The sequence below is a fragment of the Mercenaria mercenaria genome, chromosome 1 (genome assembly GCF_021730395.1).
Source record: "Mercenaria mercenaria strain notata chromosome 1, MADL_Memer_1, whole genome shotgun sequence".
NCBI classification, from domain to species: Eukaryota; Metazoa; Mollusca; class Bivalvia; order Venerida; family Veneridae; genus Mercenaria; species Mercenaria mercenaria.
This window is the reverse complement of record NC_069361.1, coordinates 18,172,849-18,244,937: the sequence shown is the minus strand read 5'-3', so window position 1 is coordinate 18,244,937 and position 72,089 is coordinate 18,172,849. Positions and strand designations below refer to the sequence as shown.

At 34.1% G+C, this 72,089-nt stretch overlaps 2 protein-coding genes across 3 annotated transcripts; both read left to right on the top strand.

The window, feature by feature from the left end:
- Nucleotides 1-42,225: 42,225 nt before the first annotated feature.
- Nucleotides 42,226-46,567, top strand: LOC123544858 (uncharacterized). The gene is made up of 4 exons (XM_045330937.2): nucleotides 42,226-42,341; nucleotides 44,021-44,281; nucleotides 44,563-44,722; nucleotides 45,625-46,567. Exons 1-4 carry the CDS (start codon nucleotides 42,234-42,236, stop codon nucleotides 45,705-45,707), a joined length of 612 nt encoding a protein of 203 aa, XP_045186872.1. The 5' UTR covers nucleotides 42,226-42,233; the 3' UTR covers nucleotides 45,708-46,567.
- Nucleotides 46,568-59,347: 12,780 nt separating this feature from the next.
- Nucleotides 59,348-66,460, top strand: LOC123545760 (uncharacterized). 2 transcript variants are annotated; one of them, XM_045332070.2, is made up of 4 exons: nucleotides 59,348-59,490; nucleotides 60,504-60,920; nucleotides 65,022-65,181; nucleotides 65,704-66,460. In XM_045332070.2, exons 1-4 carry the CDS (start codon nucleotides 59,488-59,490, stop codon nucleotides 65,781-65,783), a joined length of 660 nt encoding a protein of 219 aa, XP_045188005.2. In that variant the 5' UTR covers nucleotides 59,348-59,487; the 3' UTR covers nucleotides 65,784-66,460. The 2 variants fall into 2 exon arrangements, with proteins under 2 accessions (XP_045188005.2, XP_045188004.2); XM_045332069.2 differs by having other exon boundaries at nucleotides 65,701-66,460.
- Nucleotides 66,461-72,089: the final 5,629 nt, after the last annotated feature.

Here is a 72,089-nt window from a genome sequence, read left to right as displayed (position 1 = left end):
CATTTTTGATAACTTTCTGTGTGCATTTAGAAAAGGTCATGGTTGCCAGACAACTCTTCTTACACTGCTGGAGGACTGGAGACAGGCTCTTGACAACAATGAATATGTAGCAGCTATATTAATGGATTTATCTAAGGCCTTTGACTGCCTTCCACATGATATACTTCTTTCAAAGTTAGCGGCATATAGATTGTCAGGGCCTGCCTCCACTCTCCCGCAGTCTTATCTTAGAAACAGAAAACAGCAATAAAATTGGGAAACATTGTCAGTTCATGGGCAAAAATAAATAAGGGGGTGCCCCAGGGCTCTATATTAGGACCTTTGCTATTTAACATTTTTGTAAATGATATTTTCTATTTTATAGAAAATTAGCACATTATATAACTATGCAGATGATTATACCCTATCTTTTCGTTCACCAGATTTTGACAATTTAATCCATACTTTACAAAGTGAAAGTAATATCCTCATAGATTGGTTTAATTTTAATAAGATGCAAGCAAATCCTGATAAATTTCAATCAATAGCAGTTGGTTAAACTTTTGCAAACAATCCAGTCTTTAAAATTGGTTTGAGAAGCATTACTTGTAAAGAAACAGTTAAATTGTTAGGTATTGATATTGACTTTAAGCTAAACTTTAACTTCCATATTGGCAATATTTGCAAAAAAGCAGATAGGCAATTAAATATTCTTCAAAGACTTGGAAATAACTTGAATAAGCTTAACAAACTTACAATCTTTCATACTTTTATACTTTCGAATTTTAATTTTTGTCCAGTGGCATTGCATTTTTGTTCAGAATACAACACTAAAAAAATGGAAAAACTGCAAGAAAGGGCATTAAGATTTGTATGCAATGACTACTCTTCCAGTTATAAAGATCTCCTAAAAAAATAAATTTACCAACTTTACATATTAGAAGAATGAGAAAAATGGCAATGGAAACATATAGAATCCTAAATGAAATTTCTCCAGTTGTACTTTCAGATCTTGTTATAAAAAGGAATTCATCTTTCAACTTTAGATATTCAAATATTTTGCAGGTTCCAAGAGTAAAAACAACAACCTATGGTAAGAATTCCTTTAGGTATGCTGCCCCCGTGCTGTGGAACTCTTTACCAGACGATTACAGAACTGCGGCAAGCTTCAACCAGTTCAAGCAGTTGATGTCCTCGTGGACGGGAACTGATTGTAAGTGTGTTGCATGTTCGTAAGGAGAGACACAGCACAGGGGTTGCTGCCAATATTTTCAGTGTAGATTTTTGTCGTTGTGTCCTTCCCTATTTATTTGTGCATTATTTTCTTGTTTTTTTCCCCCTCGTTTAGTTGCTGATTTGTCTTTGCTTGCTCTGTGCTAATGCAATGAATCATTATTATTTTGTTGATTAACGTTGTTTTTATTTATTGCTTTCAATGTGCTTGCCTATGTTCCCGTAACACCTGCTTGTACTTGTAGATGTATTATTTAAACAGCCTATAATGCTTCTTGTGTTCGTTCTTAATTGTCTGTTGCCTTTGTTTTATCCTTAAATGTTTCGTAATGTGTACGTCTATTGATCAGTTCTCCCCAAATCTGATTTGGTGTGATAATAGGTCTTTTATAACCATTTTCTAGCTATACACGATTGTGTCGTTTTTCTCTTCAGTTTTTTAGACAGATCTTTTTATAGCAGTTTTTAGACCCATGGGTCAAGATCAGCAAATCCAGCATAGCTTTAATTATAACCTGCTTGAGTTGTCTCTCTTTTTCTTACAGCTTTTATATAACATGTTCTTAATGTTTTCGTCATTTTGTTACAGTCGGTTCAAAAGCTCTTCAGAGCTTATGCTGTAATGTTGCTTTCTTGCCGACTATAAATAAAACTTATCTTATCTTTCTTATCTTAATAGCATAAAGAGAGGGCGCTATCGAGTACCGTATGTTGTGACTTGTGTGTATACTGGAAATGGCATATCTAAAGGTACATAACTTTGGAATTAATTGGATGGAGAGTGGCACTTATTCTGCATTCATCCGGACTATGGACGGCTCTCCAGTACAGGATTTGGTTGGACCAGCTTACATTTTGAGAAACGCGAGTAACTATTAATTTCCAATCGTAAACAAATACCCCACCCCTTTAGAAGACACACGACATGTATAGCTTTGTTATTAATTTGAAGCTGAACAACTTTAGAATTATTTCTTGGTTCATTGCATTGCCTGTACTGAGTTCAGTTAAGGGTTCTGCCCTTGAGATTAGTCCAACAAATTTGACGCAATCCTAAGAAATATTGAGATAATTTTTTCATATGGGCAATTGTAGCCTTACTCATTTGGCTTATCGGGATAACTTATTATATGTTATAGTTGTCATCCCTCTAAGGAGACAGTGACAGTCAAAGTTATCACGCTGTCCCGAAACGTCCTATTATCTGGACTAGGGCAATTGCTGCAATGTCCCCACTCGCGTCAAACACTCGAAAGACGAAAGACCAAAATAGTGGAAGCAATTTCCGATGAAATTTTCATCGCTGCCGACGCTTTACATGCTATAGGTTTAAATGCCGATTAGGCCTCACCAAATTAAAAAGTTGTTCATCGGATTTGCCGCTCGTATATTTTCAGAAACACAAAAAATTTTTTTTTTTTTGTTTTTGGCTTGCGCTCGCCCCACTGAAAAAAATCAATCCAATTTTTTTTGGTGCGCTACTTATTACGGACGTAAAAGTGTATAAATGCTTATAATTCCAGTCCTAGATTGTTCTCAGTTTGTTCTCATGTTAATGCACGTTTATCTCCATTTCAGACTTTAATTGAGACTTTGTTTCAACAAATTTTATATGTTATGAAAATTTAAAGTTAAAAAAAGAGCTGTACATAAGACATCATGCTCGACTTTTCTGAATCAGAGCTTTGCCAGTAAAAGGGGCATAATAGTCAGAAGCTTTGAAAGTACAGAGCTATTGGTCATTATATAAAACTTAATTGAAAATATTCAGTGTTAAAAAGGGGCATAACTCTGTCTAGATTCAGACTTAAGAGTATTGTTTCTCCAGGTGTAGACTTTGACAGTAAATAACTGTTTCAAGTTTCAAATCAGAAGCTTTAATAGATCTAGTAACACTCACACAGATATTTGATGTATCAAAAACTTTGTAAAGTCAGCTAAGAATGCTACATTTTCATAGCAGTAAATATTCAAGTCACATATGTATGTGCTAAGTATGGTGTAAGGTTATGCATTGTTGTTTATTACATATTTTCTAACAGCATTTTCAAAAGCATGCATTGTTTGATTACAGTGTACTGTATGACAATGTTATTACCTTTTTTTCACGAGTTCGCTTTGTTGTGCGTCTGCAGGTCAGATTTTCTCAATCCCTGGGGACTTACTTTTTAATTTGAAAGGGCTATACATTCTATTTTAAGGTTTTTATTAGTCAGTCGAGAGCCAAATGAAGACAAATATATTTCTTCGCTCTTCGCTCGCTCCAGATTTTCTCAAAAACCTAAAAAAATATTTAAATTATTTTCTCGCTCGCCGCCTCAATTTTTTTCAGAAAAAAATTCGATGAACAACTTATCAATTTGGTGTGGCCATAGGTCACAAATTGGCCATAAAGTCATATAAAACATACATGTATCGAAAGGGGATTCAATTCCTGTATGTACTGTACATAATTAATGTTTACCGTGTCTACACGCCAATATGCGCAAGCGATAAAACCAATAACTTTACAAGACTGTGTACTGTGATTTATCCTCCATAATTATTTTGGTCCTACAAAGTTTTGACGTTAAGATTACCCCGTCACAAATATAAAACAATCTGAACGTCAAATTATTTTGCCTATTCTTGAGATATGCAGTGCAAACAATTCTAGATCTAGATAAAATCCATATTTTCTGCTGGAATTGTAACTATAATTTGTTGCATGTTTGTTGGCAAAACTGTATTATTTTGGATAAATGATAATCTGTTCCAATTAACAAAAGAAAACTGTGTGACCATGGGGCAGCAGCACTACCCTAGGTTCAAATTTAGGCTCATGTCACAGAGTGAGAAAAAATGTGCAGCCAGACAGGGACTCGAACCCGGGGCCTCGGAATACTTTTCCGATGTTGTACCGACTGAGCTAGCCGGTCGCCTACACATTTTCTCCCCGTTTAAATATTCAAGTCCTATACTGTGACACTCACATACTGGCAAAATAAAGTGAAATTTTCGAATTGCAAGATATAATTCAGAAATTAACTTTTTTTGCATATGAAAAATTGGGACTTAAGGATCGTCGTTAGCCATCTCTGTCGCTGCTTTTTCCTTAACAAATCATGGTTACTTAAGTTCATTTGTACTTTTTCGAAATGCTACATAAATGCTGTCCAGATTTGTTGACTTATCTGAAATTTTGATAAATTATCATGTCCAGGATTTTCATTTTAATATAAATTTGTTTTGAAAGATGCATAGAAAAGAAACCAATAATTTTGGTTTTTGCAGCTCACAAAAAGTGGCCAAAACTTTGCACTATATAGTGGTAAGATGCAACATGTTAAGCTGCATAACTTGCACATTTTTCAATATTTTCAGGCATCTCACTGTCAGCCACAGATTGCTATTCCCCTGAAATTAACCCTGGGTCTGTATACAGAGTATTGTTCTACTGTTCCAATGTGTTTCTAGTAGGGATGGGAACGAATATTCGAATATTCGAAAATCGGTCGAATATTCGAATATGAAAATCAAATTCGAATATTCGTAAATTTTTGTATATTTTTTTTTTTTCAAAATAAGTATCATTGATTTTGGGCAATGAGCAATGCTAATTCTACAGAATAAAACCATGGCATGTTTGTTTATCGCGTATCAAAAGATTCCAATTAACAAGAAAATAGTAATGCATAATTGGCAGGGGCCATCGTTACGGATTAGCAGTTTGCAACAGGCGTCAATGTGTCAGATGCATGTCAAAAGATGTCCGAATAACAAGAAAATTGCAATGCATAATTACCTGGGGTCATCGCTACGGATTAACAGTTTGTATTAGGCGTAAATGTGGTATCTTTTTATCTTTTGTTCATTTTTTGGCGCCTGTCTTATGTAACAAGTTGTAGATTTTTTTTCGAAAACAATACCAAACTTGTAGATATTGTCGATCTTTTCAAAATATTTTGTACGACGTTTCAGACCATCCGCAGAATCGGTTTTCATCCGCAGTCGGCCGTATTCGAATTAAATTTTGAAGTACTTTATAATAAAATCAAGAAATAACGTATGCTTGATGCATAAGCTCATGTCGAAGGAGGTTTAAGTCTGCCTTACTTGCTTTTTACACGACAATTTTCACACGCCGATTGAAAATTTTCAAAATGGCGGCGGTAATACAACAGCGCGTCACGTGTTTAAATGGGACGACCTGCTATTTTTAGATAAAATTGCGACGGTCTAAATTATAATCGTTTTGATTTTTTGTATATTTTGAAGCTAAAACACTGTTCAAATTAGTTAAATATGTTCATGATTATACTGACAGAATCGTAAAATAAAACGCAAGGATCGGCGGATTTTGCTAGGTAGGATAGGGTTACCCGAAACAAACATTTTTTGGCCTTATTACGTACGATGATCCACGCTTTAATCAAATGAATACGTTGTGTATATGCCAATCACTTAATAAGAATTCAAAGCTTCTATTAAAACAAACCGAATATTCGAATATATTCGAATATTCGTATATTGATTTCAGCATTCGTTCCTATCCCTAGTTTGTAGACAGACTGAAACCACTTGTTGTTCATAAGGTATGCATTTCCATTTTTTTTCTTCCGGTTGTGGGAATTCAATTGTTAGCTTTCCAGAGCATGATAAAGAAGTTTTTGTGTGGATATTTTTTTTGTGGATTTTCATGGTTGTATCAGTTCACAAAATCAAATCCCAAGGAACAAGTAAAGTCCCTATTCTATTATCTTGGAAAGTGAAAATCCATGATTTCATATCTGAATGAAATAGTATTTTGGGGCCAAACCACAAAATGTTACACCCGCAATATTAAATGATTTTACAGTACTTATGGTTAGCTATTGTTATTGCATGGTGTCCATCATCATCATGTTTTGTTGTCAACTATTTTACTGATAAGTTGTAAACACTTCAGAGGTCAGAATTTTATCTAACTTTAATTGAACTTAGTCACTATAGTTGCCTTTATAGGGCTTATAAAATCATTAGCAAGACCATTACTCAAAAACTAGGTAATTTGGTCAAATCTGATACATACAGTTTTAATTGTTCACAGGCTACATTTTCTGCCTAATCATCATGAAACTTTATTAGAGTGTTTATATGTTTATTGGTTCAGTTATTGAATTAAAAAAAATCTAGGCCAATAGGTTGAGTCATTAAAAAACCTAGTCTGAAGCTGTTAACAATTTCTTGGCAAATGCTAAATGTCAGAATATGATGTGATTTCACAGATCTAACCGTCTGGTGACCCTCTACAAAGCTACTTGGTTGGTAACTTAAACAATGTCACCCTATATCGAGCTACTTGGTTGGTCACATATACATGGCCACATGTGGGTGAGACTGGCTATACATATATTACTGCATAGAACATTTTGCAGATCTCTTCCTCAAAAGTAATTGGTCTGATTTTTATATAAATACAACTCAGCTTGTCATAAGATGGCCGCCAGGGGGCAGGCCAACTCTGTATATAAACAGCTGAAAATATTTATGTCTCTCCCACCCCCCACCCCCACCACCACTGGGGGAGACATATTGTTTTTGCCCTGTCCGTCCGTCCGTCACATTTCATTTCCGATCAATAACTGGAGAACCATTTAATCTAGAACCTTCAAACTTCATAGGATGGCAGGGCTTATAAAGTAGACGGCCCCTATCTTTTGGGGGTCACTCCATCAAAGGTCAAGGTCACAGGGGCCTTTACATGGAAAACAATTTCCGATCAATAACTTTAGAACCACTTGACTCAGAATGTTGAAACTTCATAGGATGATTGGTCATGCAGAGTAGATGAACCCTATTGATTCTGGGATCACTCCTTTAAAGGTCAAGGTCACAGCAGACAGAACATGGGAATTTATTTCCGGTTAATAACTTAAGAACCATTTGACCTAGAACCTTCAAGCTCCATAGGATGATAGGACATACAGAGTAGATGACCCCTATTGTTTTAGGGTCACACCACCAAAGGTCAAGGTCACAGGGGGCTGAACATAGAAAACTATTTCCAATTAATAACTTGAGAACCACTTGACCCAGAATGTTGAAACTTAATAGGATGATTGGACATGCAGAGTAGATGACCCCTACTGATTTAAGGGTCACTCAATCAAAGGTCAAGGTCACATGGGCCTGAACATGGAAAACCGTTTCAAATTCATAACCTGAGAACCACTAGGCCCAGAATGTTGAAACTTAGTGGAATGATTGGATATGCCAAGTAGATGATCCCTATTGCAGCCAACCATCAGTGTTTCTTTGACTTTCACTCCTGTCCCCTATTGATGTCTTGCCATACGACTATGCATTAGGGGAGACATGCGCTTTTCTACAAATACTTCTTCTAGTTCAAGGTGTTTGTTCAGAAGTATGTCCATTTTATAGGATAACTATTGATTTTGTTATTAAAAGTTTGGTTTGCCTCCTTTCTGATATGAAAGCATTTCTTTTTTTGCTCAGTTTTGTTTTGTTACGATCTCTTTTATCAATTGACAATGTTTGATTTGTGTTTTACATGCTTGCTTCTTGAGAGCAGGTGGCTACTGAATGGAAGGTCAACCAAATCAGTATAAAGAAACAACAGAAAATATGAAAAAGAAAGAAGAACAAGGGAACTTGAATAAAACAAACTTTTAAAAATGTGACTTCAGGATATAAGCTGAAACTAAATTTATTATAAGAACAGTAGTGATTGAGTAAGCTCTGTTACTTTAAGAGATAAACTACTATTATCACATTATTTTTGTTATAACATAAAATATACTAATGTTGCTTGCGCTAAATATTATTTTCAATAATTGCTTTCTCATATATTTCTTAAAGGTTGCCTGTTGTTTAACACAGTAGGAAGTATTACTGAATTCATTGTTTTAGATTATGTCCCTTTGTGACACTTAACCTTGAAAGTTCATATGCAATATTGAAAGTGGATAATCATGTAATTACGCATATTCTCTATTTGGATGGCTATTTTATTTATTTTTGACATACAATTAAAAGTATTGTGTAACTTTAAGCGAATTTATAAGGAATAAAATGTTGTTTTGTTTGTTGCCTATTTGCATATCACACTGGTGCTGCACTTTTTTAAAATGAGACTTTATATGACATTATCAGTTAACTGACTGGAAATACAAAAGTGTGTTTATTTTATGTTATTTTATCATACTTATGTTTAGCAATATTTTCCATGAAATCTATTTTTGTTGAAAAAAATGATACATTGTAAAATGCAGATTAAAGCAAGTCACTTTTTCTTTATTTTAGTTCTGATACATTTCAAGTTTGAAATTTCTGTCCAAAAGCATCCAGTACTGTACTTAAAGTTTTATTCACAGATAAGCTGTATTTCATGAATGGACAAAACAAATTCTGTGATCTGTCATCATAAAAAATCATGTGTATATAGATAAAACTTAATCAAGTGAATAGCTTATTCAGTGAATAAAGTTTTAGTGCAAGGCCTTCCCTATGTCTGTATAAATGCAAAATTAGTATTGGATTACCAAGCATAGTAACAAAGAGTGAGTAGTTACAAAATTACAATTAAGACAGGTATAAAAATTAAGTAAGGCTGATATGTCTCTAGTCTATGCTCTTAACCTGCTGGGATGCAAATAGATTTGCACCTTTGTGTCTGTCTATTCCTGTCTTGTTTGCAGAGAGTTGCCATCTAATGATTTTTAGCAAAAGGAGAGCTATTGTGACTGGTCATTGTCCGTAGGTGGATATCGTCCGTCATCCGTCAACATTTGCCTTGTTAACACTCTAGAGGCCACAGTTGTGATCCAATCTTTATGAAATTGGTCAGAATGTTTGTCTTGCTGATCTTCAGGTCAATTTAGAAACTAGGTCATGTGGGGTCAAAACTAGGTCAGTAGGCTAGATCAGAGGAAAATATTGTTAACACTCTAGAGTTCACAGTTTAAATTTGAAACTCATGGGAATTGATCGGAATGTTTGTCTTGATGACCTCTAGGTCAAGTTTGAATGTGGATCATCTGGGGTCAAAAACTAGGTCACTCGCTCAAATCAAAGGAAAAGCTTGTTAACACTCTAGAGACCACATTTGTGACCCTGTCTTCATGAAACTTGGTCAGAATGTTTGTTTTGATGATCTCTAGGTGAAACTTGAAACTGGTTATTTGGGGTCAAAAACTAGGTCACCCGGTCAAATCAAAGGAAAAGCTTGTTACCACTCTAGAGGCCACATTTATGACCATATCTTTATGAAACGTGGTCAAAATGTTTATCATGATGATCTTTAGACAAGTTCGAATATCTTGGTCATGTGGGGTCAAAAACTAGGTCACGATACCAGTTCGAAGGAAAATCTTGTTAACACTCTCGAGACCATATTTTAAGTTTGAAATCCATGAGAAATGGTCAGAAGTATGAATATGGGTCATCTAGGTTCAAAAATTAGGTCACCCGGACAAATCAAAGAAACACTATGTGTGTGCAATAGGCGCTGCATTTTTGACTGGATACTCATGAAATTTGATCAGAATGATTTTCTTGATGAAATCTTAAGTCAAGATCGAATGAGTCATTTTTCATTTGATGTGCAAAGAATTTGATCAGAATGTTTGTCTCGATGAAATCTCAGAAGAATTTTTATCTGGGTCACGTGGGGTCAAAAAACTAGGTCAACAGGTCAAATCAAAGAAAAAGCTTGTTTACGCTCTAGGGGCCACATATTTTATTCAATATTCGTAAAACTTGGTCAGAATGTTATCATAAAGTCTTGGATTATTTCGAATCTGGGTCACTTGGGGTTAAAAACTAGGTCACTAGGTCAAATAAAAAGAAAAGCTGTTTACATTCTAGAGGCCACTTTTTTGCTCCAATCTTCAGGAAACTTTGTCAGAACATTTGTTTTCATAAAATCTTGGACGAGTTTTAATCTGGGTCATGTAGGATCAAAGACTAGGTCAAATCAAAGAATACGCATGTTTGCACTAAGAGGCCACATTTTTGGTCCAATGGAAATTGGTCAGAATATTTAGTATTTGTCTCTGAGGTAAGAATTGGGTCAGACTGGGTCAAAAACTAGGTCACTTGGCAAAACTGAAGAAAAATCTTGTTAACACTCTAGAGGCCACATCTTTGTTCCAATCTTCATGAAGTTTGTCTCCTTGAAAACTCGGTTGAGTTTGAAACTGGGTCATTTGGTGTCAAAACTAGGTCACTAAGTCAGATATGTTTACACTGTTAAGGTGTGTTACTCAGGTCAGGGACCTAGGGCCATCTTGGCCTTCTTGTTTAGTTTGTCTGATTTTTAACTCTCCTAAGCATAAGGTGCTCAAGGTGAGCTATTGTCATCACCATGTGTCTGCCTTTATGTTTCATCAACAATTTGACTGTTAACACTCCAAGTCAAGTTCGAAACTGGGTTACCTGTGGTCAAGAACTAGTTTATTAGGTCAGATCGAAGAATAACGGGGTCAACACTCTAGAGGTTCCATTTTCTGTTTGGTCTCTGTAAACTTTTGTCAGAATGTTTGTCTCTTTGTAATTTAGGTCAAGTTTAAAACTGGATCACCAGAGGTCAAAAACTAAATCACTAGATTAAATCATATAAAAAATCTTGTAAACACTCTAGAGGCCACATTTTCAATTTGATCTTCTTAGAAAATTTCAGAATTGTTGTCTCTATTAAATATAGGCCAAGTTCAAAACTGGACAACCTGAGGTCAAAAAACTAGGTCATTAGTTCAGATCATATAAAAAACCTTGTTAACAGTCTAAAGGGCACATTTTTTAAAATGTCAGAATGTTTTTCTATGAAGTCTAGGCCAACTTCAAAACTGTGTTATCTATGTCAAAATCTAGGTCAGACCATAGAAAGATATTTTAACACTCAAAAGGCCACATTGTCTATATCGTCTTGATGAGACTTGGTCTGAATGTTTGTCTGTTTGAAATCTATAATAAATTTGTAACTGGGTCACTTTGGAAAGAACGAGGTCATTAGGTCAAATCGTTAACACTGTAGAGGCCGCTTTTTCAACTTGATCATCATAAACCTTTGTCAGAATGTTTATATGTAGGGAATCTAGGTAAAGTTTAAAAGTGGGATATCTGAGGTCAAAAACTATGTCACTAGGTCAAATCGTTATGATCTACCTGATGTACATAAAACATGGTAAGAATGTTTGTCTCTATGAAATCTAGGCCAAATTGGATACTGTGCTATCTAGGGTAAGTGCTAGGCCAGGTGAGCGGTAAAAAAGTTACTGATGTCACTTGATTGTCAGCAGTGGCATTTGTTAAAATTTTTGTCAGTGTGAACTATTAGTATAGTTGGATGGATGAAATGGCTCTCTCTGAGCCAGTTTCCGTAACTTTGACTTAAATTTTCAAAAGTATGCTCCTTTTCCATCAAAGCTTTTGTTTGTAAGCCAGTAATAGGTGGAAGGGTTTCAAATTGTCATGCTGTCATTAGACAGCTCTTTTCAAATATGGGATGAGTTGAAGTCGGATCGATTCCCGATTGAGGCAGTGCCTTATGTCATATTATTTAATTTAAGTGGACTCTTTTGGCAGATTTTGTGGTTTGCGTCAGTCAACGGCTTTAAGTTGCAACAAACACAAAAAATTCCTATTAATTTTATTTTCAAGACGTGACACCTGTGAATTCATAACACTAAAAATTACCATTTTGGTAGAAGCCACGGAATTAAAATTCACCATATTCGATATTTTGCAATGCTTAAGATAAAAATAGATCCTGCAGATGCAGTTTCTTAGTCACATCTCTACGCTATTAATGTATCGAGTCAGAATCATTTGAAATAATTTGTGTAATTGTGCTTTTTTGTCACATGTCTGTTAAACTCTGCTTCTGCCTACTGTTTTCATCCATGTCTTTTTACCAGACACCAACAACCTAGTTATCAAATCATCATAGTTCAATAGTTAAACAAGTGTAGATCTTTTATTTGATTTCTTTTTCAGCAAACAATAAAACTTTGAATTCGGATTTTCTAATTCAGGACCAAGCCACAAAAAGTAATGGTAAGTGTGTATGCAAAAAAGAATAGATGGAATTATGATTTGAAAATTGTGAATAGAGGATACTACATGAGTATCTTTTCATATTGAATTTATAGAACAAGTTGAATAAAATGATAAAATGCGAGGCTCTGCTGAGCATTTAATCAATTTTATTCAACAAGTTTAATAAAAGCATATAATCACTTTTGCTAAAATTTGCATTTCAGATATGAATCAGTCTCTAGTGTGTTTCTTTTGTTAAATTAACTATATTTTGAAAAAAAAATATCATAAAACTTCTGTGTAGATGATATTTGGACATAACTGATGTTCTTTTAAAAAGAGACGATACATTTGTCACCAAACTTTCAAAGTGCTTTTTTATGCCCCAACACATTTATGTAGGGGGCATAAATTAGCGTTGCTGCTGTCAGTATGTCCGTCCGAATGTTCTGAAATCTTGTGTGTCCAACTCTTCCCACACTTTTAGCCTGATTTGCTTCAAACTTTTACAGATTAACAGGCTAGATCAGCAAATGATCATAAAGAAAGGATTGTTTTCTGTGAATATTTTACTGCAGTTATGGTCCTTTGATAGTTTTTGCTATATAGAGGATGGCACAGTATGTGGGAGCATACGTGTCCTATGGACACAATTCTATTCTTCGATGTCATTTTGTTGATGACAGGAATATAAGAGAGAAACTTGCATGTCTATAAGTTGCTAGTGTATATTTTATATTAAGTTCTAGACCATGTCTTGTACATGCTGCTGCTTCTCCATCTTAAATTGTCCTGATAAAATATTACATGTTCTATTAAAGTGAGAGTTCAGGGCATTGGGTATAGATATTTTAGAACAGAAATTGGCAAGATGGATCTAGCAGTATATCAGAACATTATAAAAACACTGAAGGTAATACTTTTGCCCTTGTCTGTCCGTCCGAATTTGTGTTTTGCATATCTCAAAAAAGGTTTGACTTGGAGTCGTCACACCTCACATGATTATCATTCAGCATGTGAAGTTGTGCACCTGGTGTTGGGATTTTACACAGCCAGACTAGAGTTATGGCCTTTGCATACAGTGACAGGAGTGGGGGCACCAGTGTCCTACATCCAGTTGTCTGTAGCTTACATGTGTATAGTACTGCATTTGGAGCTTTTTAAGTCAGGCACGGGTATAGAAAACTTGAATACCAGGGATATATAGGAGGCCGCTGCGTTATGCTAATTACCAATACTTTGTACTTATTGCTGAATGCTTAAATGTGCATCTTTCACTAACATATCCGGAGAGGTGTATTTATTTATATGAACTGTGCTCACTATGTGCTTTTATTTACAAGTGCACACTACGTGTATATATACCATATATCCATATTTGTACTGATGTGCTAGACGTTGCGGTTCGGACAAGTTATGTGGACGCTTATTAGGCACAAGGAAAAGGCGTATTCTTCCAAAAAATCCGAAGTCAGACGCTCTGTGCACGTGCCGGAAGTACACGTTTTTTAATTCGATAGTATATATCTCATTTGGTATATCGCGTGTAAACGTAGAGGGATCGATCCCGATTCCCTATTAAGATAACCCTCATATTTCATAGCATAAAATACTGTGCTATAAATGCATTTAACTTGGCTAAATATAAAAAACAAACTTTATGTAGAGCTGCTTTCACAATTATATGTCATGTTGTAACAGTCATTTGTTAAAATGACTGTCAATGTTTAGGTAGTAATACAAATTCATACTGAGGCTGGAGATACATTTATTGAGTACGCTCTTTTAATGTTTATTTCAAGATTGCATAGGTATCTTAAGTAATTGTACATTTTAGCTCAACTATACAAAGTATTTAACCATCTTTCTTGTCCAAAGTTTTGCCCTTTTTACCATTCTGTTATTACTAAAAGGAATTGACTCAAACTTGAACTGTTGTCCAGCATCATCATCTTTATCATGGGTCCTATTTCACTATCACCCATTAAAATAGTTAAGCATGCTGTCTCTTCTGACAGCTTCTGTTTCATATTTAAAAAGAAAATCAGAAATCGCCAGTCATATGGTAATTGTCAATGAAAAATGACAGGTTCTTATTGCTATGTGCTTATTCAAATAAAGAGTATAAATCAATGCATGAGATTGTCTTTTAACATAGCATACATTTGTCTCTTTTTTAAGAACTTTAGAATATCCATGTTTGCATGAGTTTGTTTCAAATCAGACTTGTAGAATATCATATACTTTTAAAATATTACAATTTACTTTCATTTGATATTTAGCATTTGACATGTAGTATTAGCAAATAGCATTTGGTATTCAGCATTAAGCATTCAGTATCTGGCATTTAGTATTTCGCAGTTTTCACGCAGTTATGGCGCGCTGGCGTTACATGGATATGAGACTGTTTTCAGATTTCAAATTGTCAGTTTATATACTTATAAATATAAGTATTAATGATATTTGCTATTCTCAGATTGCAGCATGACAGTTGGCTATTTTGTGACTCTGTTGTTACTTATTACTTGTACTTTCAACATTAATCAGACATACTTACTGAAGCACAAACTCACATGAAGCTTCTTTTAATAACGTAATTGGGCCATTCCATCAGAATTAGTGACATTGCATAATAATTTACTAGAAAGTCATTGTTTTTCTTATGTTCATGCAGAGAGTAGAAAATACTACATTGCAATTCAGTTATCTAAGGCAAATCAAATTCTACCATATTTTACAACTTAATGTTATTTTACAACTTAATGTTATAATTTCAAAGCACCCATGCGCCATAAGAATACAGAGGTGTATAGATAAAAGGCCCATGATGAAACCAAAAATACATGGTTGAGTTAATTTTCAGTAAAACAATTTAAAACTGTTCCTCAATATGCAAATGAATGACGTTTTGTTAGTGATACGCATAAAGGACATGAAAATGTCACACCAAGTATGATGACGTCATACTGCTTGTTGACGTTCTTAGCATCACGTCTCTAAATGCCTTCGGTGACTTTCTTAAAAGCAGTCAGTCTTGAAATAGTGAAGACAATTTCTTCAAGTTGTCAGATTTGAAATGTAAAAGAACGTGATTTCAATATTGTCACTCAATTTTGATTTTTTGTCACTAATATGTGTTTTGTCATGGAACGGACCATATATGGAATTGAACAGTCATTCCTTATAGTGATATTATGTTTGTAAATGAATTCTGACCTTTAAGTTTATTGTGTCCCTTGCTCTAGAGGTTTTGTTTTATTTCATGCACATATTACTATTTGCCATAGTACAGTTAAAACTGTATTTGTAGTCACTTGTGATTCCATGAAATCAGAATCTAGAACATAAATTATGTCTCCACCATTGTCATTAAATCTGTGAACTCTGATTAACAGCTGTCAAGCTCATTCTGTTTTACTGTTAAGCTCAGTCCATTTTGCTGTTAAGCCCAGTCTGTTTTGCTGTTAAGCTCAGTCCATTTTACTGTTAAGCCCAGTCTGTTTTGCTGTTAAGCTCAGTCTGTTTTACTGTTATAAGCTCAGTCTGTTTTACTGTTATAAACCCAGTCTGTTTTACTGTTATAAGGTCAGTCTGTTTTACTGTTATAAGCTCAGTCTGTTTTACAATTTCAGCATTAGAGTCAGAATTTCTATCAATCGGTGGGTCTCCAGTTCGCAAACGAGCCATTCAACCACTTGAAAACATATAAGCCAATCTGAAGACTAACTCCACATTCAAACCGACCAATCAGAATGAAGATATTAGCAAGGAAGCATCCAAAGTTCTCCTGTCAATGCCAGACTTGGTGTTCATGAAGTCTAAAGTGCTAATGTTTCCAGTAAAAATGGGTGGACCTGAAAACTGATACATTATGGAATTATTATTATTGATTATGAATTTGTTAAGGTAGAAAAAAAAACACTATTTTTAAAGCAATAAACTGACGTGTATTACATGTAAAAATTCAATGTGTAAAATTTTTGTATCTGTTTTGTGCATTTTCTAAAGTGTTTGTTGTTCTGTTCATGTAGAACAATTTTATTTTGATTAATTTGAAATTAACACATTATTACATAAACTAGAAAAAGGTTTGAAAACTGATCATTTTAGTACTATAGTTATTTTCAAATTTTACGACATTTCTTTTCAGTGAATTTTTGTACATGCTTTTTTAGTGAGTCATTGAAATACTACCTTTAGAATGAAATATATCAGATAATATCCCAGTGAAAAATATAAAATGTTAAAAAATTGGTTAATACCAATTAAAAACATGAAATAGAATGGAAATTTGTTTTATTTATATGTAAGATCAAATATCTTTCACTCGGGCAAACAAATCTTACATTTTTAGCTCATCTGACTTTTTGAGAGAAAAAAGATGAGTTATTGTCATCACTTGATCGGCGTTGGCGTTTCCTAGTTTAGTTTTATGTTTAGGTCAGCTTTTCTCTTGGAGCAATTATTCACCATTAAAAGCTGACTCTGCACGCCAAGTACCCTAACTCTATATTGGTTTTAGAAAATCAAATTTCTTGGTTAAGTTTTGTGTTTAGGTCACATTTTCTCCTAAACTATCAAAGCTATTGCATTCAACCATGCATCACTTGTTCATCATCAATAGCTGACTCTGTAATGCAACAAACATAACTCCATCCTGCTTTTTGCAAGAATTATGGCCACATTTTGACTTAGAAACATGATAAAAATACATGGGTAGGACAATATTTTTATTATACAGAGACAAAAAAATCATATGAGCGTCTGCACCCGCAAGGTTACTTGTGGCATAGCTACTGATAATAATACTTCATCTGATATTCATTCTGTGAAAGATATTTTAATCTTATACTGAAACAAATAGTTGCTATAATTATAATCACACCAGTAAAATACTTTACTCTTTGCTTGTGAAAGAGGAATGTTACCTGCTGAATGATCTGTTTAATTGATTTTTATCTCCTATTAAACATTGTCAATAAAGAGATCACAGGGCTATGTTTCCGACCAGAACAAGAAACACGCATACACACACATTAAATCAAATCAAAATATTTTTGAAATACTTGTACAGAAAATTAATGTATTTTTACTGTTATGTAAATGTCAGGTTATTTCATTGAAATTATATCAAGGTTTTTGTTGGAACGTTCTTGCTCTGTACTATGATATTTATACCCCCACCAAACATGTTTGTGGGGTGGGGGACGGTATATAGGAGTCAGTTTTGTCGCGTCGCGTCCCGTCGCGTCCCGAAATCTATTATCTCAGTTATTACGAAATGGATTTGATTCAAACCTTATCACCCACATCATGTGACACAAGGTGCATAACTCTGACACCAAGTTTTCATGAATTATGTCCCCTTTTACTTAGAATTTAAGGTTAATTTTGTTGTATTTTCACTATATCTCAGTTATTACTAAATGGGTTTGATTCAAACTTAAAATAGTTGTTCCACCTCATCACCCAGATCATGTGACATAAGGTGCTTAACTCTGACATATGTCCCCTTTTACTTTAAATTTAAGGTTGATTTTGGTGTATTTTCACTATATCTCAGTTATTACAAAATGGATTTGATTCAAACTTAAAATAGATGTTCCACCTCATCACCCACATCATGTGACACAAGGTGCATAACTCTGACACCAATTATTCATGAATTATGCCCCTTTTTACTTAGAATTTAAGGTTAATTTTGATGTATATTTACTGTATCTCAGTTACTACTGAATGGATTTTATTTAAACTTAAAATAGATGTTCCACCCACCTCATCACCCACATCATGTGACACAAGGTGCATAACTCTGACACCAATTTTTCTTGAATTATGTCCCCTTTTACTTAGAATTTAAGGTTAATTTTCATGTATTTTCACTATATCTCATTCTGATTGGCTTAGAGCCAAAGGGAAGTAACCTTTTTTTAACTTTTGTACTGAGTTTCTTCCTCTTAAATTCCAGGAATTCGTCTATTTTTAGAAATTTTATTTTTAGATTTTCAATATTTTAGGTATTTTTCAAACTTTTTTATTATCAGTCCTATGTAAAAGGTAAATACATTTTTCTGTGGTAACATGGGTCGATAAGACACTTTTTTGTATTCACTTTTAGTGTATCTCTCATATTAGAGATTGTTTATATTTACCTCATCCCTCATCCAGGGCACATAATTATACTAGTATTACTTATATGTGGAAGCCCAGGATGAACTACTCCAAAGACGAGTAAACTTCTTTTTAAGTATTAAGCTTTTTTGACATTTTTATATTATTCTAAGTATTTTTAAGATTACTTATGGTTGCAATTCTTCTGTGACAAGACCGTATGGTGGGGGTATGAGTCACTCCTGTGACAGTTCTAGTTTGTATTTGGACCAAGTGTTGTTCTAAAATTTCCGTATACATTGCACTTGTTAAATTTACATTTTGTGTTTGCCTGTTTACCTAGCTGTTTAGTCAAATAAAAATGTTTCATTTGATAAAGCTGTCCTATTGTATCCAGTTTTGTGATGTTTCCTAGGACAGATGGGCATCTCTTATACAGCCAAACCTGTGGCAGAAAACACAGGCACTATTTCAAAATCAATTCACAGACATTTACCTTGCATAATCTACCAATGTTTAAGCAGGCAGGGTAACTCAGGTGAGCGATCAAGGGCCATCACGGCCTTCTAATATTTTTATCAAATAACTTTAATAATGTCAGTTTAATCGCAAAATGATTCTTCCTTTATTTAGAAAGTTTTTGCGTGGAAATGTTGGTTTCATCCTTACTAAGTTGTAACAATCCATTCTCAAATTAAGTCAAATTTTATCTTTAAAAAGATGGTGTCAAAAATGCCACTATAAAAATTATTTTTAGACACTAGATTTAAAACTAATCAAGATATTTTGAAAATTTAAAATGTTTGTATTACTATTCTCTGAGTTCTTTAGAATGATATATAATGTCAACGGTGTTGTTAAATAAAGAGAAATCAAGGAAAAATCTTAGGTGGATATAATTGTATATTCCAAAGTATACTTTAACATGTTGTGCAGTCACTACCACATGATCAGTACACCAAAATGTGCCGGCTTTTTTAATGGGCAATTCGGCATGTCCTACAGTTATACCAAATTGATGCATTTGCAACTTTCCTGAATGAAACGATTTCAAATTAGTACACTGGATCAAATCTGGATATACACTTGTGCCCATTCTTTGTTATTGAAAAGATGGATCAGACAGTAACTTGTGATTTTTGAAAGAGCAAGCTTTGTGTGATAGATATAAAAATAGACAAAACAGAAAAAGTTGGAATATTCTAGCATTACAATTCATCAGAGATGTCGGCATTGTAACTAATTAAGCCTCAGTAAATATTGGAATATTTGCTTGCCAATAATTTCTTGTCCGAAATTCATAAAATGTTTTCATATTGTGTATATTCCATATAAGTATGTATAGAAGTAAAATGCACTTTCATTTTACTTTGCTGTCAAGAAATTGCTGATAATTGAGAGATTTCTTGTTCTTGTTTATATGTTGGACCAGACCCATTCTTGTATTTTGTGTAAATAATGTTATATTATACAGATATTTATGACCTTTAATAGTGTATATTTTGTAAAGAATGATCTATCTCTAGTCAGATCTCTTATAGAATATCACTGTTGTGACATTATATAGCATTTTTCACCTATTTTATTTAATTTTTAACAATTTTGCTAATATTTCTGTCCAGATAAATGGTCAGTGAACAGTTATTTGATAATGTGTTAAAGTAGACCGCCAAAATACCACAGAGTAGCAAATATATATCATCTGTAGGTCGGACAGTGAAAAATGGGAGTATTACATAGATAAATTATCCAAACATATGAATGGATGATAGAGATACGATAGAAATTAATTTCACATGGCTGTCCTGGTTATATGACACACAGATTTAATATAAAATAGTTCCATTGAAAGTCATTTTGATTTGCTATAATTTAGAGGATTTTTTGCAGATTGGCACTCCTGTAAACTTATGACTGATTATGCCAACTTGCGTCAAACTTGGCACATATACTTTATCTCTCCTATACATACTGAAATCATTTCTAAGGTTATTGGAATTGCTGTGTGAAATGTTCATTTTTGAAACATTTATTCATGTACTATATAATTTTTTTTTTTCCAAGCATATAAAACTTTCATAAGTGTGTTGGGATAAATCATGTTTATTTGCTGTAAGGAGCTCGACTAGATGTGCTGGTCTTAGCTGTTATCATAATTTAGAAAAATCATTATTTGATCATTTAATAAAGAGCTTGCAATTTCATACTTATACAGGTATGGGGTATTTATAGAATAATGTATGGAAATCTAACTATACTTCAAGTCATTTGAATATCCCTGACTTTAATTTGTGTCTAATGTATCAAAATGTTTTGCTATTTGGATGGAATTAAGCTGTGCGTATTTTTTGGATGGAATAAAGCTGTGCATATTTTTAAATATTTACAGCGAAATTCCACACAAATAGCAAAACAAATGTATTAATTCAGTTTAAAACCATATATTTATTTATGTGAAGTGAGACATTGATAACAGTTAGAAAATTTTTTAGCAAAAAGTTATTTCTATGTATAGTTTTTTACGATAGTCACTATTGTTTTAGTTTAGATTGGTGATATTTCCTTTTATCCTACATCATTTTTCTTCAGTCTCTGAATATTTGTTCAATTGTATTGCATTGCTTAACTCTTGGTATAAATGTATATTTTAATTGGACATTTCAACATTCCATTATTCAAGATCTGTGTTAATCCTGTGTTAATTTTGTTAATATTTGATTGTTAGCATGCCATTATTTATTGTTTTCATCTTGTGCTGTATTTTCAGTTTTATAAGAAATGTAACACTTGAGTTCTCACTTTAGAAATAATAGTCCAGTTCATTGTGATAAAAATTTGGCAGAAGTTAAAAGAGTCAATAATAGGTATGTGTTTTAATTTGAACACATTTTCAAGATTTAGAATATGTGCAATATGTTAAGACAGAGGAATTGTATGTTAGCTCAGTCAACAAACTGCTTTTAAAATTAGAACATGGTCATACATAGGGAGGTCTTACACAAACTGTTTAATACTGCTGAATGGTTTTCCTGACCTTACTTTTCAAAACCAGTTATAAGTTCTTATTATCTAAGTTAAGGACTGGACTTGAATATTTTTGTATAACATAGATTTAATGTTTAACAGACAAGCATTTTTCTTCTGAACTTTAATTAGTAAATTCTTTTATGACAAAACCTTGTAGTGACCAAAACTTTTATGTAAAAAATGGAAGGTTATAAAAATATTGATATTTTATCATCTGCTATACAAACACTTGGGGCCTCCATGGCAGAGTTGTTAAGGTCGCTGGCTTTGAATCACATGCTCCTCACTGATGTGGGTTCGAGCCTCCTTCAAGGCGTTGAATACTTCGTGTGAGGAAGCCTTCCAGCTGGCTTACTAGAAGCTAGATTTTTTTTTATTCATACGATGTTTGCCTGTCGTCAGTAGATGACCCGAATCGTTTCGGGGGCTAGTCAGTCGAGGCTACACGTGACAGTGACTTTGAGACAGAAAATGGTTTCCATTCAATAACTTGAGAACGCTTTGGCTTACAGTCATCAAACTTCATTGAATGATTATATGTTCTCTTTAGATTGCGCCTGTTGTGTTGTGGTTCAGTAGGCTAAGGTCATAGTGATGCCGATACTTAAAATAGGACAGGCCATCATGGGAGGGATATGTGTTTTTGCAAACGATTCAGTGAACAAAGAACGCTTTGGACTACAGTTGGCTAAATTTGATTGCCAGCAGACATAGATTTTGTTTTAGATGAGGGAGGACAAAGTCACAATTTCCATATTATAAAGAAACATTTAAGTCGAAGGTTGTGGATTATTTTTTGACTATATATGTAAAAAATCAAATAGAAGAAATATCAGTTGAATCACCGCGGGAAGTCAACACTGCGGCTATATGTCCAGCCTCAAAGACACGTGAACTTTCACTTTAAAACAGATGCCAGCGGTAAGAACTTTTTTAAGTCGTTCAGCTATTTTGTTATTTGCTAATTGGTCAAAATATCTATATTGGTATGATATTTTGTACTAAAAGTAACCCATGGTGTCAAAAAGTTCATGTAGATTTAGCTCAAATGTGCGAAGAAGAAAAAAACGTTAACGGTTACGAGAAACTTTGCCCACTGCTATTGTTTACCTCTAATCACATGTCCAATTTGCAGATAATACGTATGGTAAACAATTTGGTTCATTTTATCTGTGAAAACATAAATTTATAAAGTAAGGGAAAAAATTCAAAAAAATATTGTTGCGAGTGATGTGATAATTATATCCCCTACAAAGTTATTTCAGTGTGTGCCTCAGAGTAAAGTGAGGTAATTGTACATACAAATATAAAGTTTATTGTCTTTATTTCTTTAAAATTATTTTGTTTTAATGAATTTTATCTTTAAAATAAAATATTTGCGTTTAATTGATATTTTTGTAAATTAAAATAGACATTAAACTATAAGCATTACAATGTTTAAGATATTATATAAACGGAAATGTACAGTCTACTGTTGTCAAACTACGGCTACGCGCTCGTATAAAGTTTCATCAATCAGAAATTGACAACTCTATTTGGAGCAGAAAATGATAAAACAAAAACCTGAATGATTTTGTGTTACTCATACCTAAACAATATGTTATACTTTTCTAAGTGCACGCATTTACAATGTAACTAAATACAAATGAAAAATAGACATGCCTTTAGAAGATAGAATGATCCATATATTTCTTATTACTTAACCTATTTTGCCGTATCCAGTGTCTAATCACACCAACCAGAGATATCCATAGCGATCAAACTGGTTTACTTATCGTTTAATTTAAGATAATACCAATTATAAATTAGAGAAACAGACAGATTCAAAAGAAAGAGAAAAGAAAATTAATTAATTCACACTTTTTTTCCAGAACTAAATGCAAAATAACACATTAATAAATACATAGTGACGTCTTTTGAAAAAACTCAGAAGAGCAACGTCCCTTATTACAATAAAACGACGTCGTTACCAAGCGACGTTACTAACGTTAACAGTACAGTATTACTCCTGAAGATCCCGTAAAAGGGTGAAACCCGTTGAGTTACATTATTTCATAATAACTAATTGGATTAGAAGTATTAAATATGCAAAACATAAAGGCACATTATTTCTATGAACTATAAAGTTTCGGTTAAAAGATAAATTTAAAAGCTGCCTTTGATTTCGAGACAGATCAGTTAAGACAGCTCTGCAGTTACCCAGACATGTTGATATTTGTCGGTAAAAGATTATGCATATTTCATCAATAACATTTCTGTACATTACAGCTGCTTTAATGAACGCAGTAAGTAAAAGTTAAGCTTAATTGTGATTGTTTGTAATGATCAAACCGAATATGTATAACGTGGCAAGTATAAAGAATAAAAAATGATATGTCTTTAACAGCATTATGTTATCTGTGACAGTTCTACTTATCAGTCAGAATCCAACCGATCTTAAATAAAATGATGTTCTTTTCAAACTTCTACACGACAAATGCCAACGCTATACGTAAACCTGCTTCTTTGTGTTAAATCGAGGTTTAAATGGAAAACAATAGAAAAAACGAAGAGCTAAATTAAAAAAAAAACGAGTAGCCACGGATCTAATCATGTTTGTACTAATACCGATACGTTATCCAATACACAAACGATCACTACAATATATACAAAGGGTCCGTTATTAGATAATTATTGCGCAACTACTGTAATTGTATTATACTTCATAATTAATTGTGTGCTCTTGTAGTCAGACAAAACAATAACACACTACACTGGATAACCGGGCTATCCTGACGCCCGCTGGACAAAAAAAAAAAAAACGCTGGAAAAATAACCCCGCTGTAAATCGGTAGGTAGAGTTTTTCATTTATTTCTATTGATATAAAGCCAATCCTTGCAATTCAACTTTGCAGTTTTGTTAAGGAATGGACATGGCTTTTATTTTCAATTTCTGGTCGGAAACGATCGTTATATTTATAGAAATTCCTTATCAATTTCTTTATTTAAAAAAATCTGACAAAATTCCAAAGTTTTATGCAAATGTTTTTGTTAATGAACATTCTGTGAATACTTTAATCATTTGGTCTAACAGATGTGACTATCGAAATGTCGCTGAACTCAGCTGTTGACTTTTATGGACTATCCATTAACTCCGATATCTATATGCATATCTTTGTATGTAAAACGTTTTACTGGTAGTGATTAGACCAAAATTTTATCAATTATAAGTGACTCTGTTTCATTTCAAACGGCTTTGTCAAATATGACTGTATTCCTTTGCTTTGATTAGTTTGTTGAATTTCCAGTCACACTGTTATAATTTAGATCGTATGATGGCATTTGCAGCTTTTGACAGCGAAGGAAGACCCGAGGTGCCACTCTGGACTACTATAGAAAGTACTTTTATCGCGTTCTTTTTGCAAGTGTAAATGATTGCTTCTGGTAGTCAATCCTTTGAATATAAATTTAATTTAATTTATAATGTCATACGTTTGATATTACAATTTATTTCATACATATGCTAAAGTGAGTGTATCATATCTTTAATGCATTTCTACCTGAAATATTGATATTTCCTCTGACGTATTTTGTAAGAGAACCACAATGCTTTTCTGTGTACTTTAACTCTTCATTTAAGTGAACGTGTAACAAATGATGTATAATCTCGTCGTACGATTAAAATCCACAAATGCAGTAATATCAATTATACAGTTACTTATATTTTTTACAGTAATTATTTGTGGATTTTTTACCCTCGTTCACCCCTGTAGATGGTAGACTATTTTTTGTTGTAACATGTCGTAGTTTGAACTTACATCACACTCTTCTGGAATAACAAACACAAAAAGTTTTAGGTCTTTATCCAATTTTTTTCCTAATTTCAAGTTCAGTTCGTTCTCCCTATACCTTGTAGTCATGATTTAATTCTCTTTGAACCCGCCCGCTTAGCTCGATAGGGAGAGCGCGGATCTACGTATCGCATGGTCATGAGTTCGGTCCTCGGGCGGGGCGTATGTTCTCTCTGACGATTTTTTAATAGACATTGTGTCTGAAATCATTCGTTCTCCACCTCTGATTCATATGGAGAAGTTGGCAGTTACTTGCAGAGAATAGGGTTGTACTGTTACAGAATCCAGGAACACCGCATGGTTATGTTAACTGCCCACCGTTACATAACTGAAATACTGTTGAAAACCGCCGTACACATACACACACAACAAACATAACAATCTCTTTGAACCCTTCAAGCACTTCTGACTGTCTGTATACAGTATCCTTGTATCCAAGAGGCATTGAACAGATTTTGAAACTAGAATCATTAATGCTTAGCAATATTTGTAAATCAGCTACTTAATTAATCCCTGATATTTCTATTCTAGAGTCCCACAGGAAAGGCCACGTTAGAACAAGTTAAATTGTCATGTATTACAATGTCAGACTCTGGACAAGAAATACTTTTTTTCCAACCTATGAAATAATGTGAAGATATCTGACAGTTGGTCCATGCATATAAATTACGAGTCCGGATACAAAATACTTAAACTACGTATGAGCCCTATGTAACAGATTTTAAGCCGAAAATCTGTCATTGGATGTAGAAGTTACAGCCAAGACGGATATAACGACAGCCGTTGTAGAGGACTGATAATGGAGCCAACCAGAATTACTCGATATGGCATAAGGGATCATAATGTATACTGAATGCGTGTGTACACATAACTATATACAAATAGGACGAAATAAATTGCAAAACAAAAACAAATAGGTTACAAATACACAAAACATTCATAAGAAGGGACGCAGTAGAGCATACTATGACAACACGACTGTTTTTAAAAACTTGCATACACCTGTGTTCTCGATAGCCAACATCCGAGTTCGACGACGGCCTATTGCAAGTACCACCGGCCGTTTTCGACAGTCATATTTTTTTCATGTTTAACGGCTAATATCTTTTCTCAGACAGAACGCAGAACCCAGAAATTTCACAGAGATGCTCAAAACAGATACATCTGTTAAACTAAATCATTGAAATTTTCGCAGATTGTTAACAAACAAGACATTTGCGTATAACTTTGGAATTTTGTTAGATTTTTCAGACAGAAGATATCGATAGTGAATTCCTATAAATATAACGATCGTTTTCCGACCAGAAATTGAAAGTGTAAGCCATGTCCGTTCCTTAACAAAACTGTCAAGTTGAATCGAAGGATTGGCTTTATATCAGTAGACGTAAATGAAAAACTCGACCTACCCATTTACAGCGGGGTTATTTTTCCAGCGGTTTTTTTTGTCCAGCGGGCGTCAGGATAGCAACATAAACACCAGTTATTAATAAGCAAGTGAAAGAAGTACTTTGAGTTTACAGTTTTATCCATATCAAGTTATCATTTACGTAGGGAATGTCGAATCCAAACAGATACTGTACTTGTATTTTTCGTAAAAAACTGCTACTTACAAATTTGGAGGTCAAATTGACAAAAAACTATCTCTGTGTCCTTCAGACTGTTATCATATTTCTCCGAGTTATCACTTACAAAATATTGTGTAGAACTGAGCCTTTGGATATGATAACGTTAAAGACATTTGCTGCATGTAATTTAAAATGGCATTTTTTATGTAAAACCGTTGGATAACTGTTATTGATGTCAAGCCACTTGCATATTTTTTATGCGTGCATGTTTTGTTTACTTGTTTGATCATGACAAAATGAAAAACTTATGACATGGTGTAACAAAGTTAACGTTAGGTAATCCTGTAGTAAAAGAGAAAAGGGTAAAAAGATGTATAAAGATAACGATACATTTTTTTTAACTATTTCATTGTTTTAAACTGAAAGAATTTAAATCATTTGGTAAATAACCTATAATGTTACATTACTTGTAGGATACTATACGATCTAGAGAACGGATTACAGTGTTTACAGCCCATTTGAGTGTATCCGTTGATGATATAATAAAGCAGTATCACAATAATTCGGTCAAAATAGGCCTATGTTGTGATGTATATACTTCCATGTGTATTTATTTACGAAACACCAAGTTAACATAAACTTGAATATTTGTACATCTCTTGGATTATTTCAAATGAACATTAACTGAATTGAAAAAAGATCAAATTATTAGAGGGATGTTCAAATAATTGAAATTCAGCGTTCCACAAATTTTACCATATTTAGAGGATCTGCATGTTAACAGGTGGTCAACACGACATTATTTTACGTAACACCTTGTGACATGCCAGGGGTTTAAAGTGTGTACAGCCGCTTTCTTTACTTTCGAAAACAATAAAGTTATGCAGAATTCAAAAATAGATTGTTTTAAACAGTAATGATTTCGAAATTCTTGAATCCAATTTACAGACGAATTGCAGAAGCAACTTGACTTTATTTAAAATTTAAAGGGAATAACATATAAGGTATAAGGCCATCTCATCTCACAAACCAGAGACACCTGAAGTTCTTTCCATAATACCTCAAACAGCTAAATATTACGAAAGATATCCTCTGTATGTAAAGAATATTGAAGGCGTACATATATATTTTATAGGCGTTGGAATAAATATACTATATAACGACGGGACTTGTTCTGTAAGCGAGGGCTTACAGGTTCGTGTCCCTGATAGACATTTTGTCATTCTTTCTCATCCTGTAAAATTTGACGTCCACCGTGAGCTCGGCGTGACTGTACCCGATAATCCGAGATATAACTTTAATGTCTGTGTACACGCTCTCTTGGTGGAACATAATCATTTTCGTAAAATCCCCTTTAATTAGTCCATACACGTTTTTTTAGACTAAAATCTTTTTCCACGTTGAATTTAGCAATTATTTTAGTTCCTGGTTAGATTATTTGAATCTCAGTCTTGTCTCTACATTAGAAGCCAGCCCAAACCATATCATAATGCAAAAACATTACACGCAAGAATTTTCTTTTTCTCACGTTCTCTCGTTTCCTGTGAAGCGCAACTGCCAACACCCGTAGCTTCTGCTTTAGTAAAATCATAGCCTCATCAGAAATAATAGTTCTTTCCAACGTCATTTGCACACATCCTTACGTAGTATCCAGGAACGTGATCCTTCTGACGATATTTACGTTGCTCAAGATTTTGAGAAATACTAACGCTGTAGGTTGTTTTGAAACGTTTCTTGCATTCTTAATACTATCGACTTTTGCACTTTTACCAAATCTAATGACAAATAATCCTTTATAAGCTCAACGAAATGCTATATTTGGGAAATAGATTTTAGGTTTTCGTGCTTTGTTGGCAAATAAACCATGGTTATGAGTTCAGCTGCCTAGTAATCTCATCTCGAAGGCCGAAGGCCTATGTGATTAATTACGACGCATCAGAACGAAAACACGTGTTTCATTTGCCAACAAAGCACGAAAAACTAAAATTTATTTCCATTCTTACACGTTCGAAATACACCAGGAAGGGATACTAATCTGAAATCCTTATTAGGCATAAATGGAAGCATTACTTCCCTTGGCGCTTAAAGTATGTCATTTTGCGAAACGTGTTTTTAATCGACAAGACAATACACACGGTAAAATCCTTCTTTGTTTATATAAAAGAAAATCTTGGTTAATTACTATGTTTTGCATATTCGTATAAGAAATGCACTATGTCTTGGAATTCATCGCATATTTTATAGAATTGGACGTACATTTATCGAAAGATATTATAATGGTGAAAACAGTGCAATAAAACAATGAACACCTCTCATACATGCTTGATTATAAGATGGAAACCCAGCGTATTAGATGGTGTGTGTGTGTGTGTGTGTGTGTGTGTGTGTGTGTGTGTGTGCGTGCGTGTGTGTGTGTTTGTGTGTGTGTGTGCGCGCGTGAACGTGTGCGTATGCGCGCGCGTAAACGTGAACGTGTGCGTGTACGTGTGCGTGTGCGTGTTCATTGGTATAACGGACTTTCGAGAGAGTTACAGTTCTTGGATTTTTATACTTAAGTCAGTATACAGACTCCACTCGCAAATCCCTTGTTTGAATTTCGATGAAACTTCTCAGGAATGACTAGTATTTAGCACAGTTGTGCATATTGTCAGGATGCAGCATCCGTTGGATTAATTTGGCAGTGTAAAGGCCAGTTAATTGCCTCTTTGTAGTTGGGATATTAATGAATGTTCATGTAAATAGAAAGAAGTAAGCATAATTGTACATAATTTACAAATTTTACGATTGTGGCCCTCTGATATTTATACATATAGTCAACTTAGAATTTTTTGTCAAAGACACTTCACAAAAATGATTGTGAGTGTGCGTATCTTCGGCATATTCCAGCTCATAATATTTTTGAGCAGTTACGGGCCCTTAAATATCATTTTTATACAGTTTTTCTTAAATGTATCCTTTATACTATTATACTGTTTGAATGCAATCAGTAGCAAGCCTAGTAACATACGATATGATATACTTAAGAGGTTTACACATTAACGGTTTTCGAGTTTTGGCACTGTGAATTTTTGTAAGGAAAGCCACATAAATAGTCTTTCCCTGTATATGCTAACATTAACTTTCTCCTGTTTCTATAAAAAGACTCCCTGTCCTATCAAAATTAAATGCATAGGAGAAATTCGTTTTTTTTTTCAAAACCGCACTCGTGCCATTTGAATAGTATAAAGCATCTTTACCTTGCACTTTGAAAAATCATTAACAGTAATTACTATTGCTATTATTATTATTATTATTATTGTTTTATTATACCAGATTTATATAGCGCTTTTTTTCTAAAAGGCGTTTTACATACAAAGGCATCCGCCAAGGATGCCAGAGTACAGACACAGAGCGATCTGATCTAAGGAGTGAGAAAAAGCCACCGAGAACACACAGAGAGAGAGAGAGAGAGAGAGAGAGAGAGACAGACAGACAGACAGAGACAGAGAGATCAATTAGATACATGCCTGTTTCCGCTGTATAGTAACGGCACACCGGAAGCCGTCTTTTCTGGGAAGAACCAGAACTTGCTTTTTAGTCAGGTGGGGGAAATTCAAGAGCATTGTAGGAATTTTCAGTGACTGGACCGAAATTCGAACCTCAGAGCTCTGGAAAAAAATCACAAACTTACAATGAAATAAAAAGAAATACTCAGCTTTTTAAATACTTTCATATTAAAAGGGGATAATCACAAAATTTTATAAAATTCAATAAAACATACTTTTCTAACAGAGATCTGTCTCTATGTAATGTGTCATTTCCTCCTTAAATAAACCTCTAGCTGGATATATATTAAAAGTGAATAACGCTAGCAATTACTCAGTTTGTAGCGTGTTCCTAAACCTGTCGTGTTTGGAGATGACATTTTCAGTTTTAATCATATATCCATATGTTTCTGCTTGACCACTGTTAAGATTCCGAGTGAATGAAATTTCATTTAAACGAATTACGATTTTGTTCTAACGAATTAATATTTCGTTATAACCAGTTAATATTTCGTTCAAACCTATTAAGATTTTGTTATAACAATTAAGATTTCGCTAGTGTTATTACAAAATAAAATTTCGCTGTAATGATTAAGATTTGTTATTACGAAATCAGATTTCCTTATAACGGTTTAAAATTTCATTATAACGAATTAAGATTTCTTAATAGTGAAGTAAATATTTGCACTGAGTATGTCAGTTAGCGGGTTCAGCTAAGAAATTATTCTTTATATGCAAATTTACAATCCGTTGAGGGTGAACGTTTTGGTATATTTAATCTAGAAATAGCAAAATGTTGTTTTACCTTTTCTTTAACAACTGTAGCGCGAAATGGTACAAGCATGATTTTGTTGTAAAGAATTTAGGGAATGACGATAAAAATACGACAGACAAAATATAGATAGATCTATCTCAGTAAAAAAGAATTTTTGTTCAAAACGGTTTAAAATTTACTTCAAATAAATTGCATGTATATGTTGGACTCACTTTGAAACAGCATAGCAACAAAAGAAATAATTTCGACGTAGATAAAGTTTAAAGTATATATTTTAGTTTTACATCATCGTCACTTTAGACATGACCGCACAAAATCAATTATTCTGGAGAATCTTAACCCAGCTATTCTATGAGTCATTTTTTAGTTGCGTGACAGACGAAAGAAAAATATACAAGGAAGACCACATAATTCATTCATAGGCCTAAGTATGACATTTAAAGATCTGATGCTCTATACGATAGAAGCTGAATAAACTGTATCAATCAGGAAGACTCAGTAATTTAGGATTTAGGTCACCTCATGTGGTCTCATTTAAAAAAAAATGTAGTATGTCGCTTTTGTCTAAAAAAAAGTCGCCTTTGTTTAAAAACTTGTAAATGATCTTATCTTTACCCCAAAAAAATGTTCTTTTATCAGTTAGATATTCAGGTTAGGGAATGGGTGTTACGATCACGCGCTTAGTAAATGATATATGCTGATCTACTTTTAACACTCCATGCTTTCTGGCTTCCTTTATAAAAAAAGTTTCCTTTTTGTAAAGGTCTGGTCAGTCGAATTGAGACGGTGCTGGATATCGAAGTAACCGCTCGTCTTCAACTTTATAATATTAATGCAAAACCCGTGTGTTATTTTTGCAAGGTTAAATAGTATTCCAACGGTCTTTCTTCCATATTGAATCAAAGTTACATAAAGTTTTCTAATAGCTTTCTCTTGACCGAAATACTACCAAAACGCAAAGGGTACATCTATCGAAGTTTAAAACATGAACGTATTTTCCGAGTGTTTTCTAAATTACTTCAGCTTTATAGCCTCCAAACATAGTTATCTTGATGATACGCCTCTCGATTTTCTTGGAGGTAACAACCAAAGTTTTATCAAGGGAATCAAACCTGAGATTCTATGTCGTGGGAATCATGAGATTCTATGTCGTGGAAACCAACCTAAAATACTATATCGTGAGAATCAGACGTGAGATTCTATGTCGCGGAAACCAAACCTGAAATTTTATGTCATGGGAACCAGACCTGAGATTCTATGTCGTGGGATCCAGACCCGAGGTACCATGTCGTGGGAATCAGATCAGAGATTCTATGTCGTGTGAACCAGACCTGAGATTCTATGTCGTTGGAATCAGACCTGAGATTCTATGTCGTGGAAACAAAACCTGAAATTCTATGTCGCCGGAACCAGACCTGCGATTCTATGTCGTGAGAACCAGATCTGAGATTTTATGTCGTGGGACCCATGCTCGAGACGCTTTTGTTGGAATATTATGTCGTAGAAGCGGGACAGAAAAATAAAGTTGACTGTCACGTCACCTCTTTGCTTCCGTGATAAGCAGTAGCTTGACGTAAAATGTAATTTCCAACGTAGAAAAATGTATTCCCAAAAGGTAAAAACCGTTCAAATTTCTGTTCGCGGGAGGGAGGATCTCAACATTTATACGCCTCGCTCGTGTCTTCACTGACAAAAGATAAGCACGAAGCTGGAAAAATATTTGCTGACTTACAAGTAAATGCCAATTTACCAGTTAATTTCCCGATATCAGACAAATTATACACGTGATGTTTTGAAACATAAATCTTGATTGACATTGAAAGCATTAAAAGCATCTGACATGGGTAACTGTCTAACAGCATTTCTAAATTTAAATGAGGCATGAATTTTGTTTATCTGCTGTAGGGCCCTTAAAGGTATCAAAATATATTTTTGTACTTGTTTACTAAATAGATTTATCTATACGGCTGTGAAACAAGTTCTAAAACTAATATTATTTTTTTCCTAATTTTGAAAATGTAGTTTTACAGATTTTATTATGATAGTAACACCATTTAAGATGTAGAAGTGTTGTGGCATTTTATATAAAATACTTTATCAAGAGACAAAAACGGTATGACATTTTAATATAAAAATAAGCAACATAAAGCGCTTGGGCACAACACTTCCACGATGTGACATACACTTTTCAAGTGTATTTAAAATATTGTGTAGCGCTTTGAATTCGCTGGTACTCATCTTTAATGTACGCGTTTGTTTTGTTTTTCTGAACAGACTTTTACGTTTTGTTAAATTCGCACGGTATTTTATCCGTAGGACATGAAAATAAGAAGCGACAGACTCAACCGCACTCTGAGAGACATGTTGTTTTAACCATGACGAGAACTGACCTAGGTTTTAACCATATATCAGTAAGAGCAGTCTGTCGCTTCTGACTATTGACAATAAATAACAAATGCTGATTGAATGGGATAAGGCCGTGACTTTTATTATTATAATATCATTACAGAAAATTAATGAAATATCATGGCATATTGTATGAGATAGAAGTATCATGAAATGAAGCATGAAATGATAGATTTCTAGCCAAATTGCATAGAAACAAAATAGGCAACGCTATGATGCTGAAGCTCTAAATTTATGATAAGTACACATGTACTAGACAATGCAAGGAGAATGCAAAATTGCAAATTCTGCTAGCAAATCCAGCTGCCGAAATTCCGAGGCCAAGATGCTCAACGAATTCTCAACATCATGATAATGGATTTAAAGGAAACAAAAATATGAATCCGGTGCATGTGCAAGAGAATATATAATTAGAATAAAACTGCCAAATAGATACCATATTTTTGCCATGTTTATGCAGCAATATATCAGCCACGATGTGAGCAAAAGTCACGACTAACAATTAAAACTTAAGTCTTTAAAATGATTTTTTTATTTTTTATTTTCTTTACTGAATAAAAACAAACAGTTTCTTTTGTTACACAACCTTAAAGTTTCACTGAATCTATTTCATTTTGTTAACAGGACTCTTTCAAAGGGAAGTCGAGTAACTGCGAGCCGGCTGCCTAACCCCTAACTCCTATTTATATATCTTTTTTAACCTCATCTTTCAGTTATTTATCTTAATTTGGAGGGCGGAGGGGGGAGGTAGTGATGTCCAAATGCTGCATACAGAAAGGTGTCTCCACCCCCCGACTTCCTTGATCTATAACATTCGTTTTTCTGGTATTAAATGAAAATTGGACATGATACAGGTCTTAACGTTTGGACAAATTAAATATACAGATAAATACTTAAATAAACTGAAAAAAAAAACGCTGAATTTCGTAGATGAAACATTTTCATATGCATGAGCAATATCTTAAACAATCCATAATGAAGCCTTCATATACATGGTGGCGAACGTTTGACTTCTTGGAAGGAAAAATTGTCTTTATCCATAAAAGGCACTGTATACCGGTGTGGCAGTATGTGGCATGACCTGGTGTACTGGCGCTGAAAAATATATAACATGACAGCAAAAATTTTTCCAAAAATTGTTAGGGTGAGGAGGGTGGGTATTTTTATACATGAAGTGTCGACTTGCCTGCTTAGTTATTTGTGAAGGAATGAACCGGTTTGAAATATAAAATTGATCAAAACGACCCTACCCGTGAACCACTCGTGCGTGAAAGTGATTAATCGAGGCACGTTATATTATATGGACTGGATTAGAGTAACAGAAGCAGAAATTATAGCTCATGCGTACCTACTGAAAAATAACATAGATTTATTTCTCAAGAGAACATAAATTCCTTTATCGTTAAACGCGAAAAGGTATTTTCGCGGAAACTTATTCGCACCAACAACAAAGTGCTCTTGTTGGCATTACTTTTTTCTGTGCGCATTCTGAAATTCACACCACCGTAAATGGGGATCGTGTATAAAATTTAAAGAATATATTAAAATTGAATCGCTCATAATACTGGAACTAATATAATAATTCATCATTATTGTCGCGATTCGTGCAATGAATTGTCGCCTTGAAAAACAGCTGTTCAATGTCAAACATCAAAGATTGTCATGCATAAAATGTTTTACATCTGCATCTTTATTCGCACCCGAGAATAACTGTTTCGTTCAAGAGCTTTTGTCCGCACAGACATCTATTTTGCGTATCAATAGCACCGCTATTAATAATGAGTTTAGTGAGAATAGTGACACTCGCGCGCTTCCGTAGGAATTTCGATGATACATGAATGACTCGTGTATAAATGTTCAAAGTTTTGTTGAAAACTATCGGACGGATTCGGAGATATTTAGTTTTGGTTCAGTTGTAGTCATATACACTAAGCAAAATACATGTAGCTAGGAAAAGCGAACAAAAATCTGAAAATTAGAGCGATTTAAGTACGTTGCTCTTCGGAAATACCTGTATGGCAGATAATCAGTCAACTGCACACTTCAGACAAAATGTGTTTACAGTTGGGTACGTAAATTCAAAAATGATCAGACAGGGCTCATCAATGAAGGCAAAAAACAGTAGTGACGTCAAAGAACATTGCTGCTGTAAGACGTCTAATTGATGAAGACACAAGGCACAAGGTGTCAGAAATAACGTCTTTTCTTGACATGTCTGAATTCAGCGGGGAGAACTCATGCAATTATCAACATGCACTTGATTTTAAGAATTTTTGTATTCCATCTCCTTTAACTCAAAGGGTACTGTTGTACAAATTCCTACACCGTCCTGAAAGTTAGTCTTTGGAACGTTTTATAGAGACAAAGTACTGAAAGGTGTTTAACGAAAACATAAAAATGCGTCTACGGACGGTCTTCATGGTGTCTAGTTGATCAATGACAACGCTTCGGCTCGAAAGTGTCGTCGTTCAAAAATTCTTGAGAGATGAAAAAGTGGCACAAATCACTCATCCCGCTTATTCACCTGATTTAAGTCCTTGTGATTTTTTCCTCTTTCTAAAGCCGAAAAAGATGCTGACTGGGTGCAACTACTTATCGAATAAAGCACTCGGTATTTGTCAGAGAGTTAGGCAATAACAATGGGAGACTACTCTGCAGCGTTCACCTCTTGGATTTCTCGACTGCGGAAGTGCATGGAAGTAAAGGGCGAATACTTTGAAGGTACGATAGTACTAAATAGATAATCAGGCAGCTCATCCGGATAACGGCGGAAAGAAAAAAATCCTCCATTTTTTCCAGTTAAAGCGGCATTTTTATGTTTTATGTAAGTCAGGTCCTGTTTTTTATTTCATTATTGACCTATTCCTGACATTGTGGTAGCAGTTTCAAGGAGATTTTTTTTACATTTAAAGTAATGTAAAAAACCTAATTACACATCTGTTCATATCCACATATTAGCTGTCAGTTTGGAAGATATTCCATAGTGTTGCCCTTCTCTTAGAAGATACATGACCCCTACTTTTCTTGGTGTTATTTTGTGATTTATAGGTCATTTAAGAACAGAAGGCTAGTAATCTTTTTTTAAAAATGGACCTGCCTATGTGTTACAGCTCTCAGAAGTTGGCTAAATTTATATAGAACATATAGCAAATTTATTTACTACTGTATACCCTGAAGGGAGAAAATAATTTTGACATGCAGAGTAAATAATCCCTATTGATTTTGGCATCACTCGATCAAAGGTCAAGGTCACAGGGACCAGAACATAGAAAACTGTTTCCGATACATTACTTGAGAACCACTTGACCACAACGTTGAACCTTTAAAGTGGGATGTTCGTAGCGGTTGGTGGTCATAGCATGTAGCTTATTGTCAGGTTATTATGAATCATTCTTTCATTTGTTTTATTACACCGTGATTACTGGAAGCAAACATGACCATCCATTTCCAGCTTGACCATCTGGCCTGCTGTGATTATCTATCAGTCAGGAATATGTACTATAAATGTACACTATATATCTTCTTCTTATAAAAAAAATCTTCTTCTTCTTATATTTGCAATGAACAACAACATTGATAAACTAACTGGTAATTGACCAAGTAGCCAATATGTACCCAGCCAGAACGCATGTGATCAAGGACCAAACTGTTCACTAATATGCAAGATATTTCCATTTTATTTTATGCATTTCAAGAACAATTTCTACAGAGACGAATAGTTAGGTTTTTATCAGAAATAGTTTTTCTTATTATTGTTTATTTGATTGTTTATTTATTTTTTTTCAATTACCATGTTTTTAAAATAACATTCAAAATTGACCGACAGGGTTGTCATTAATAATCAAACACATGTAATCCTGTAATTAATACAACTAGAATCTACAAGAATAAAATATGAAATTTTCTCTTTTGAGGTGCATAATGACACTATTTTGAGAACAAGAACATGTAATTGTTACATTGGTCTTTTAAATTTTCAAGTATAGTTCAGTACATTGTAATTATATAGTATAAGTGTAATTTACCAGAGTCTGAGTGCGGAATGTGGCTCTCTGTTTAAATAAGTACAACTAGATACCTCATGACTAGTAAACCAGGCCAAAAAAAGGTACCCAATTTTATTTTCAATACACTTATAACATTTCCATAAGTCTTTCTTATCTATATTTGCAATGTTAGACACATAATAGCGCATTTTGTGTATTTGAAATTCGAGTGTCGAGTGAAAGTACTAGTATTTGTTGTAAACGCGGGCCAGGTTTTATACCAACACATTGCATGGTGTCCACTTTGAGTGTACAATGTATTACATTCATTTTATGTATTATACTGTGAGGATTTTATACTGTAAATTTATTTTAAAATAATATTTATAAGAACTCACTTAATTATAAAGATACAAAATATGCCGTCATAATATTATAAAAAGGAATACCAAATGATATTGCTTTATTAACATGGACACGGAATCAACCGTCTACCAGTCGGCATGGTTGGACCGCCTCTTCTCATCATCAAAAGTGTACGTCGACTTATGATCTAGTATGAAATTTAATTTAACTTAAAAATCGTATATATGGAACATTTACGATTTGATATTGACCAGCGTATACATATAGTAATCTCATAATTAATATAATATAATTAATCATTGATTACATTATGCTATTTTTTTTATGAAATGCATCCATAATAAATTGAACTGTAACCAAATTGGTGCTTGCTTTTTGTTTCAGTAGTTATATACTATTGTCGAATTAAATTTTACTGACCGTGACTACACGACCTCAAAGAATTAATAACGAGAATGGCATTGCAAAGAAAATAATACTACAGCAGCAAAAAGCATTGTTTCCACAATCTCATTTTTATCTTGAAAAAAGAAAGTACTGATAACACCAAGCCAAACCATAAAACACATGTGATGGTAATTAATATGCAAGATAAATATATCTGGCTGACCACTAAGTGAGTATCCAATTTGCTGATGACTATTAATTATTGACATGCTGGAGTGCTAATATGTTTCCCTGGGAAATGAACATGCCCCTTTAAGGGATAATTGGACATGCCTAGTAGATGACCTCTATTGATTTTGGGGCCATTCTTTCAGAGGCTAAGATCACAGGGGTCAGAACATGGTAAACCGTTTTCTATCCATATCTTGAGAACTATTTGACCCAAAACATTGAACCTTTGTGGTATGACTGGACATGCCGAGTGGATGATCCCTATTTCTTTTTTTGTCACTAAGCCGACCATTAGTGTCTTTTGTCCCCTATTGACTTCTTGCCTATTACTAGTATGCTTCGGGGGAGACATGTGGTTTTCTACAAAAGCATGTTCTAGTTATACATTTTTGTATTAAATATTGAAATATGAAACAATAATATTTGAGAATAAGAATAAATTTACAGAATAAATCGAGTTTTCATTATGCACATTATAGTGAAAGATGAAACACAATGATTTTATTTTATCCAATTATATTATATTCCAAAAAAATTCGTTCGCCTTTATGATAAATCAATTTACAGCTTTTAATAACTACGGCATAAGAAGGTAAAATCACGTTTACTTGTTTGACCTTTTTCATTATGATATTGGTGGTTATTATTTGTCAACAATATCGAATTGGCATGTTTTCACTATAGTTATACACTCTAAGTTATAACTCACAACAACGTGTAAAATACTACATTTTTGATGTACGGTTCAAATTTTGAATTTGCTAATTTGTAAAGTGAAGTATTTTATTCTTTATTATAGTCTCATCCGTATACAAATAATAAAAATCATTAAATATACATACACATAAAATGTACATAGCCATTCTATGATTAGAACAACAAGATACTTTTATCTTTACTAAAATATCACATTCAAAAAAACATATATATCACAGATTTACTATAGTATCTGCATTAGTTAGTTGTATTAATTAATGACTTTGAGATTTCTTCTACAAACATCGCACCCATATAAAATTTGACATCACATCATATCCTAATCAAGCGCACCCTATACAATTTGACATCACATCATATACCAATCAAGCGCACCCTATTATCTCAAACTCCAGCACAGTGTTACTTCCACTTATCGGTACAGTAACACTGCCAGCTGAATTTCAGCCGAGTTATATTTTTTATTATTTTAATTTTGTTGTACAAAGTTTTTTTTTATCTCAGTAGTTAAATATTATATATTTTGCTTGTAAAACGAGCAAAAAACTAAAACATAATGTATAATACTAAAAATACTTCTTTTTCTAATGTTGGGACGCGCACTTCTTAAAAATGTAAACATGAAGTTATTTGACGGTATTTTGAGTACAGTAAGACTATCTGACGAATGGCATACTGCAAAATATAGACACATAAAATACTTTAATTATTTTCTTAAAAGTTGTGATATAAATGTCAATTTGCATTTAGATTATGGCAAGCATTAGATTTAGCGTGTCGACATTTTAGGATCACAGGGTCAATAAAATCTGTAAAACAATCCTTTGGAATGCAACCAAGAAGATTAATAGCAGACTCGGTTTGATTGAGTCTGTTCATGAGAAGTAATGAAATGTGCAACACCTCTCATGCCCACTAGCACCTGCTTAAGCGAAACTCTATACACATTATGTTGAACAGACTCCATGATCCCAAAAGACCAGAAAATATAACAACACTGAATCCAACCATTATCACGTGATTTGCTTGGAGGCATATAAACATGCAATATGAAGATACCAAGTGGGATAAGCCAGCTGTCGAAAGAAGAAACGTCAAACGCTAGATTATTTACAGCACTACTTACGAGCAAAAATATAAAACTGAGTAGTAAATGCTAGTTGCTGTGTTACGAGTTCAATTAACTACTTTTTTAAAAAATAAAACAACTACTATGACTATCTTAAATCCACACACATGTTGAAAAAATATAAAAAGATGTATACAAATAAAACATGTAGGCATTAATTACACATGTAAAATTGTCTTCTTTGTAGTTTGGGCTAAAATTCTTACCATGTTATTATCGGTAAAAATCAATTTCATTTTATCACTATTACTAAAACTCATAAAATTAAGCGATTAAAAACCCCTGTGTAGTAATATATTGCGGAATTCAAATAAGTACGCCATTTTTATACCCTTGACTGTCGACGTTTCTTCTGTCTTGTCATGGTACTGTCACACTATGTCAATAGCAATTTAGCAATATCAGAAAAACGCGAACATTTGCGTATATGTATACTAGTAAGTCTTTTTCATAAAATTGTAATCGTAACTAAAACTATTGAGGTCGGCTGGTTTGAATTTAGGTATTTAGGACAGTATTTTTTTCATAATAGGCGAGATCTTATCTGATTTTTACATTGTGCAAATATATCTTGCTTCAGATGACTTTAAATTGTTTTAAAAAGGCTAAAAATAAGTTAAATATTTTCATAAAAGACCAGGAAAGGTCGTATCTTTTAAATCGAAGACGTTTGCTTTGTTTGGTCTATCCAATGACAATCATTGGCAAAATCATAATTTTTGATAACTTCCTTCTAAAACAAAAGCCACTGCTCCAACTGTTGAAGGGCTTGCACTTATTTTAAGACACGTGTTCGCGATTTCGTTTCTGTCCTTCCTTCAGTTTGGTATTGCAATAATGTAAGCAGATACAAGGTATATCAAATATATGTTGACAAAGTATGACAGTACGAAGTAAAGTGCCTTCTCATAAGAAAAACCTGTTTTGTTCTGTTCTATATTTCTCTGGTGTGCTTGGTGTGATATTTATATTATAACACGAAACATTCCGAATCAAAAATTTCAATCTTATCGTCCCGTGTTCGATCCTTTAAAGCAGGTGAATGTTTGACTAAAACTATCATTTTAATGCATCTCCTCTGAGTCTTGTGGAGAAGATGCCATTATTACTTGAGGATAAAAGGTAATTACTAAGAGGTTAATATATGACTGAGTTGTGTCCTCTTGCCATAATGGCACACCTAGTGTCATAATTATTAAACTAGATGTGCCATTATTCCTAGAAGGCACAACCAGCCGTGTATTGACCTTTTTATTATATACCTTCGCTTTATATTTATCCTGACATTACCATTTTACATATTTTTCAAAACTTTGTAGGTATCATTTGCATTGCTCTTTTTTCATCAGCAATCCCATCAATATTTGGTAACCGGTCTGACCTTCACCCGCCATAATGTCGTTGCTACATGACGTCAACATAAGAACGCGCTGACGTTCCGGTTACCCGGGGCAATTATGATAATGGCGCGTGAGGCACACTCCGCCATTATCGATTCTTCAACAGAGGCCGTAATGACCGTTTTAAACGGCGTTTTTGTTACTATTTACAGTAAGGTATATAATAACAGTCAGTAATAAGAAGCCTGTGTATATTAAAACAAAACACAGGATAAAACTCTGTAGAAAATAATGCAACCTAGATATTAATTACTTGTCCATATTATTTTAAATTTCTCCTGTTCATAACATCTTCATTTAGGTTGTGCAAGGTTACATTTTATACTTGAATATTACTGACAGAAAATATCTTGTTGAAATGAGTCTGTTTTACCAAACATATAATTTATTATTTTACATTATATATCATTACAACGGTATAACAAACTAAGAATAAAATGGATTTAGCCTCAAAAGCTTGACATGTCATACAAGACAAAAGGAAAAATCATTACTATGTACATTCATATCACGTGTTTTAAATTGACCAATGGTCCCTAACACTGTTGATGCAACAGTCTGTATATAAACAAGACATTCCCTCTCTTCAAAGCACCTTACATCTGCAAGCGAAGAAGCTGTTTCTATCAACTGAAAAGGAACTTAACAGAAACATGGTAAGTGAAATTTTCTTTATAAACAATAAGCTGTTGATTTCATTACTGTTATATATGATATTATAAACTTTGTTATTGTTGTTTATAATACCTGTATAGTATTAGTTACACTGCTTGTTGGCGGCAGGATACGGGATATACGCTGTCGAGGAAATCCATATCAGATATGGATTTTCGAGTCTGCGTATATCCCGTATCCTGTCACCAACAAGCCGTGTAACGATTTTATCTTGCCGACTACCCTTTACTTACATGTTATAATCTAATATTTTGTAAATTAACAAAGCGGCAGCCATTGTTTTTTAACAAAATTCATATCTGAAATGTACAACCAGGATATGGAATATATTCTGTCTCCACGTGACGTCTATTGACCAATAGAAATGCAAGAAACTTGTAGGAGGCAAGATAAATACAAATACCTGCTCTAAGGAGAAACTTGTCAGCGTATAATTGAAAATGCGGCTAACGAATACAACAAATATATGAAATTTTACAAATATTATCAATTACTAGAACTGCGTCGCCAAAGACTCCAACATCTCTGACATACATTTGTATTCGCTTCATTCCAACTTTTAAAACTTTAAGAATTAATTAATATATTAGCACAAATTGCCTTTATTTTCATCTGTATAGCAAGTAATCAGGAAGAAGAAAGGCTATTACTCTAACGTAAATGAAACATGCTGTGAGATTTATGTGAAATGTTTCGAAATTTTAAATTTATATTGCATTTCATTTCGTTGAAGTCAGGGGTGGATCTAAGTAGGGGCCCAAGCCGCCCCCTTAAATCGCACCCCCCCCCCCCCCTCTCAAAATCATTTCTTATAGCTTATAATCTAATAATCAGATATCAGTCATTTTAACAATACTTTTTGGGCTGATTCGCACGTAAAAAATTGTAATAGTACTATTTATAAGCATTGAAGTGCTGGAAACGGAGACAGTTAAATTAAATAGCTATCAACCTCTCGTCATACTGCTTATCTCGAACATTTACAAAATTTAAAAGATGATATTGCATGAAATAGTCATGCTCAAAGTATGTCAAATATAAGTTAGAACGGAAATGTTCGGAGGTTATATGCCCCTTGGCTCAAAGTCGTCCGGGATCCGTCCTTTGTAGTTGTAAACATAACATGAAATGAAGAAGTAAGAGTGAGCCTTAGGCAAAGGTTATAAGACTGAGTTAGGGACAAGTCTCGAATCTCCAGCTTCTGACTGTTTGATTCTGAGTTCGTTTTTTAAATTGACTAATGGAAGAGCAGCACTCAAGGAGTGACCTCAAAACATTTATGATCTTGCACGAAGGTAATGTTTGCTTATAGAAACACTACCGTAATCCAGAAACTAAGCACGGGAGAAGTATTTTGTTTTAGACATGTTGTATTAAATGGCAGACCTTGTTTAAATGTTTTAAAGTTGACATTGTGATACAGCTATTTATATATGCCCATTTTTTATGTTTACAACTTCAAGTCCACACTGAATAACTGTTAATAAAGCGTCTTTAAACTACTGGACATTTTGATGACACATATTCATGTAATGCTGGTTTTATATTCAAGTAAGAAATATACCTAACGCTCAGTGACGCAGCTGTAGTGTCATAAACAATTAAATGTCATCTTTTTCATTCTAATACGACTAACTTAACTGGTGATATTCTATTTCAGAGGGTGGCAATATTCGTCTCGGTCATGTTACTTGTGTGTTGTCTGTCCACGGACGCCCTTTGGGGAAGACGTAGACGACGTTCAAGCAGGACGGTTAACGCAAACGTGAGGGTAAACAATGGGCAACCAACGCTTGAAGGAAGTTGGACACATCAGGGAGATAACTGGGAAAGTTCGGTGACAGGAAGTGTCGATCCCTCAGGAAATTGGAATGTTGGAGTTGGTGCCACATGGCATTTTAAAAAAAGGAGTGTTGAATTAGTAAGAATGTTTAAAGATACTATACTTCAAGTACTTTCATTAGCCTATTAGCATTGCTTGTGTACTGTTAAAATTAAAAATCAAGACCGATTGATCATTGACGACCATTCACAAGCGCATTAATGAATGTTATTGACAAAGCTTTATTATAAAATATATAAAGTATGTTGATACTTTTGGAAACATTGTTGTACGTTTATATCATATATATATATGATGCTATTGAATAATTAGCATTAACAAATAAGTTTCATTTTGTATATTCAATTTCTCTATTTCAGCATGGCAACCGTTACAATGTCACACTGCAAGTTGATCCGTGTAATTTCAAGTCATATGACGACGACCGGGACGGAATAATAAGTAAAGAGGAATTCTACGCTGTATTCGGGGAAAACGAAAAGACTGATGCTCTATTCGATGACCTAGATTACCCAACAGGTTGTTTAAGCATTATTTGTTTAATATAAATACTTAATTAATCTGCCATGGAATAGTCCTGTTTACAGGTGTTGCAAATCCGTATCCTCTATATTAGAGGTTGATTGCGATCACTTAAATTATTATCTCTGTGAATTGTACACTTTTCACAAAGAAAGCTAGAACATGCTGATTTTTAAACAAACTGAATCTTTTAAACATCATGAACTCTTTTTTTAAATAGTATATAAATATACAAATACAATGTAGTCTGATTTAAAATTTGTCATACGTTTGATGCACGCTGCAACAATATATAGTGAAATTTATTCAGTTGTTAACTTGCTATTCATTAGCTATATGTTGAAATCTTTTATCTGAGGAAGCCATCTAGCTAGCTTACGGCAGGTCGGTGGTTCTACCCATGTATTTGCTCGTGATGAAATAATGCACGGAATGGCACATGGGGTCTTCCTCCACCATCAAAGCTGGAAAGTCGCCATATGACCTACATTTGTGTCGGTGCGACGTTAAACCCAACAAAAATAAAATAAAAAAGATATCTTTTATTATCAGTCTAGTCTACTTGTCAGTACCTTTGGTTAAATCTTACTTTATATTTAATATTTCTGCATGTTTACGCGAAACCATTTAGTGATATACCTAAAACAACTGTTAATGCAACGGGATAGCTTGCTCTTTTGATATACACCGTGCAAGACATATTTGCATGACTTAAGGTTACAATTCAGCCATTAGTGACTAAACCTTCTCATCGATGTTATAACTAAACTGATACTGGTATTTATGATTAATTAAACATATATCTATACTGATCAAGTCCTGTCGAGAAAAATATCTGCAGTCAGGTTCATTGGTCTTACTAAGCCATAAAAAGTTAAAATGTTTACTTTCGCATTCAGCTGATGGCGTTATAGAAATTGAAGAATTCTACGAACTGGCACCTGTGACAATTACTGAATGTGCGGACGTGGATGAGGAGTAGAAACATCTTCTAAATGTGCGGACAATTTGTGGTTTCTGAAGGATGTATAATGAACATTTCTTTTCGATATAAAAAACATGTAGATATACTCACATTATTTAATTAGCGTAAGGTATTTAGGTTTTGGTTTCTTAAACAAGAATTACATCTACAAAACATTAATTTGCATAGCGTTAGCGAAAGATCACAACCACAAATATAAAAATAGGTCCGCATAGTTTGTGCGTTTATGTTGATTTGTTCCTAACCAAACATTTGTATTTTTCTTTCTGTCTAATTTTTCAATGTTTTGAATATCTATCCTATTATATATTTTCATAAGACAATTTTTAACTCTTAGGTATAGCATTTACTTCGGCCATCTTTACCATGTAGGTAATTCACTATCAACAAAAACGTTATCAAAACTACATTTCGTTATAAACTTTTTATGAATACATAATAAAATATGCTAAGGCTTTTGTGTGCAAATGCGATCTTGTCAATTTGTCAGACATGTTTATCTATAGATTTAAGAATCTGTGCCTTCTAAAACAGTAAATATGGATAAAACCGAGGTAAAGACAGTTACGAATAAAGGGATAGTTACCTATATTCAAGTGAATCTGTGTATCTTTTCGAGAAAAATCAATTTTAAAACGCGCAAAATTTCCCCGTATGGCAATTATTGTATCTTGAATACATTCTTTTCTCTTTTTTTCCATACGATTATTCTGATAAATTGTTTCATTTAAATTAATTAAATATGTATATCAAAAAATCCGCATCAAATGATTTTTAGAGATCTTGCGCTGTTGAAAGAAATTCATCATATTACTACTTCTTAACTAAAACAATTGTGTAATAAAATTCTAAAGAAATATCTTTGTTTGAGATTATACCTGCGTTGAAAACCCGTTCCCCAATAAGTTTAGTCAGAGGTTTCTACTTACAACAGACCATGCTTTACACCAATTGGTGAAGTATAGAATCTTTAACATATATCACATAAGTCTCATCGCTGATCTAATACAGCTCATGGTTTTGAACAGATGCTTGTAGCCTGAACTTATCAGCATTTTGCGATCTTACCTAGCTTTCGAATTGAATAATAACGACCAAAAGGTGTGCGCAGGGCCGCACGTGTTTTACCTAAGTGCTAGCATACAAGAAATTGAAACATTTCAACGGTACAAGATGGTACACGCATACGCGTACACACTTATAAATTAAATGTAAAATAGTGATTATATTGCGCATAACATTGACTAAAATGTAACAGGCTCAGTTTGATTGGACGATGGTGGGGAAATACATACTTTCGTCCACGTTCTGTAACCCAGGGTTATGCAGAACCCAGCTTATATTACAAGTACCAAAATTACAATTTAGGGACATCCGCAGATGTGTTCGTACGGCGGTGTACGGGGAGCCTTCAGTATTACACTAGACAAATGTACAATTCCATGAAAAGAGACGTATTGCCCCCAGTTAAAGTAACGGACGAGCCCAGAAAATAGAATTTAAAGAGGGGCTTGTATTCACCAAAGCTCTAGGCAAAACCATTTTAGAATTTGACAAAAGAATGTATTTTCTTTCTTTTTTATGACAAATTGTTTCCGAAAGCCCAAATCTTCAAAATCTTCCCTAACGCATATATACATGTACGTTCCACAGATCTACCATTACTAGCTATAGTACATCGATTCGTAGCAAAAGTAGGACAAAAAATAAATGTTTACAGTCTTTATTTAACTCTTAATTTCTGATAAAGAAAGTGGACAAATATGGGCAAACAGACGGAACTGAAAAACTTCTTGTATGATTAAATGTGTTGCTCGAAAAGCCACATTTGCCTAGAAATACTCAGTTGTTGTCTTACAAGTCACTGAGTCGATAAGAAATTTGGCCTTGTAGTTTAAGGTGACTAATAGTGAATACTTTCATACTCTACGTAGAAGGGGCCTCTGTTGTCGTGTGGTTAAGGTCGATGACTTCTTACCACTTGCCCCTCATAGATGTATGTTCAAGCCTCGCTCGGGGCGTTGGATTCTTCATGTGAGGAATCAATCCAGCTGGCTTACGGAAGGTCGATGGTTCTACTCAGGTGCCCGCCCGTGATGAAATGATCCACGGATGCATCTGAGGAATCAGGGAAAAACCTTTTTATGAGAAAGGTGGATCAAACAATAGTACAGCTAGGACACCTGGGATCTTCCTCCAGCATCAAAGCCTGGAAAGTCGCCATATTACCTGTAATTGTGTCGGTGTGACATTAAACCCAACAACAACAACAACAGGAAAAATCTTTACATAAAGAAAACCATTTTCGCGCGCTCTCAATGATGTTATATTATTTGATAGATATTTAAATTAGTAGACGAAACAAGCAGCCACTTTCCTCTGAGTTTATACATGTCATTTGCCATTTAGAACATTAAATGGAAATATGAAGCGAAAAGAACATGTCCCAAATTTTGACTCAGGTGATAATAACTAACGAAATAAATGACAATGATATTAATTGATGTTTAGTTTGTTAGTGATCCTGCACAGAAATAATAACTAGGGGTTGGGACAGGCGAGGAATTAGCCAAGCCTCTGTATCTGTCATACTGACCTTACATATTTCCGCGGAGGATCAATAACAAATCCCATAATTAATTTGTTTTGTCGACAACTTATGTTCAGCCTTACCAGTCACCGTCCACAGAAATAAAGCTGCAGAGGGAGGGGAAGGGGGGGGGGGGGGGGGGGGCTTATCACCAGACCACCTTTTAACCTATTGAAACGCTAGAATCCTGTGGGAGGTAAATTGAATAACCATTTGTTAATTGTTTAAGGTAGAATTGTTAATTATAGTAAGTACGGAACTGTTTAAAATCAATCATTACAAAGACAATGTGTTCATTTTCATCAAGGTAGCTGAACGCTATATAAAGCATACTTTGATTGCCAGTTAGATATGATATATTTAATAGATAGAAAAAACTAGACACCTCTATGCTTTAGGTTTTAACTGTGATTTAAAGTGTAAAGTTTAAAGTGTAAAAAAAAAACACTTTTTTGTTACAGAATGTTAAAGTCTATATGCTTATCGAAAGTATCTCTGATAATGTTGTTTACAACAGTTCCAGTTTTAAAGTCTTACTGACAATTAACAAGTTGTACAAAAGATAATTCGTTTCTTATCATAAGCCACATCTACGCTGAAAACCTTAAACATTTCTGAAACAAATAGCTTATGCTAGTCAATGCCCGCTTTAAAGCGACTAACCCACACATCGTGGTGTCAGATTTTAAAAATGTCAAACTTCTGCTTTATTCACCTATATGCTGCATATTCGATGTTCTTACAAGGTATTATTCATCAAATTCAGTTGAAAATCGTTGTTTTCTTAATACATTTAAAATAAAAACATTCGTCTACAATTTCTGATAAGGGTTTCCCGGTTTATAAAAAAAAACGGAATTCTCCGTCAGCAAACATCACGTGATTTTCAAAAGAGCGCACATGTATAGGTATCGCACACGATTGTGACGTTTTGAAATGAAAACAAAACAATAACATTATATGAAGTTAGTACACTTAGTACTAATAAACTTTGATAATGTGGCAGTTGACCTCAATACAATCGACACTGTTCATTTTCCAATACAGGTAAATCCAATATTTGCTTTACAATACATCTATGACGGATTAGATTTGAACACCCCTGGACTAATTGAACTCAACTGCCACATTATCAAAGTTTATTAGTACGTTAACGATGCAGTCAGCGATTTCTCGTTGGCCTAGTGCGGTTACGGTATTCTTATTATACTCTTTCGTCGTGAGTTCGATTCCTAGATCCGTTAAATTGTTTCTGTTAATTTTTTTTCACTACAATTAAATGAAGAGAAAACGAGTTAGTAAATCTAGTTTTAAAATGTTCACTAAAATTATGTGTCACAACTGACACGTAATTATGTCTAAATACACTCTACCTTTAATATGATCTAATGTTTTTTAAGCTTTCCTGTGATATTTTTAAACCTGTACGGGTTAGTTTTATAACAATCTTACACTTCACTTTAATACAAGCATTTCCCGGCCATAATATTAGGACTGATTGATTTATAGATACTTACAATTTTATACGAAAATAAGAAACAAACCAGAGAAAAACAAACTTACACAAAGTATGTAATGCAAACTGAAAAAATAGTTAGGGATCGAACTCCCGACGAAAATGTATTATAGTAGAAATACCGTAACAGCTCGGTCAACGAGGAATCACTGACTAAATCGTAAACTTAGTGTTTTGACTGAATTTTATGTTATTTTTAAACGCCATAATACTGTGCGCTACCTATAGTTCGGTTTTGTGGCGAGCGATGTTTGTGTACTTTTAATAATGGAACGGTCCGTTATTTAGGTAGTGTTATTCGGTACGATTTAGTGATTCTTACCTAAATAAGGCAAAGTAAATCATGCTGACTTCCCTAAACGGTAGACATGAGTATAAATTGACCCATCAAACTACTAATCCACCGACAATTTTTGACAGTGACGTCATTTTGTAAACAAACTATAAATAACCACGGTATATCCCCAAACAGATGTATACTTATAATAGATAGAAATATGTCCCTATCGTATCAGAAACTCTAAGTAAGGTATGGCACTGTGGATGTGTTGGCTACTTGTCACGCAGGCGATGTAAGTTCGAAACCAGTGGTAGGCGATGTACATTTTATGTATTTTTTGTAGCAAAAAAAAAAATTGTTTGAAAGACCAGTCACATTTGCTTCCTTGATTTGGAAAAATGTTGTTTTTATATGTGTTTCTTGTTATCTTTTTTAAATTATCAGTCATTCATTTTAGTATGAAGTATACCAAATGTTAAAGCAACATATACCTGTCTCGCCGTCCGTCTGTTGTGTTTTAGAATAGATATTGCTTTGTCGTTATTCTCCAAAGGCTTGTTACAGTTAAAAACGTGTTCATAGCCATTTAGCCATTTTATGTGAAGTGAAATAACAAACGTTTTCTACACAATTTATTCTGTACGCATAATTCGTGATGCACTAGAAAATCAAGATAACTATATAGTTGAATAAAAAATATCGTGCGGGAAAAAGTTCCGCCGACCGGATTCGAACTCGGTATTTTTCGGTTACTACGACAGCGCCGTTATCCTCTGGGCTACATATCCATGCAAGCTATGGGTAAAGAAACATAATGATAATCCAGTACAATATAAGGTAAACATTTGAAAGTAAACACAATATGATGTCACTGTCAGGTATCCCTGGTCGGATAGTACATGCGCACTTTTGATTTGCTGCCTACGTGATGATAGCGTCTAAAAATATTGTCGCGTCTCGTTCTATATTTATCAATGTTTACAAAATAAAGAGTTGTAACGGTTTATAAAAGTACATGAAAAAACTGCAAATTTTCGAATGTTCCCGTAATTCTGGAAACTACAGACTGGCCAACCATGTTTCATGTACATATATTAAACAGTGGCGGTATTTTGCCTTTCGGTGATATTTTTTTTAATTACAATTCACAATGTGTGGGTTAGTCGCTTTAAGTAGAGACCGTACCATAGCTCTTCACATTCTTCTATTTTTCAATAAAAGTGGTTTTTACAAGAGCACCGGTTACGATTGAAAATGTAAACAACCGACTCTATAAATTATTTGAATGAATGAATGAATGAATGATCGTCGATCTTAGTCATAATACTGATTGACAGTGAATGCTAATGACTCCATGTGTTGCAAGAAGGTATTTAATTTGTAACTGTAATTTCCTATCAATTGATATCCTGTCGAAACTGGTAAAATAATTGCTTATATTAGGACAAAGCTCACTGTCTTTGCCGTTCGCCAGCTGCTAAAAAGGCAAATATATAAGATTCAGTGTAAGTTATATTTCACTGATACTACCAGTTAGTAACTTCATACTCTAAAAACACGTCAGAGAAATTTGGGCAGTTTTGACCGATTAAAACGTTTATAGCATTAGATTATATTTTTTCTTTACACGAAAATTGCCGTTAGGTAACCAAGCGAATACGCCGATAATCCGGCCGATTATGTGTTATTGTCACAAAACTGTTCCAGTTCACGTAATCTAATCGGTGTACTTAAACTGGCTAGCTATAGCTACTGCTGTTATAGAGAAGTGGTAGAGTGTCTGCCTTAGGTGTGAGAGTTCCTGGGTTCGAGTCCCTGTAACAGCTTAACAATTTTCATTCTGCTACACCATCTTTATGCTGTTAAGGTAGTTCTGCACGTTTGGTAAACCGGAAGTGATGGAGTAACGTCATTTATCCGGAAAACGTAGAATAAAGCCTGGATTCGGCGGACGGAAATGAAAATCATTTTATGAATAAATGGCAATCCGCGACTAAATTTATTACAATGGCACTGTTACTATCTTTCTAAAGTTAAAATATGATATTAAAACATTTGACACGTTAAATAATTCAAAATAATGTCTGAAAATTAGCTTGAAATGTGCGGTTCACTTTAATCATGGTCAAATATCTCAAAAATAAGCACACGGACCTATTCATTTTATTTCACCAAATTATAGACCATATATTTATTTAAGACTTTAAGAAATTTCATTAAAATCTACATTGTAGAAAATTTTCTATTCGAGAAAATGTTATGAAAGTTGCGATTTTTCCATAGACTTCCATTATGAAAAATTGCGTGAGGTCCATATTTTTCAGATCAGTCTAGCAAAAAATCAAGCACACGACCCTATCTTTTTTATTTGCTGAATTTTCTAAGTATATTCTGAAGTTTTGAAAAATCAGAGCTTAATCAAATTCTACATTGTAGAAAAAATTTCGATACAAACGTGCAGAACTACCTTAAAGGACTGTTCCAGTTGTCCTATATTTTAGCACACAGTATCATGGGTCATTATTTAGAAATCCAGATCACAGTTGAATGTTAAATCAAATGCACCCAAGTAGAAAATATTCGCTGTATTATGTCCCTTTGATGTTTATGCTCTCCAGGTCCAAGAAGAGTTACATTTCCTTGATCACAAAATTTTCTTTTACATGAAAATATTAAATGCTCATAACTCTACGCTTCTGGTTAAAATATTGTTAATATATCTATTTTTGAGAAATATATGTACATTTGTCCTCATTTAAAAGCTTTTTCACTTCATTACTATGATTTGAAAAACTTTTGTTCTAGCTCTACTTTAAGTGCAATATTTCTCATAACATAAAGGTTTGGAAGTTAAGATTTCCCTTGTTTACGTTATCGTCAGAAGGGTGTATTTAACTTACGTAACGAAATACATTCAAAGTAATTTAGTACTTCGGTCTTTTGCACATAATTAGCTTGATAAATGGGTTTTCCCAAAAAGTGCCATGTATAGTCGTGCGTGTCTATGAGTCAGTTAAATCCATACGCACACATTCAAATCTATGGACCGCCGCAGATGTCTGATTCATTTATTGTCAATAAAGTGTTTTATATTGTCAGACGGCCATGTAATTTTGTCAAAATGTGATGTAGACTTTTGTAAATAGTGTCTTATATTAGTATTTCCAAATGCGGTGTCTTCTGATCCAATATCTTAGTATGTTAAATAAGAAAATGGTGTCATGTTACACATATTATATTAGACAGCTGTTTCGTTATGTCACAATGTGGTGTGAACTTGTCTAAGTAATGTCTTATGTTAAATAGCTATGCTATTTTTTATACTGTGACGTTGGCTGGTCCACTTATGTCTTGTTATGTTAAATAGCTATGCTATTTTTTTATACTGTGACGTTGGCTGGTCCACTTGTGTCTTGTTATGTTAAACAGCTATGTTATCTTTTATACTGTGACGTTGGCTGGTCCACTTGTGTCTTGTTATGTTAAATAGCTGTGTTATTATGTCATAATGTGTTGAGAAGTTGTTCAAATTGCGTCTTATTTTGGCAAACAGCACGCTATTACGTTGGAATTTGTTGTTGGCTTTTATTAACAGAGTCTTTTTGATGTTATATTTGCTACGTTATTTTGTCAAAATTTGGTGTGAACTTGTCACAGTAGTGTCTTGTGGTATGCTGGTTTAAGCAAACCGCCCATGTCTTTAGTACATTTGATAGCAATGAACACTATATTTTACAAAGACTTCTAGAAGCCTCATTGCTACAAATCATTCTCTGAAAACCAGAAAGTTGGAAAAATTTAAATTCTCTAATCAATTTATTACTAAAACGCTTTTAAATATCTAAAACTCAGTTCTAAAACCAAGACCTGATTTGTTTCCGAAACATTTGACCTCTGGAAACCACTAGAGATATCTTCAAATTGTCAAAGTGAGATCATAATTTGTGCGGAATTGATCGTTTTCTATAAGCACAGTCCACAAGTGTTGCAATATATGTATCTGGTTGAACGAGTCGGGAGTAGTGTTTGAATCAGTTGTTGAACGTGTAAGGCTTTTTAAATATATTTTTAAGAAGGACAAAGAATTTCACATATACAAAAAAACTTTCATGATTTAAAGATATATTGGCCCCAAATCCATACAGTTACTATGCAAGCATAGAATTAACAGAGTACTGTGTACTAGGTTTATAATGGTAAACACCTAATACATGTATAGCTAAACTGCAATAAATGTGTACTACCACTAAAATTCTGGAAGATTTTAAACAAATGGTTTTTATACATGATATCTTATTGTGAATAAAATACTACAAATACAGATAGTTTACGTAAAAGGGTGATTTAATAAATTCTGTCATTAATGGTTTTCAATAAAAACCATTGTACAAAACAGCACGGGAGTTCCATGTACTTGATAACAGGTGTTTACTCAACATCGATTAAATCCAGTTACATTTGACCAAGTTATCCAGTGGTTAACTGTATACTTTTTTACACAGTGTCTACATTTCAATTCCTATATTGAAACTTAAAGAAAACAGAAATCAGGGCCTTACATTTAGCCCTAGTTTCTTTGTGGGTATCCCCAAAAGAGATACCTTCTGAATTGTGTCGTATTCATGGTAGTTCAGTAGTGGCGTTAAGGAAAGTTTTTCGTTTGGGTAAACACTTTAAAGCGGTTCAAAGTTATTTTCAAGGCAGTAACCGTCCATGCAGGCCTGTTGTTGCAGCAAGTAGCTCACACTGTAGGCATTTTAAAAGAGACCGGCCCCAGAGTCTGACTTACAGTTTGAGATTAAAGACGTTTTGTGCTAGATTGGCTTCCCATTTGTTAACACCAGACCAAAAGTCCAAACGTTATATTGCGCCAAAACACTGCAAAATAAAAGGTGCGCATTGAGTATCTAGAAAATAGCTAATACAAGTTTCTGCACATATAGTTTATTCAAGTGAACATTAGTATCATGTCATACATTGGAATGACCGCTAATTATTAAAACTTGCTGATATAAGATTTTATTTCATGCTGTTTGAGTATTTAAATGAAATATATCGAAAAAATAGTGAAGGGGTTTAATCGCTTTCCCGTCTTTTATAGAAAGATTCCATTCGTCTCGCAAGATATCAAAATCAAAATGACAAGGCCTGTTGAACGTTGTACACTATTGTTACACATTGATCCAAAGCTACATAAATGTTTATATTTACAAGGTACCTACCCAAACATGATGATTCTATTTTTTGTTTTTGTTTCTTTTTTCTTCTTTTTCATTTTTTTTGTTGTATATACTTACAAATACTGTTCAAAAAGTTAGTCATTTTTGAAATCTAACCAGGAAAGTTTTATCGTGAAAATCTCAAACGCTTCCTCCTTCATAACTTAACCAATGAAAATCGTTTGTGAAATCCTTTTGTTTGAGCATTTCTCTGTGTACCTTATTGTTCTTTTGATCGTATTGGATGTTACGAAGATAACCCTATTTTAAGACACTTCCTTGACTAGAGGCTTCGTGTTTTTAGGACTTTGTTTTATATATACCGGCAACCAAAATTAAGTAGGTACATTATATCATTGAATACTCTATTATAAAAAAAGTATCAACTTTCTATCTACGATCAAACATTACTGAAAATATATCGTAGATTCAAAGCTTTTTCTAAAACATGTGTGCTAGTATTTGTACTATAAAGCTACGTAATAAGAACTACCAGTTCTATATGCAAAATTCTTGTTCATTGTTTGTACACCATATAATATGGCTTTCATTTAAAATGGAATTTACCCTCGAGTAGCTTTTCTCGAGGGTAATTATTAAACGAACTGCTATTACAAAAACGAAAAGAACATAATGAACAGAACATTTTATTTCAGTAACTTACACGTATACGTTATCGCGCTACATACATACCGTTTTATATATAATAATTTCACGGTCACGTGATAAACTTATACAAACTTTAAGTAGAAAAAGAAACATAGAAAACTGTAATCGTATTTTGTGAAAGGAGAATAGACGTTCACACATTAAACAGATGTTATTATATAACAAATGTACGGTATGATATTATACGTTGTACAAATTTTACAAGTTATGTAATACCATATGACACCCTGACAAACTTTTCACAAATACCTTATGCATGCATTAAGAGTACCTAATAAAGTAAATTGCACTAAGAATGTATAAAATACTTATTATAATAATAAGTAAGACAAAAATTGCATCCACTGTGCTGCATGCCTTTCGAAAACCAAACTCTGCATCTGATAAAAAGTTGTTATCCTCGAACCATTTTTCTACTCTTGATGTATGAATACTGTTAAATAATTTTCCAAAATTGTTGAGTAAATTTTCTCTCTTTTTATGCAGAGGAGCCTTGTGTCCAAAGTTCAGGAAAATACCCTGAATCAAAACAAATGCTGAATAAATTTGTAATATGTCCTACTGATATATCAATAGACTCAATAAAATATTCATTCAATAAATTATCACTGGTAGATTCCGTAGACGACGCCTTATTGCTATTTAAACGACGGACTGCTGCTAGCACCTCCTCATTTATAAATGGCAAATGAATCTGAACGCTATACTTTGAACAGCTGAATCAAACTGACTAATGTGTTGACTTCTTTAGTATTTTCCCTTCATCTTCCATCCCCTTCCCCACCCCTTTCGCCCATCCCCCGCGCCTGCACCCTTATAAAGCTTTTTTTACAATTGTTATGTTCATTTCGGTAATTAACATTACAGATTTTCATCTTTTTTTATCTAAACACCCATGTTTCTGGCACTCTTTTGAGCAGGTTAAGTCAAAATTTGAACTGTTTCCGGTCTAAAAGTTTAAATAAGACTAGTGAACAACATGGTCGTGTTCTGAAATGTTATGTAATGTTTCCCAGAATAATTTTACCTTTTGTTAGTGATATTTTGCATATTCTCGGTAATGTGCCAATCCTGTGAAATATGGATTTCAAACTGACGTACCATATAAAAATTTAATGGAGACCAGTTTGCAACCACTGAGAACGATTAAAATATCATATTAAGAACAAAGCTTTGATCAGATTAGTTTGGAAATGGGTTAAACATTACAATGGCACAGAATCTTGCTGAAGTTTTATGCCATGTTAAAAATGGCAGACGTACAGGTTATAAGGATCCTGCATTTTTATTTGGATCCTCTTTGATTTTACTATTCTTTATAGATAGAAATTTCTTATTGAACGTTAAACGTGTATGTGATGAAAACCTTCAAAGTGCTTCTCCTTTGAGGCTTTATGAGCCCTAATAAATGCTCAAGACGATCCATAGGCACAAGCAAAATGGTGGCATATCCGAAATTGTACATACGAGATAATGGAAAGTTGCAACAACCCTTAAACTATCTAGTACAGATTTAAGCGGGCTCTAGTACAAACTTTTGTGGACTCTAGTACAGACTTAGGCGGACTTTAGTGTAAACTTAGGTGGACCCTAGTACAGACTTAGGCGGACTGTAGAACAAGCTAAGGCGGACTCTAGTACAGACTTAGGCGGACTTTAGCGCAAACTTAGGTGGACCCTAGTACAGACTCAGGCGGACTATAGAACAAGCTTAGGCGGATTCTAGTACAGACTTATTGTTCAGACACATCAAATGGAATTTGTGAAGGTCAGACTATATAACAATACTGAATACAAGTATGTGGAAACGTTTTACGATCACCACATGGTACTTAAAGATTGTGGTTAAGATACGTGAGAAGATCCTTCGGAAGCATCGAGCGTAACCAAGAAAAAAATAAAAGAATACTCGGTGTGACTGAGCCCATTCATAAGAACGAATGAAGTGTTCGTCACCCCTCACGCCCCTGGCACTTGCTTCAGCAGAATAATATTAAACAGGGATATAAAGTAGACTCCGTGATCCCAAAGGATCAGAATATATAACAAAAAAACGAGTCATAGTACTGGAGGAATTTTGCGGTTACAACAAGGTACTTAATCATTGTTTTTGTGCTCTGAATCATTCAACTGACTGATTCACTTACTATGACTTCTATAAATTAGTACGGACAATTGATTTATAAGAGGAAAAGTCATTAAGCTCATTGAGAACATAGTAACATTACTATGAAATATAACAAGCATGTGCGCACCACGCATTTTTACTAAGACAAACACTATACACGTCGAAGTAACAGTTCGGACAATATCGAACGGACGGATCTTGAAGGTCAAGGTCACATTAGGTGTCAAAAGGTCGGCCAGAACTTTCGGTGCCGTAACTTTAACACACATAGAGAAATCACTTCTTTTATTTTGCAATGTGACGACCTGTAGCGCACTATACCTAAGTGCCTATTCAAAAGGTCAACGTCAGAAATGGGGTTCAAAGGTCATATCAAGCATTTTCTGAGAAATAACTTTAACATGCGTGGACGAATCTTATTTCCAAGCGGAATAGTTTATGTTCAAGAGATGGCGTGTCGCGTCCCTGCCACAAAGTTGTTATTTTATTTCTGGGCCAAAGGAGCAATTGTTTGTATAGGCAGAAATGTTTGTTTTTGGGTTTAACGCCGTTTTTCAACAGTATTTCAGTTATGTAACGGCGGGTAGTTAACCTAACAAGTGTTCCTGGATTCTGAACTAGTACAAAACTGTTCTCCGCAAGTAACTGCCAACTTCCTCACGTGAATCAGAGGTGGAGGACGAATGATTTCAGACACGATGTCTTTTATCGAGTCGTCATGGAGAACATACACCGCGATCCGTAGATCTGCGCTCTCCCTATTGAGCTAAGCGGGTAGGAATGTTTGTGTCAAAGAAAAGGTTTGTCAACAATTTGCTGCATTTTGGACATCAAAGAATAAGAGTTAAACTTTAAATAAAGAAACATTCACTTTTCGAACGACTTACTGATTACGCAGTCTGTTTTAACAAAACTAGATTGTAATTTACATATCTGCGTAAGAGTATGTCTTGCAGCGACAGCTACAAATATTTGCACAATGCGCGAAAGTTAAATCGCAAATGTTAGAATTAATTTAATTAATAGAATTGTGATGACGAAATAAATATTTTAAATAATATTTTAGTATGACGTTTACAAATTATACGTGTTTTAAGCTCAAGTATGAAAATATATGTTCCATTTCTGTCGCAGATCAGTGAAAAACCTTAAAGGTTTAACCAAATAAGGAAATTTTATGCCTTATATCACGAAACATGCAAACCATAAAACACAAAAGAGTACTAACCAATCACTGTTTCATCACTTTAGCAAAAATTACTTTAGCTTTGTGTTTTGGTCTTATATAAATACAGCAATTGTCACTTCCTTCTACTTTATTTATGAAGCTATGTGCAACTGTATCGACTAGAATAAAACAACATAAAAGTTAGTTATGGTAAGTGAATTGTTTTGCTCTTTCTAAGTGTTTTTATGCAAGTGCATATTTTGATTTGTTGTTGTGTAAAAAATACTGATTCAGAGATGCGTATGAATATTGCATTGATTTGTAGATCAAAATTATGTTTAAAAAAACATTGTAGATTTCGTTGCCTAACTGTGATATTGATCAGTTTTAAGTTTTAAACGTTGAGATTTTGAAACTGTTGAAGTCATATCGAAGTGATCTATCTTCTCAATTTCATTTGCTTTTTATGTTGTAGCTCTCGTTACTAAGCTAACTCCTTAAATTTGATTTTGTTTTTAGATTATGTTGGTTTTAAGGTCGCCCCGGCAGAATTATATGTCATGTGGCGACTTTCTACCATTTGATGGCTGAGGAAGACACCAGGTGCCCCTCCGTGTATTATCTCCTCACGGGCGGGCAGCCGGGTAGAACCAGCTGAATGGCTTCCTTACATTGAAATTTAACACCCAAATTAAGGCTCGAACCCACATCGATGAGTGGCAAGTGATTCAAAGGCAGCGACCATAAACACTTGACCAAGGAGGCCCCTTACTGATATCGCCAATCGCATTACGCTTTCTTAATGTTTGGAGATACTTTTGACTTTTAGGTTGCGTCATATACTTAAGATGGCTTACTTTAACACTTAACATATGGAAAGGCAATAAATAATCACTAAATGGTGGAACTAACTTCTTTAATTTTGAAGGACTGGAGTATATGTCACAATACAAATTGTTTTTCTTTATTTCTTGATATTGACAAGAATAAACAAAATATTTGAACGAGTCTTTTTATCACAAAAATGGACATAGGTCATTATTTAAGCGATGAGTTAAAAGATCTTCAATCTTTTAAAGTAGGAAAACTATTTTCTTAACGACAAAAGCACAAAAACGTAATGTCAAATGTATATGCTTGACAACCAGTATATTTTACGGAGTATCCTGGCTATTAGCGATTTAGTTATGGTGTCCGCACATCAAACATATTGTCTATTTCAGAGGGCCTCACTTTTGAAAGCTTTTGTGTTCTCAGCCTGCTGTTTCTCTGTGGATTGCTGGGGCTGGGGAGGAGGCAGCAGTTCTTCAAGAAGTTCAAGTTCTGCAAGAAGTTCAAGCTCTGCAAGAAGTTCACTTTCTACAAGAAGAACTGGTTCGTTAGTAGAAACTGGTTCCTCCAGCGGATTCGGTTCAGGAGGATTTGATTCTTTTGGAGACAGTGGTTCTTCCAGTCCTTCGAGAGGAACATCTGTAAATGCTAATGTAGGATTGACAAATGGTCTTCCAAGTGCCTCAGTCGGAGTAACACATCAAGGGAACGGTTGGTCTGGCTCAATAACAGGAACTGTTGATATCGAAGGAAACACTCAAGTAGAAGCTGGCGTCTCCTTTAAGTTTCGAAAAAGGAGCGTCCAATGGGTACGATTCTTTTTTTGTAATATAATAATTTCATTGCCCAATGTATATGTAAATTGATGAACTTTACTGCAGCTATCAAATCTTCGAACAATTTTTTTCCTTCACTGCTGGTTCGATTTTAAAATAGTTTTAACAGAAATGCTCCTTTGATCGTCTCGTTAAATCTGTTCATTGTGTGATTTTCTTCTAAGATTGTTGAAATTACTTTTAAATCACTGACTTTATCATAAAATAATTTCACACAAATATTTTTTCAATGTCTGACTCTCTAAAAAATCATTCGAATCAATCTGAAATGTCAAAACATAAGCGATTGGTCAAGTTTCTCTATATGCATACAGTGACTGTAAAAATATTCTTGTCTGGAAGTGATTGACCGATTTTGACAGATAATAGTTTCACAAAATGCGCCTTGTGTGACCCTATACCGAAATTGGCAACAATAAATAATCAGTGATGACGTCACAACGTCGCAACGTAGGGCGCCAAAATGCCCAAAATCCGCCGTATCTAAAATATCTAATCAAGATTTAAAATAAGCGATAAACTTTACAGTATGATACTTTATCTAATTCACATATGGACTAGTGTGTTTTAAGTGGTATCGCACCTCATTACAACGGACATTTATAATTTTATTGAGCAACCCATTTCCTTCTGATATAAAATTTTGACAAAAAATCGGCAAATATACGCAAAAATGACAACTTTAAAAAACTGCAAGCCCATTAAAAGTCTGATTTGCAGCACAAGTGATCAATTTGCAAATGAAATGTCATATAAAAAACAGAACTTTACGTTTTCAGTTTTTCACAATATTGTGTTGAAGACAAACTGTCCTTCCGATTTTTGGACGTAAAACGCAACGTTTTATCGACGTTGCTTATTGTTTGCATCGTTGCGCTTTGGACGTTTGCATTATATCTTAGGTCCATTTAGACTGTATTCATGAGCCAACAACTTTGGGAAATTAGTATGCATCAGTCTTTCTAATATTGACGCACTACCAGCTATCTGGGTTTCACGCAAGGACATTTTCCTTCCTTTTTAACTACAAGACGATACACGGAACGTAATTTTGACATCTCCGATCTAAGAAATATGATCTTTCCTTTTATTTATGTTCATTTAATATTTCTTTTTTTTTTTGTCTTGTTCCCGCTGAATTTGCAGTCAGCGTCCTTAATCCCGCCCTTCATTCGCACGTGTATTCTGTCTAGCACGTTGCGCGTATGAGTATCTTAGTAATGGCTATTTCGCATACGCACCAAAAGCTGAACCGGGGAAAAAGAAACACAATGTAGCTAAATTACATCGAGGCAGGCCGAAACGAAAACATGCGTGAATTGAGTATTTTTTTCTTGCATGTAAATCACTTTTCCCTAATATTAGTCGAATTTTTACATGCTGCACGACTACTTAAAAGAGGCGTACAGATTCATCGTGCAATTCAACACAAAATCATATGTTGATAAATCAATGCTACCGATTTCATTATCCAATGCCAACGGAATTGTTATATCGTCATCATCGATATTAAGGACATATCTGCCTCATGTATTTTGATATATTTGTGAAGCATTAACCGATTCGGAAACCTTTTTTTTTCCACAGCAAAATGTGTAAATCTCTTAGAAAACCAACAGTATAATATTCCCAGCAGTCATTCTCGTTTATAATTATGTGAAGTCACTAATGTTGCCTACAATTATATTTACTACAGAGTTACGCAAATGTTTTCTCTTCTAATACGTGGCTTAACATGTATTTGAACTATATTTTTTTCAGTTAAATCGCTTATGCATCACTGCAAAGTTAAACTGTAAAAAATCGCGAACATCGGTTTCTTGAAAATACCTGCATGCTTATCTGACTTGCAATATGAACTTATCTTCTGTTAGTTTCCAATTATATTTTGCCCCCAGATTTATGTAAATAATAGACGGACCTATCATAAATAAGTGCATTTTTCGCAGTTAGAAGTATTAATGACAAAGCCGGCATCGTAAAAAGAAAACTTTTTAAAAACCTGTATTACGCTGAACTAAAAAACAATGTGACATGGGAAATATTTCACACCTTTTCCTAAATATAACCAGTCTTACATTATTTCCATTATAAGTTAAACAGTATGTAGACAAAAATCACAAGATACTTTCACGATAGCCATTTAAAGGCACTGGCCTCCAGATTTTCGGTTGAAGTTCAGTCATGTTTCGACCATTAAATTAGAACACGAGTTTTTGTTTCTAATCTGTCTTAAACTACCAAATCAAGAAAGTAGTTTTAAAACCTTAAGAAATATAGCAATAATTTTTGATATCTTCTTTTTTGTTGTCGTAGGATCAAGAGGTCAATGCCTTTAAAAGAAGTTTACTAAAACATGTACTGCGTGAAATCAATATTTTAAAAACGGATGACTGAATTTCCATAAATCATGACTGTTCAAATAAATCACAAGTCTTGTTGCATTTTGGCGGGAAAACAGCATGTGCCTTCCATGATGTTCCATCGGTAATGACCGAATGCTTACAGAAAATTACGTTTTGGCGTTATATTTCTGCGTCAACATTGTGTTAAAGCTTTTATGTTTTTATTAACAAAATGTTCTACAACCAAATGAAAATGCATGCTAAGAGCTTGAATTTATATCGTGTCTGTTCGTCCGTCACAGGCTCTTATGATTTTTTTTTTATTCGAGTATTTAATATTATATTCATGGTTTCAAAAATAAGAAAGGATGTTAACGTTTAAACACTAACAGGTAAGTAATGACGATTGTTTCACTTGTTCTGGTGACTCACTTCTTGAAGTGCTGGGTTGGAAGCTGTAAACGAACATGTTTTACGGGTGAGCTTATAATAAATCAGATGGGTGGGTTGAGACATTTTTCCATTCTAACGGCAAATTTTCAAAGCGGAATGAAGCAATTTGGCGACTCTTAGACGTTTTTGAGATGTAGAAAGGGAAAACGGTTAATTCCACAGACTCTCTCCATGTTTCGATTTTTGTACATTTAGTAATTGTATGTGGTGGGAGTTGGTAGAAATTCGTAATTATAGGTAGTGGGGGTGGAGGAAAATCAAAAATCATGGGAAGTGGGGTTGGAGGAAAATAAAAAAAGTATGGGTGGTGTTTTTTTTTTGTGTGTTTTTTTTTTTTTTCAAAAAGTGCCTTCCGACCCTCCCATACAATTAATTCTGGAACTGTCCTTATAACATTCACTTACTTTTATCAACTACGCACGATACGACATCAAAGTTTACAATTAATTTACCCTTTGCTATATTTACTTATTATGTGATCTCGTAGAACGAAGAACAAACACGTGTATAGATATCAAATTGCTATGGCGCGCTTAACGTAATGGCATCTAACGTCAAAACGTTTAATTGTACGTCCAAAAATCGGAAGGACAGTTTGTCTTCAACACAAATTGTGAAAAATGAACGTAAAGTTCCAGTTTATTGCAAATGCATTCAATTCACTTTTAATGTTATTTTAAGACATTTTCGCTATTTGCCGATTTTTTGTCAAAATGTTTATATCAGAAGGAACATGGTTCGCTTTATCAAATGATAAATGTCCGTTGTAATATGGTGCAATACCACTTACAAACACGCTAGTCCTAATATAAATTAAATAAAGTTTCAAAATGTACAGTTTCGCTGATTTTAAATCATAGATAGGCATTTAAGAGGACTCAAAACGGCAGTATTTCGACATTGTGACGTTCGTGACGTCATCACTGATAACGCATTGTTGCCAAGACGACGGAAAAATTGTTTAGAACCATAGTGCTACAGTTGGACCAAGTTTCATCAAAATCGGAGGGAATACCATATTTGACGAATAAGGTATCAACCCACCTTAAATGTCATATAGTCATTTTAATTTGATGTGAGGAGAGCAAGAACTATATGTATTATTTTGAAGACCGACTATGAAAATCTTTTGCAGGCTAGTTTTAAATAATTTGGCAGAAATATTTCTGAGATGACACTGTCCTAGTAATTCTTGTTACCTACTGGAATTGTGAAACTGAAGTGAGCGATATGGGACCGTGCAACCCTATTGTGATGTGTGTTGTTTTTATTTTAGATGGGTAACCTTTACAATATCACACTTCAAGTCAGTCCATGCAATTTCTATACTTATGACGACAATCGGGACGGAGCAATCACTAAAGATGAAATGCATGCTATCTTCGGAAACAGTGAGAAGTCTGATGCTCTCTTCGAAGACTTGGATGCCGCAACAGGTTTGCAAATTGCAGAATAAAATGACAGATGTAACTTGACATCACAGCATGGATCCTATAATTGACATGAAAAACAAAAATAATGGAATCTTTTAAAACATATTTTTGCAATAAAATTAATTTTACATTTTGTTACCGGCAAGTAACTAAGGAATTATATATATTGTGTATAATGAAAATACATGTACAAATTGTTTATAACGTGCAAGTTTTGACAATTGACCTTTCTGATTTATGTCAACATATATGTTATGAAAGTGCTCATAATATGATACAATAAAACTAAATTGTGTATCAGGTAATACCATTGTATCGTATAAATAAAAGAATGATTTGTTACTACTAGTGTAGTATTTTCATAAATTGTCTATAGGAATCTTATGTTGAAGAAGGCAAATGCGTTTAAACGGTATTTCCTATATAGGAAATGTGGACATTACATATATTGTATTTGTTATGTGTTAAAAACACAGTACTTAACAGATCGTTCAAATAGTACTGTTTCTTTTTTCCATACAGTAGATGGTATTGTTGAAGAAGAAGAGTTCTATGAAATGGCACCTGTGACCATTACTGCATGCGTGGACACTGACGAGGAATAGGAACAACTCATACGATTTCTGAGCATTTGTGAATATAAACAGATACGCAACATGCGCATGCAATGATAAGAACATACATTATATTTCTTTTACTACATTACTGAGAAGTAAACTAACACTACAAAGGCTGTAATTGCATTTTAACTAAAGATGTGCGTGTTTGTCATTAACTTATAAAATTCTGATTGACGAGTGCTTTCTTCTAGATGTGACTGTTTTGAGTAACTCCTGGCTTATTATTAATACATTGATGAACACCAGATTCTAAGACGACCAACGTAACCCCTCGGGCGGAAAGATGTATTATCTATTTTGATACAGACAAAGACGAGTTTTCTTTTTACAGAAAAGCAGTATAATATTTAGTTGATAATAAAAATATCTGACTTTTTATGATTCAAATCATTATGCGATCGTTTGTAGTTCCCTACATTGGAAATGACCAGCACATATTTCAATAAACATTAACTTGAAATGAATATTTATTAATCTTTATAAAAGTTGCAATATACACAGTTATAATACAATATATATAGATAAGATGGTAAGAAATACAAGACGTTAGGTTGTACCTTTTTATTGCTTTTGATATGTGTTTGTTCACTAAATCTTTTCATAATTCTAATGATAACAATGTATTAATAAACTATCTACTTATAAATTAAATGCAAATCTCATTTCTGTTGTCTTAATATCATTTTGGCCTGAAACTTGTTGTTGGTGTTGAGGTCATATGGCGACTTATTATACACTACAAAGATGAGTGAAATATGGCCTTCCTATAGATATTGGTCTATTGCTTTATAAAATTATGACTGACCAACAGTAGCCTCTGTAACATAAATGACTTATGTAGCGGTTTGTTCTTGTTTGCTTATTTTTATAGCAATTTTGTTGATAATAACTTAAACCTAAAGGAAAATTATGCACAGGCTTGATTACAAATTGAATCCAATGTGAAAACATCCTCTATATACCATTCGCAACCCGGAACATTGTTCTAGAATTTCAAACCAGCCTGTTAAATTGTTGTCAGTTATGTACTGTTCTGCTCATGTTACATGCCCAATCGAGATCATCCGTAGAGGATAGGAACCAAAAACTTCTGTCTTCAGAATTGTTCGGACAGGTTCAAAACGCTTTTTAACTTCAGAGCATATATACGTTAGAATGTAGCTATTCTATTTCACATTGACCTTGAATTTAAAACCAAATATTAGTTCAATAACTAACAAATACGTGTAGTTTCAAATGATCAATTGTTTGGTTTTCTCTGCGTGAGTTGATGAGACAAATCACCCTGGAGAAAGGCTTTTTCTCATCCAAGTGTCCAGTAGAGAAACTGTCATCGCCAAAAGTTGCAAAGACGCTAACAGAACCAGAAATACCGCATTGATTTCCGAGTCTTTATAAACAGAATCAGAGCTCCCTCATTAAGTACCGAACGTTTTGTAAACAGACTCAGAGCTCCCGCATTAATTTCTGAGTGTTCTATAAACAGAATCAGAGCTACCTCATTAAGTACCGAGCGTTTTGTAAACAGACATAGAACTCCCGCATTAATTTCCATGTGTTTTATAACACAATCAGAGCTGCCGCATTTTTTTACGTATCATCTGCGTCGAAAAATCTAGGATCATTGAAAATGTTAAGATTTAAATTGAAACTGCAACCGCTAAAACAAATGTATCTTTCTTAATTGAGACATATTCTGGAATATGCATCCTTGGTTTGGGACAATTGCACCCAGTACGAAAAAGAAGTTATCTAAACTTGCAGTACGAAGTAGCATGACTACGTACAGGACTAACTAGATCGAAATCTATACAAAAACTAGAAAAAATAAAAAACTGGTTTCAATCTATAAACAAAAAACACGACTGTTTACCTAGACTTACCGTCTGTTATAGCAGATCTAGAGAGCAAACCACATTGCTTATGAAATAATAATTACTTTAATGCTTTAACAAGAAGAACAGGAATTTATTCAAGCTCTGTAATCCCTTCTTCTTTTAAAATTTGGAACGAATTAGACTTAAATACCACGGACTCTTTTCGTTACTTTCCCTTAAAAAGAAAACTTTAAAATCTATATCAAGTACGCCAATGTTTCCTTTATTCTAATTAAAATAGTAGAGGGCAATTTCGAAAGATCTAGACAGGCTGAAGAAAAGTTCCAAATTTTGTACAACGGTAGCTTTTGGCAATATAAGATTTTTGGCTGTAAAGGCCAAGGTCACAACTATTTGGAATTCTATTTTTAGAACATTCAGAATGGCCGCCATTAAAACAAATAGCTATTTTTGTAACACATAGTTTTTCTTTCATTCTTGATACATGTTCATGTGTAAACTGATTCATGCTTTCTCCTAGGGTCAATTGATGCACTTTCATAAAGTTAGGTCATGCTACATAACGGTCTGTCTGTACATCCGTCCGTACGTACGTTAAAAATGTCTACTTTTTTAAAACAACACGCTTTTACGTCCATACATCATAAGCCATGTAATGTGCTGCTTGATCTTCATTGACCTAGAGGTGATGAATATGTGTAACGACTAAATTTTTGTAGAAAATATGTTCCTTTTTGTTTCGTTCGTTCGTCTGTCTGTCCTGTCTGTGTGTGTGTCTGTCACAAATCTTGTCCGCACTCTTAAGTCGAATACTTCTAATCCGATCTTCACCAAACTTGAACAAAATAATGTGTTTTACCATAAGTCCTCGGCCAAGTTCGATAACTAGCCAAATCGGTCCAGGCACTTTGAAATTATGACCCTTGAATTACCGAAAATCGGCCTTTTTGCCCTTGTCCGCGCCCTAAGACAACGTTTCTCATCCGATCTTCACCAAACTTGAACAAAATGTGTTTGACCATAAGTCCTCGGCCAAGTTCGAGAACTAGCCAAATCGGCCTAGGCATTTTGGAACTATGTCCCTTGAATTACCGCAAATCGGTCTTTTTCCTCTTCTCCGCGCTCTAAGTCAAACAGTTCTCATCCGATCTTCACCAAACTTGAACCGAATATTTTTACCATAACTCCTCGGCCAAGTTCATAAACTAGCCAAATCGCCCGAGGCACTTCAGAATTACGGCCCTTGAATTACCCAAAATCAGCCTTTTTACTCTTCAAAGGTATATTTGTAGTGAGTAAACAGCATATAAAGACTGACTTACTATTTAGATGATAAGGCACTTGTGGGTGACATGCGCTTTTCTCAAAAGCAGCTCTAGTTAATTAATGTAATGATGGTAATTGTGTAACAGCTAATGTATTTTACATGTTGAGAAAGAATACTAAGCTTATAAATGAATTATGCATACATCAATCATCAAGTATATCTGAAATAAATTAACTAATTGCACGAACAACTTCTTCCTTTTTAAGCAATAATGCCATTTTAAGTGTGATGAAAACATACTTAATCAACATGGAAGGTAAAGGGAAAATAGTTTATCCCGTTTATTTTATTGCTGGTGCAAATAGTGTATGCTGTTTTAAATGTAGTCGTCGTTTAAAGAAGGAATTGATGTCATTGATCTAAGTGGGAAATTTCGAAGTATTTAAAAGGCAATACATGTATGCAGCAGTCAAGGCTTTGACTGTTTCATTAAGCTATACAAATCTGTTGCATAGTATTTCTATTTATTCATAAGGAATATGTCATAAAGGTGCATATACTTCTTATGATATAATTTGTAGTGAAATGAAGGCTATATATTTTTGTCCTTAACTGTAAATATTTAGACGATACAATAGAAGATGTAGGCTTAGCAGTATCATTACTGGCAAAATGGGGACTTTACATTATTCCATTTCTAAGATAGGCCTGAAGGTATAAAGAGCATCAGTATCCAATGCCAGTGGAATGTAACATATTAAAAAATTCACAGAAAACTTATACTTGTTGTTAATTTTTCAACTTCGACATCGCTAGAACCCTTTTATACATATATATAACAGTATTAGTATGGCTCACACAGTCATTATTACAAGTTTATGCATAACAGGTTGAACACAGTTGACATAAATAGCATAATCATATGGGAGCTTTTAGTGATAAATTGTTGAGAATTAGCAATCTATATCTCATTTGGGCTTTTAATCATCATACAGACGAGAATGTCTACGTAAAACTAGCAAGCTTTTAAAAGTCACAGAAAACTGAAAACTTCTTAATTATTTTTGAACTTTGACATCGCTAGAACCATTTTGTACATATATGAGAAAGTATTAGTAATGCTCATGCTGTTCTTATATTACAAAATTACTACAAGTTTATGCATAACAAGTTCAACAGAGATGTCATAAATAGCATACAGGTAATTATGTGGGAGCTTTTAGTGATAAATGTCAGCATTCTATATCTATCTATATCTCCGTTTGGCTTTTTAAAATAAAAATAAATAAGAATGATCTCATTAGGTTCACAAAATGCATGTGCATACATCTATTCCATTTCTTTGTCTGTATGAATAACCATAGCTTTTTAGTTTATACTAATTTATTTTTAAGCTCAATTGTGATGAAAGCCTGGAGCTTATCTGAACCATACTCGAGCCTATTTCCTGGATAATCGAGCAGTGGTGTCATTTGAGAAGGCTTGGTCGTGATCCAAGTGGGTATCAAACCCTGGGTTGAGCGGCCGACACCTTAACCGCTAGACAGCCGCTTCCCTTATCTATAGTTTTCTGACGAGTGACTTATCCCAACAAAAGGGTCCGGTACCAGAAGGCTCTGGCTTGATATTTGATCAGGATAATCATAAATAGTAGCACACCAGAAGTCTTTGGTTTGATGATTTGAACAGAAAAAATGTCCTGTGTGGTCAAAGCTTTAAGTTGCAAGTAACTATGTCCCCCCCCCCCCCCACCCCACTAGGGGAGACATATAGTTTTTGCCCTGTCCGTCTGTCCGTCCGCCCTTCCGTCCGATCAATAACTGGAGAACCATTTGAAATAGAACCTTCAAACTTCATAGGGTGACAGGGCTTACGGATTAGACAACCCCTATTGTTTTTGGGGTCACTATGATAAAGATCAAGGAGCCTGAACATGGAAAACCATTTCTGATCAATAACTTGAGAACTGCTTAACCAAGAATGTTGAAACTTCATAGGATGATTGGTCATGAAAAAATAGATGATCCTTATTGATTTTCGGGACACTCTGATAAAGGTCAAGGTCACAGAGGCCTGAACATGGAAAACCATTTCCGGTCAGTAACTTGAGAACCACTTGACTCAGAATGTTGAAACTTCACAGGATGATTGGACATGCAGAGTAAATAAGCACTATTGATTTTGGGGTCACTCTATTAAAGGTCAAGGTCGCAGCGGACAGAACATGGAAATCCATTTCCGGTCAATAACTTGAGAACCATTTGACTTAGAACCTTCAAACTTAATAGGGCGATAGGACTTACAAAGTAGATGACAACTATTGATTTTGGGTCACTCCATCAAAGGTCAGTGTCACAGGGGGTTGAACATAGAAAACACTTCCCAACCAATAACTTGAGAACTGCTTGACCCAGAATGTTGAAACCTAATAGAATGATTGAACATGCAGAGCAGAGTAGATAACCCCTACTGATTTTGGGGTCACTTGATCAAAGGTTTAGGTCATAAGGGCCTGAACATGGATAACCGTTTTCAATTCATAACTTGAGAACCACTAGGCCCAGAATGTTGAAATTAAGTTGCATGATTGGACATGCCAAGTAGATGATCCCTATTGCAGCCAACCATCAGTGTCTCTTTGACTTTTGCTCAAGTCCCCTATACGACTATGCATTGGGGGAGACATGCGCTTTTCTACAAAAGCATCTTTTAGTGTTAAAACTATTTTGACGTAACTATTTGTTCATGCAAAAGATGAAATGAGGGTGCATATAAATCACGTAAACACCTGTAAATGATAAATTATAACAAGAAACCAGTAAATAAAGACAAAATCATTACATAAACATTTTAACTTTTCATTACAATAAAGCTTTTCAATATATATATAATAAGATATGACCATATTAGTACTTAGCTATATCAAAATAAAACTATTTGAATACAGAGTTTTTTTATACATATATGTAATAAGTGTCATATCATGAAAATTATAAAACTTATCACAAAGCTTATTTAGTCGCCATATGACATAGAGTTGTGTTAATGCGATGCTAAATCTACAAAAAACAAAAGAACAAAGCTTATTATTTGATACATGTAAATGTTGCAAAAAGAACCATATAGCTTTATTTCAATTGAAGGATGAATGGAATTGCCATCTGCATGTCATCTGAGGGAAAAAAT

What these genes read in the sequence shown, in the direction of transcription:
- LOC123545760 (XM_045332069.2), top strand. An exon ending in GAAAAAGGAGCGTCCAATGG is followed by an intron (nt 60,921 to 65,021) that starts GTACGATTCTTT and finishes TTTTTATTTTAG; the next exon opens with ATGGGTAACCTTTACAATAT. An exon ending in AGACTTGGATGCCGCAACAG is followed by an intron (nt 65,182 to 65,700) that starts GTTTGCAAATTG and finishes TTTTCCATACAG; the next exon opens with TAGATGGTATTGTTGAAGAA.
- LOC123544858 (XM_045330937.2), top strand. Translation starts at nt 42,234, where the DNA reads ATGCAACAGTCTGTATATAAACAAGACATTCCCTCTCTTCAAAGCACC. An exon ending in AAAAAAGGAGTGTTGAATTA is followed by an intron (nt 44,282 to 44,562) that starts GTAAGAATGTTT and finishes TCTCTATTTCAG; the next exon opens with CATGGCAACCGTTACAATGT. An exon ending in TGACCTAGATTACCCAACAG is followed by an intron (nt 44,723 to 45,624) that starts GTTGTTTAAGCA and finishes TTTCGCATTCAG; the next exon opens with CTGATGGCGTTATAGAAATT.